This window comes from Temnothorax nylanderi, unplaced genomic scaffold (genome assembly GCF_030848795.1).
Source record: "Temnothorax nylanderi isolate EJ_2023f unplaced genomic scaffold, tnyl_v1.0 TNYL_tig0225_pilon, whole genome shotgun sequence".
Taxonomy (NCBI): Eukaryota; Metazoa; Arthropoda; class Insecta; order Hymenoptera; family Formicidae; genus Temnothorax; species Temnothorax nylanderi.
The window spans coordinates 28081-100169 of record NW_027249287.1 but is presented as its reverse complement, the minus strand read 5'-3'; the positions used below and the strand labels follow the sequence as shown (position 1 = coordinate 100169).

At 45.4% G+C, this 72089-nt stretch overlaps 1 protein-coding gene and 1 long non-coding RNA gene across 3 annotated transcripts; one reads left to right on the top strand and one right to left on the bottom strand.

Annotated features, from left to right (window-relative positions):
• Positions 1–14098: 14098 nt before the first annotated feature.
• On the bottom strand, positions 14099–69462 carry Hth (Meis homeobox homothorax). 2 transcript variants are annotated; one of them, XM_071717760.1, is made up of 7 exons: positions 69179–69460; positions 67248–68469; positions 56862–57121; positions 49301–49442; positions 40912–40962; positions 26535–26585; positions 14099–19919 (listed from the first exon to the last, which is right to left on the bottom strand). In XM_071717760.1, the coding sequence occupies exons 2-7, from the start codon at positions 67260–67262 to the stop codon at positions 19317–19319; spliced, it is 1122 nt and encodes a 373-aa protein (XP_071573861.1). In that variant the 5' UTR covers positions 67263–68469; positions 69179–69460; the 3' UTR covers positions 14099–19316. The 2 variants fall into 2 exon arrangements, with proteins under 2 accessions (XP_071573861.1, XP_071573860.1); XM_071717759.1 differs by having other exon boundaries at positions 67248–69462.
• Positions 69463–69714: 252 nt separating this feature from the next.
• On the top strand, positions 69715–70919 carry LOC139779414 (uncharacterized). Its single transcript, XR_011719893.1, has 2 exons — positions 69715–70492; positions 70583–70919. It is a non-coding gene; the product is annotated as an uncharacterized lncRNA (long non-coding RNA).
• Positions 70920–72089: the final 1170 nt, after the last annotated feature.

Here is a 72089-nt window from a genome sequence, read left to right as displayed (position 1 = left end):
TTATGTACGCTGAAGTAGAAAACAGATAACAGATTGCTATAATAATTTTAACCAGATAACAATGTTTTTTTATCCTCGTAATTTTTTCGCAATCGAAACTACTGATAAACGGCAGTCTTTAAATTAGAATTAGTTGCGCGAGTGTCGACGGACGCGAGAAGAGATTTTCACGAGAGTCGAGAGCCGGTTATTTTAATAACGTTATAATAAGACGTCGCGGGATTGATGCTAAACTATTTGCTGGCAGCCGACGCCAAAGCGCCGAAGAGAGGCTCGCGGTGGAAATACGGCGAGCTTAAAAGCAACGGAGATGTCTAGATCTTAGCCCGTCGCCTACGAGTCATTAACATACTACCGTGCTGCGACGAGCCTACTAACGCTTTCGACCCTTTGCGGCGTTAAAATTAAATCCGTTTCGTATCGAAGTTGCTAAACATCTCTTCGTGCGCGCGAATGTCGCGGAAACATATCAAAGAATTGGAATTCAGATTCCACGTTAATAAACCGCTAGGGAGTAAAATTCGGCGATCGCGCGTGAAGAGGCTTCAGTCAGGTCAGTGATCTTCCTGCGGGTTGTATTCACTCGGGCTTTAATCGCCTTCTCCTACCACATCGTCGATAGAAATGATCGTGCCCGATGACTTTACGGGCGTCGATGCTCGTTCCCTTGATTTACGGCCCCCCTAACCTTCGCCGTGTTACCTACATTGTTTCCCCCCGGTGAGGGTTTCTCTTTACACGCGCTGCTTGCGCTACCTCGACCGGGGGCTTACCGGGGAGCGACCTCGACCTCGGTAGAGAGCCACGTAACGGAGTCTCCTCCGTCTTCGAAGGTTCGACTCGCTGTAAACCATCGAGCCAGAGCAAACCAGAACCCATGCTCTCGCCGTGTAATCGATGTTCCGTTCGAGTTCTGTACGATAGGCTTAGATCTCGTAAGAAGAGAAACCCTCTTGAAGAGTGTTGGAATACCTATCTATCGACATCTGAAGCAAAACATAACGTTGCGATGCAGAGTCATGCGATTACTAGATTATTATCGATAACACTATTGTAATGGCATGTACTATTGGATGTATCGAGCAAACGGGACTTCCAACACAAATGAGACGAAGCGTGTATCCCTTTGTGTTTCCGTCGCTGCTATCGACGTATCGCGAAAGGTAATCCCGACAGTGCAGTTCGCGTACATAAAAAAAGTTCCAGCAAACATCTATCGTGACTCTAAGAAGCTACGTAAATAGAATATTCATCGTGAAATAAAATTAGAACGGACTACACACCGTGCACAATTCTATTCACGGGAAATTCCACTCTCGCTTTAATCCTTCTTTCATTCTAAACTTCTGAACACAGCTGCGCCCGCATGTAAGATCGAAGGGTGCATCAAGCCGAGAGTGAGCGTGCCTACGTGTCATTCCCGATTCGATATTTTCGTCGATTATAAATATCAAGACCAGATGTGGAATCAAACAGGATAATTTAATTTAAAAATAAAAAATAACTTGTCGCCTATGCATTATCAATTTATTATACTATTAAAATCAAAATTTGAAAAAAATCTATATCCAAAATGAGATGCGTGTTTTTAAATACCGACTGATCTAATACAGATATACTTAGTTTTCTCTAATCGATTTTATTTGGAACCAATCCTGAAACTACTTTGCCGCCAAATTGCCGGACACGGATGCGATCAACCGATCATCGTACACTCAACGGAATCCAGGTCCGGCAATATTTTCGAACGACGCGTTCGCGCGTCCATCACATAGTAACTACCGGTTGGCTGGTCCGACAGGGCCGGCGAGTTGTTTTGCAGCGCGCCGGAATAGATATCGGCGGTAGCTGGCGCGGAGACAGGGAAGTGCCACTATTTCTGACGAGCGCGAAAGAGCGTCCCTCCGCCCCTCGTCGTCGTCGTCGTCGTCGTCGTCGTTGTCGTCGTCGTCGTCGTCGTCGTCGACGTCGTCATCGTCGTCGTCGTGCTGTTGCGTCGTCGTAACACCCTCTTGTCCCCCTGTACGCCTCTACCATCCAAGGTGCGCCTAGGCGCGAGGGTGAACGGGGTACCCTGCCGCGTCGTTTAATAAAAGACAGACGCCGAGAGAAGCGGCCAGGAATAACCGTCAAGATGTCACACTTCCATATAGACATCGTGCCGAACGGTTCCACTCGATGATCCGCCCGATTCGTTCGTCCGCCGTCCGTTTCTTCGAGTCCACCTTGTGTCGCGGCGACGTCGACGATCTCCAAGCACAGGAACGAACGGCGCGCGATTAATGAGCCGGAATCAAAAGCGCGAATCTCGATTTGCGCCACACGAGATCAAACGCCAACGACTTATTGTTCCTGCGACACGGGATATAGAATCGAGAAAGTGGCTGCACCGAGACATGATTTAACGATCAATATACATTTCTTACGATAAAGTATCAATAAGTTATGGTCAGATTAATTAAGTATTCATTCTACACTGTTAAATTCATAGGGTTAAATTAAACTCAATTTTGAGTAATTTTTAACTATTCCATAGGTCGCCACTGCTCCTACTGGCTAGGTTTACACCCTAAATTTAGGCCGCGGCCTATACCTCAAATTCGACCTAAATTATTTAGGCCGCCTGCTGTAAACATTTGATAGGCGGCCGAAACTAGCTTCAGGTCAGACTTTAGGTTGAATTTGAGGTATAGGCCGGGGCCTAAATGTCCCGGTGTACCCGTGCCCATCAATATGTAGTTAATTTAACTAAAACAATGTTAATTTGACTAAATTAATGGAGTTAAAATAATCCTATTTTGTTTTAAACTAATAAATTTTGACGCACATGGTAGTTAAAAATAACAAAATAAATCTAACTCATGGTATTGGTTTAAATTTCATCCTCTAACCTTTAACAGTGTACTTTTATCGATAGTGAAAAATTTCAGGAAAACTTTTATCGTCTCCCGGATTCAGATTTTTCCCGATTTTCCAAACTCGCTCGCGATGAATGAGATCATAAACCGAAAATCAAGGAAGCTTTAGTTGGCGCCGAATCACGCGGATACGAATACGTATCCAAGAACACGACCGCACTTTTGTTGCACAAGCGTTGAAACTAATCGCGCGGCACCAACCTTTTGGATCGCGCGCGCGAACCGGCGAAACGGACGCTAAATGAGACGAATAGCTTTTCTGAAAATGGGACATGTGTTAAATGCGGAATTAATTTGCGCGGTTGTGGCGCGGACACACGCCACTGAGTTATACGCGACAAATCTGTATCGCCGGCGTCGATTAATCAATTGGGTATTCCGCGTTAGCTCTCGCATCATTTACGAAGAACAAGATTTAAGCGCGATAAAGGTGATACGAAACGAAAGATGGAAGAGACTTCCTCAGTTTGAGTTATCTTCCGACCGTGGACGCGCGGTGGGAAGGTCTTCCATCAAAATCCCGGTTAATAAGCGGCCTACCTAACACCCATGGCGACTCGACGGTGGCTCGGCAGAAACGGCCTCGTAGATCTACGAGTGCCGTTTGTCACGGTAACGCGACTGGGCCAAACGAGGCGTCGATATCACAACAACCCTACTGCCAAAGGCGTTGTCGCGTCTATTCTCGACTACTCTTAAGGGCAAGAGCGATGAGCGTGGAGACGCGAGGGCGAGAAAAAGTACGGAGGGAAGAAAAGGAAAGGAAAAGAATGAAGTGACCGGGTTCAGGGCTAGATCGTAGCTCGAATCGTATTGTGCGCAATTGCGTGGGAATAAGCGGGCATTCTCCGACGACGTTTCGGTCGCACCTGAAAGCACGTGGGTGAGGTCGGTACTCTCCGTCCCGGAAGATGTAAATAATCACCGCGCGCAGACGTTAGGCGCGTCACCGCTTATTCAGAAAACCTTAAATCTCCCCCCGAGATGAGTTTATTTATCGTTTCAGACTGGTCATATTTTGAAGTAAAATGAAAGGTCGTCGTACTGTCAAATATGATAATTTCTCCTGTGTAAAAGTAATTATGCCACACAGTGGCTCTTGTACTACTCCTCCAATTCGAGATGGGAGTCCGAGATCATTTTTCAATATGCTGGAAAATGTGTACTTCTGCAGGAGCGTAACTGCGTAAGCGCGGCTTCTTCTTCTTCAATCCAGGACGGTTCGTAGTCGAGGCTTCCGCAGAATATTCTCGCGCGGAGATCAACCGTGAAAGCGCGGAATGAAAGACGCTCGTTCTATCCGTTCTACGTCGTGAATATCCATCTTTCCCCGTGCAAAGTTCCGCGTGTGTGCACGTGCGTGCAAAACTCGCGGAGAGAGACCGCCAAGCGGTCTCTTAAATGGCTACTAAGTTTATCCTAAGTCCGGGTGTCACGCGAACGCTCACTTATGGCAAAACGCCTCGTCTCGCTTACAGAAACCAGCCGAAAGACTGCCTCCGCCGCTGTCCCGCGTTCGATAGTTGACACACCTGCCAACATTTCAGCCTCACCTGGTACCGCTTTACCATACTACCACAAAGACTTACACATATACATAAGATGCACCCGGTCGGGACAAAAATTCTTTTTTCTAGCAAAACTGGTTATTTTTCGCTTTTTACATACTGCTATCTGATATCGAGAGAACGTATACATATTTATAAAATTTTAAGTCTTACTAAAAGTGCATAATCTTGAATAAATATAACATGCTTATTTTTGGAACATTCAAATACAGTAAAAAACATTTACAATTTATATTTTATTTATTCATTTTCCCCTGATCATATCTTACTCGTAATCTCGCGGAATTCTCGGCCCCGATACGGATCGCCGCACTCCAAACTTCATAATCTCCACACGACCGCGGATGTGTCACGCGAGAGGAGTGAGCTATCGAAAGAGGAAAATCGTCGCCCGTGTCGGAGATGGAACGCCCATTGTTGTTGCAGATAAGCAAAGGCTTCAACACCCGTTCGTCTCTCGCTCTCCGTCTCTCTCTCTCTCTCTTTCAATCTCTATCGCGTCTCGCAGGGAATGACCACCCAGGCGAGATCTCGCGCCTATTCGTGAATGACAAATGCGTCTTCGCCCGGTATATCGAGCGCACGTCTCAGTACCGTTCGACAGGACATAAATGCTTCGTGGGAGCATGGATGCGAGGCGACGTGTTCGTCTTACGAAGGGTCGGCGACGCGAGCGGGATACGAAAATCTAACGGCACACTGAGAACGACTAGATGCGATATCGAAAAACTAGTTACATTGTTAAATATAAACTGATAATTTATAGACCATAACGCGTGGACGTTGTACACGTTCCTAGTTATGTGAATACGCTGCTATTTAGATAGAGCATAAATATAGCGCGGTGGATCGTAAAATTCGGCGGAAGCGAAGAAGAGGATGTGAAGTTTTACGTTCAAGGGAGAGAAGAGGGCACATGAGAGAAAGAGAGAGAGAGAGAGAGGGAATGCGAGACGAAGAAACGAGGGGAAGAGCGAAGAAGAGGAGAAAGGCATCGTTGTCACTGAAGGAAAGAAGAGAAAGGATACGCTGTGTCGTTTCGGGGCAGGCAACCGCGCGCTCGCCCACACACAAAGTCGACAAGAAAGAAAAAGATCGGGCCGCGATGCGGCTGTGGTTCACACCGCACCGAATGACTGATCCTCTCAGCGGCGCGTCTTTCAATACGCGCTCATGGACGGACGGACGAACGTTGATTATCATCGCTCGTGCATAGCGCCACGATGCTCTCTCTCCCTTTCTCTCTTTTACTCTTGTCCTCTACTTTTTCTGATATACGTACGGCATTGTCGTCCGGTAACACCGTGTGCAGTCACCTCGCCGAGTCTATCGAGTGTCTGGCGATCGATTATCCATACGTAGGTAAATTTGCCGGCGGCGATTAATGTCGAGAAGATATACAGCATATTGGAAATTATTTGCTTTCTCATAAATATTAAAATAAGAAAAAATGACTCTCTTATATCATTTACTGTTTAAGATGATTTCCCAGTTCTATTTCCCTACCTTCAAATAAGAAAGATGTAATTTCCAACAAACCTGAGCCATTTTCTTGTTATAAGAGATATTACTTCTGCACATTATTATAATAGATTGTACAGGTGCTTGCACTATTCGCACACCTTGTGACACATAGGTTGAGAGATTCTGACCTAGCATGATGCAAATGGAGCAACGGTGCTGTTAAAGATCCCGGTCGCTGACGCGCGTCGCTCTGAACTCCACTCCGCGTGTGAAAAGACAGTCAAAGACGCTGACGCGGTTACAAGACAGCGCTACGCAGAGGCCAAGAGTCAGTATTTAACATCGCGAGCTCTCGAAACGCGCGAATCGCGTCGGATAATCGGATCGCTAAGAATCCTGTCGATCAGCGAGCCACGAGGACGCCAGTCGAATCGATATCAACGCGTTCGTTGGCGCGTACTGTTAGTAAACTTCAGACAATTTCGAGGAACGCATTGAGATAAAATATCGTTCAACATCAAAGAAGCTTAGGTGCATGAAATGGAAATCCTTTTGGAAGCAATAAATTCGTGATTCATATATGTTACGTTAAATTTAGCGCAAGTGAGATCCATAAACAATCCCGGCGTACACTTAAATAGTCTTGACGAGAATGGCAACGTCTGGACAAAATTTAGAAATGTTACATGACGAGGATTTTACTCGGAATAGAAAAAAAAAGAGATTCTGTCAATCGAATAAAGAAAAACGGGATTAAAAAAAAAAGACGATATACACATTTACTCTGAAAGCGAACTCGAAGAATAACATGTTATTACGACGTGTAAAAATATCGTTTCAACCGCGAGAGAAGCCGATAAATGCAAACTCTCGGGACAATTTCGGATTCAGACCCGCGGCTATATATGCGCAGCGCCGAGTTTATGTCTCGCTGAAACTATTACGAGCCTAATAGAAACGAAAACGATCGCGGACAGACACTTCGCTCGCGGGCGAAGTTCGCGGCGCGAACGGCCGTCGACTATCGTCGTTTTTATTGCTCGCAAATCGAGTGCCGGTTCTCCGCCGCTTCTCGCGGAGGAAGTCGAAAGAGGTCGAAATCGGAGGGCCGTTCTCCGCGCTCGATTTACCAGAATGCATCCGGTTGTGCCGCGTCGTCGCCGTCGAGGCGTTCCTTACGCGCTCGCGTACGACCACGAAACTCTCTCCTCACGATGGCGAGGATTCGATATCCCGTTCTACCCCGCGCGCGCCGTTGCGCTCGCCCTTTCCTCTTTACGACGCCGGCACCCACGAAAGGGTACTTGGGGGTCTGCTGTATATTTGCATGGGGATACGCAAGCACGCGTATATGTTCGCGCACACGCGCTCCCGCAGCCGTCCCTCTAATCCTCTAATAGGATTTATACGCGCGAGCTCGATTACCTTCAGTCAAGGATATACCCCCCTCGCCATCGCCATCGTCAGACCCAACGACGCGTATTTACCGCGGTAATTTCGCGCCCGCACCCACACAACGTTGTCCCGCGACACACGCCGCGCCAGTAATAAACGCGCATAAATTTACGAACGACTGCGATGAAAAATTGAAATAAGACTCGGAAAAAATGCGAAGTTTGTTGACAATTATTAGTACAATAATATTCTAGAACATGCTTTTTTAATAACGTCTCCAGAAAATAAATTTCATCCCAATTTACACGCGTAATATTCTGCACGTAATAGCGCGAAGACGCGACGAATTTGGAGAAATATAAGAATTTCTTCACAGCGTTCGTGTTACATATTTCATGAAAATCCTAAAGAGAGGACAAACAATCCGAATGTTGGTGGAACTTATCGTGATAAAAAGCGAGATCGACTGCGTTCGCGAAAGGCAACGAAGGCAATGACAATCCGACCTCTCAGCAATAACGATAATGTTCGTGCGATCACGGTGGCGAGCGAGCGCACGCGAGAGATTCATCTTCGTACGCGACTCACGTAGAATCGGCTCTTCTTTCGCGAGATCGTATATCTATCGTTGCGTCGCACGCGGCAAAAATCTCTTCGGCAAATAGTTTTCTTCGCGCCTCGCTCTCTACCTTTCTTTTCCCGCGCCTCGTTCTTCGCATTCGTATCTACGAGCCAATCGCGTATCGGCGCGTCAGAAGATACGTTTCGGCCGTCTCGCCGAGACTCTGAGAGCTCGAGGAGGACCGAATTTGCATGCGGACCGGACGCGAAGAACGAGATCGTTTTCATTCCCGCCGACGTGACATCGGTGAAGACAACGACGGTGGTGCGGCGCATTCCGCGAAATGCGTCCGTCCGCAGCTTCGAGTCTTCCACTGTTGAGAACAGCGGAAGAGACGAAGAGAAGAGAAGAGGACAAGAGTGCAGCGCCGAGATGTCGATTTCTTCTCTTTTTCTCGGGACCCAAAGACGCTCACTCCCTCGCGAATAAACGCGATCGGCTCTCTTATTTGGCTGGACCAAAGCTGCTCGGGAAGGATCGAAAAATGAGAGAGAGAGAGAGAGAGAGAGAGAGAGAGAGAGAGAGAGAGAGAGAGAGAGAGAGAGAGAGAGAGAGAGAGAGAGAGAGAAGAGAAGGATGAGGAAGAGGATGAAAGAATAAAAGGAAAGACCGAGGAACTTGGAATTGGCCAAGCGAGAGAGAGAGAAAGAGAGACGTCCTTCGGCGCAAACGGAGGATAGACTCTCGAGAAGGAGAAAGGATTCTCCACGCCTTCCTTCTCCGTGCCTTTCATGCGAGCCGGCCCGTTAATCCTCCACCGATCCCACGGAGATGCACCAAGGAAATTTGCATACAAGATCTTCTGGCATCTCCTCCACGGTTACCTCGTCGGTTCTCCCGCACCTCCTCGCTCTCTCACTTCATCCACTCTCGGCCATCTTTCTCACTTTCCTAGAGTATATCTCGCGCTCCTCCTTCTTCTTCTTCTTCTCCTCCTATTCCTCCTCCCCCTCGTTCCTCGACGCCATCGTGACCCGCTTATGCGCCGATCTCGCGCGTTACTCGCCTCCTCTTCCTTCCTATTTAGATTCCCGCAGAAGCCTTGTCCCACCGATCGCTTTGAAAGTCGCAGAGAACTTTACTTGGCGGTTCGTCAAGCTTCGCGAGAGGCACGAACCGATCGCATTCTCCACGCGGAACAATAGATGAGGCGGTCGGTCCCCCTTCGAGCTGCCGATCTCGATGTCGGTAACTCTTGAATACGCGGCGACCTTGACGATCGAGCGGTCGCGGTAAAACGATCGAAACGAAGGCAACCTCGATACGAAACGCGAAATCAGTCCGAAGATTATCGTGCGCGGAAAAACTGCCCCCGACGGCATTAATTCGGCCTGCGGACTCGGCGGAATTAGCATCGTCACCCTGTAATCGCGGACGCGCGCGCGATAAATTTGCAAGTATATTACGCCTTCGCCCGATATGAATATTAAATGCGCCCTCGGAATAGAATTAAAGAGCATTTTTGCTTCCCGGAATTTGAATGCCAAATACACGGTAATGATATGTTGTGCGCGAAGCGTCCTCGCGCGATGCATTATTAATGCCGAATCTCTCTTTTCTCCTTCTCTCCCCCCACCCCTCTTACTTTTCCGGTCCTCAATTTTCCGGACGGTCAGCAGCCACGCATTGTCCATCTCGGTTGAATCGCGAGCACCCGTAGCACATCCCGTAATCCCGTAGGAAAACTCATTCGATCTGATAACCCCGAAGAATTTGACGTGGGGGCCTTCGTCCCCTTGCGCCCGTCCTCCTCTTCCCACCGGAGTTAATCCGAGCCATATACGCGAGCGATTACCGTTAATTATATTTTCCTGGTGGACCTTCTCTTTCTCTCTTTCTCTCTTTCTCTCTCTCTCTCTCGCATAAACGCACGCGTGTATTTGTGCGCGTCCACTCGGCGTCTCCCCTGGGTTTTCACACAGAAACACACGTGCCGCGCGCGCTTAGGAATCGCGGCGTGGCCGCGTGGGTGTGCACGCGCGTGTTTTCGTAGATGACGAAGAAGGGAATTGGGGGAGGGAGGGGGCCTGGCCTGTGTGGGAAGGGCGCACCCTCCCTTTGCTCGGCAGCGTTCCTCCCTTAGCGTTAATACGGGCTACATCGGGCGAAGGGCAGGATTAAATTGGCACCAATTACCAGCAAAACACCCTCCACGCACTTTCTCTCTCCCCCGTCTCTTCCCGTGTCCGCCCGCTCCTGTTTCCTCGCACCAGAAACCGTCCTACCCTCTTGACGCCCGCTCACCCTAGAGAAAAGACAAGTCCGCCCCTCGGAGCCGCAACGATATTATATTATGAAAATATACATTTACAGCTGACGTAGCTGTACTTCGCGAAGCAATTATATCGACATATTCGTACGACGGTTTAAATTCTTAGAAAGGAAAATCGATATAGATAAATATATTAATCCTCGATCGTGTTTGAAATTTTTCAATACCAATTTAGAAATTCTTTAAGCAAGACAACATACATCAAGCTATCCATTTAAGAATAAAATTGGCAGTGCTCTGTATTGCTTCGTAGTCTTTTTCGTACTCTTCCATATCCTTTTGTTTAAATATTCATATTATTTTAATATTACAATATATAATGTTCATATTTTTTTAAATTAATGCATTTAGCAAATGGATTATTATCTAATTATTCAGATATAAGCCACCCCATTTCTGTCAAATTAATCTTTAATTTTAATTCGTTACCAGATTCCCTCTCTCTCTGTATGGTACATAGGTATATATTCAAAATATACTGAAAAACGTAGATATCGCGCGAACCATATCCAGTAATTTTCCGCGAGCGACGAGATTATAACGAGTATACCTAACAGCGAACGCACACTGGCGTGTCACCGCGTCGGCCTATCCTCCCCCGCCTGCTGCGTTTATGTATGTACGCGTGTGCACACACATATTTTACATACGAGCGTGCACCGTCGAGACGTTGCACGTCGCGCGAGACTCGAGCGAAGGCGATGAGAACAACGATGACGACGACGACGACGACGACGACAAAGACGGTGGTGGCATTTGCGCGCACACAAATGGGCGGTTCTAAGGAGAGGAATACGGCGTGCTGCAATTGGTCGGCCTAGTCGTTACACTTATCACATTACTCGCGAGCGATGTGTCGAGAAGAATGCGTCATGCGTGCGTGCGTGCATGATTGTTCGCGCGAACGCGTACGCATCGCGCGCGTACCTTGAGAAACGTACCACATCTCTTTGTCGCGGGTCGTGGGTGTGGGAATCGCTTTTGTCGGTATGCGGATATGTTCGTACATATATAACGCATGTTCATAAGTACATATTCGCGTATATCGCCAGAGAAACGCCATTTGCAAGGCGACTTTACGAATGCGCCACGAAGGTTTCGCGATTTTTTTTCTCGTAACGTTTGCGAAAGTGTCCCGGAATTTGCGGATTAAATGTTCGCGGATACCGCAAGATAGAAACGAGGAACGGCGACGTTGCCGGCTGAACGTAAGCTTTATAGTAATAGCGTCGAGCTAATTAGACGCGATCGATGTGAATACGAAATCGTCGTCTTCGCCCTTGCACGCAATGTCGCTTCGACTCCGAACGAATTTATGCAATGCGGTTACTCGACGGATCTTCCCGCTGCCAACGACATCGTATCGTCTAATTAATCGCATCGATTCTTTGCGAATGTCCCCAATTGCGCCATGAGGATATTTAATCAAATATAAATATAGGAAGAATTGACCTCCATTTATAATATAGAATATTTCGGACTCTCCACACTTTCCCTGATGTGCTTTAATAATTATTTAATATATTTTTAAATAAAAATTAGGAACAGGTGCTGTTCTAAGACACAATTTTCAAGTTATTATTTTAAAAAATAATTTTATCTTAGTAATGCTTTTCATCATTCTTTCTCGTGAAATACCGCCCATTTAAAGGTCCTTAAAACGTGCTTAAAGTTCTTGAAATCAGAGTGCGACGTCACGCGATTCGCGAGCTGTCATCGAGATCATCGGCAAACCACCGTACGCGCCGGGGCGCTATATATCGCATTACGACGTGCATATACACATCCGTTCCGGGGCGAAAGAGTATAGAAGTCGTGGGCCCGGAAGGTGCCGGTGGAGGGAAGAGAGAGGATAATTTATTATGCTGTCAGTATGTCGCTCACAATGACCGCCTCCTCGATTTTAGTGACATGGCGATTATCGTCGCGGCCGATCTCGACCGATCATCGTTAGCATGAATAACGTGACAATGGTAATCCCTTTCGTGAAAGTGCTAACGGCCATACGTGCTTCGACGCCAGATGCCGTCTTGAGCATGTAGAAGAGATCGTCACCGTGAGAGGGACATCACCGAGGAGGAGGACGCGGCGGAGAAGGAGGAAGAGGTGGAGCAGGAGGAAGCGGAGGACATTCACCACGAGCACAGGCGCGGCGGTGGAGCCCCGGACACGTGGCGCGTATACGCTCGTCACCCGACGAATCGCTTCTAAAAATATTTACCGACGCGAGAGAAGGAAAAAAAATATAGGAGGAAGAATAGGGGACGCGCGTGAGGGAGAGAGAGCCCTCGCGCCCGGCGGGTTTTAATTTGGCCATCGGAACGTGACGATACCGCGTAGCGTCGCGACACCAAGAAGCGACGTCGGGCGTCGATCCTGGAGCGATTTCGCGCGAGCGAACGAGCGACTTTATTTCGGGCCTGACTGGCCTAAAGCGTTCTGTCGCTCTTGCGACAGTGTGATACACTAATACCGAGGTGTGTGTCTCCTCTCAATTATCTTCACGCGAGACACGTTCATTCTATTTATTGTAATCGCTCGTCTCATGTCTGACTATTTGCAAATGCAGTGCTCGTTATCGCTCGCTCGAGTTATCAGCTTTCAATAACGGTTCGACGTGGCTTAGCTCCCATTAGACGAAAAAGCGCTAAGAATAGGAATGCCATTGACGCAACCGCTAATAACGGCCGCCCTCGAGAAAAGACGAGGCGGATAAATATATTCCATAATGCTTATGCGGACGATGATAACTTCTGGTACGCCCGCACGAATGTGTGCTGCGGAGGAACGAACCAGCGGTAGTGAGTTAACGGCGAAATTTAAGTGACACAATCCCGCGATCGTATACCGACGACACCGTTTCACGGAGAATGTGTCGTCAACGTGGTTCCCCTAGGGGTGGCGGCCGACGAAATATTCTTGAAGCACTTTCCAAGGGTTGATCGCAGCCAACGGAGACTCGGAGGAGGCGACGAGCACGCCGTAAGAGATGTGCCCGGCCCGGCCACGGGGGTGGCCTCTCTCGGGGAGGGAAAGTGGCCCCGTTACAAGTTTTACTGCAGTTTTGCGGCTCGGAACTGCGAGCGCGTAACGGTCGGCAATTGAATTTAAATATTCAATTATGCGATGTGTAAATGAAATAGAAGCCTTATGCAAATGGCTACACGCTGCGAGGGTTGTTGCAAATTTAAAGGGTTAAATATTTATTAGCTGAGGGTTAACCGAGATTTATGGGACCGCGGCCGACTCTCTCTTTTCGTTCCCTCACCGACGTTCGGCAACACCTCCGGGAATTGCGCGATTAGAGTCCAAATATGCCGCACGGATAAGTACGATAATGAATAATATGCATCTTCACATATCGCGAGTTTGAACCTACCTATCGCGAATGCGACCTTTAAACCTACTATTCAAGTCGAAAATTCACTGACTCGTATTAGAGTTTTGTTCTCCGCAAACGGAAATCTTATTACATGCGGAAAAAGAAATGGAGATACCAAAGATTTGCCGTGATTTAAATATCACACCGTCACCAATATCCGATAAAATTTTTTGACAAGCGAAAAGATTCGTTTCCAGGTCAGTGCTAAATATAATATGTCGCATGTTAAATCTAGCTAATTGAATTTGTTCCAAAATCCATTGAGATAATCGCCGTTCTTTTAATAGTCCTCTGTTTTAAATAACGCTCATCTATTACACAGAGACTCAGGTTTTATCTGACAGAGGTGTCATCACAATGCATACGTAATTAATCTGCGACGAGGCGCGAGGGTGTGCGAGAGGATCAAGGAGCTTTTTGGTTCGACCGAGAGAATCGAGAGCGAAAAACGCCCCAAATAAAAAAAGACGCACCGAATCTTTTTTGTTTTAACTCAACAAGGCTAACATTTATTTATAATGAAAATACGTTGATTGAGACAATAGTTTAAACAAGTATCATATTATCAGTAATATATATATAATATATATTATCACTATATGTAATTCTAATCGTATACAATGTTCGGGTGAGTTCCGACTGTTTTTTTTTTTATTCTCTTAAGTCTAACAAGTGTAAATCGTAAACACACATACATGCACAATGTCTTTTGGAAGTGATCTCTTCCGCGCGTTAAATGCATGTGCTACGTTAAACACAGCGGTTGTCGGCTTCCTTGTTCACGTTCTATGTAGTATGGCGTTTAAACGTATCGCGTAAATTGAGAGCTTTAATATATTCCGCGTTCCCTATCGTTTTGCATTTTATGTCTCCCGCGCCGTCTCCATCTGTGTACCGTGCACGCATCCCCGTGAACATTGTAACAATTACAGAAACAATACGAAACAAAAACGTAACCATATCACGCGGCGACGTCGTCATTTAACAAATGTATACATCCGCGGCTTTTTGCGAGATCGAAAAAAGGGGGGCAAACCGCGTTTGCGTTATGCAATCCTGATAAAACTAATCTGCTCCCTTCTTCTCGCTCTTCGTAGCTCGCAATCTCGCACCGCGATGAAAATAATCGTCGGATGTCGTGCACGACGCGCACCAACCGACCATATCGACGAGTATTCTTCATCGGACAAGTTTTTCTCACAAAATCGCGAAAAATATGCGCAGAAACAAAACGCATGACATAAAGAATATTATAAAATTTGAAACGCGATAAAACATCACATTATTTCCGCGACCATACTACTCACCAATAAAAAAAAAACGAAAAGCGTAATCTGAACAGATCAATTAAAAAAAAAAGGAAGCAGAACGTATTTCTCGTTTTGATTATGTGGTAACGATGTCTATGCTTGAGCACTAAAAATATCGAGTATTTCATGTTCGAGTTACACACTAAACTGATCCTTTTTGATTAAGTATTTAATTAAGTACACAGTCTCGGTGCGAACACGCGCACACTGCAACCTATGGCACTAAGTATTCACGTTATTTTCTGCATTTTTTTTTATCTTTAATCTCTCAGCGCGAAATTTATCTTCTTCATACGTAACTCGCGCTACTATAACGAATTTTCTGTTCCATTCCGTCAACATTCCGAAGATCCTGCATGCGCAATAAAATTATCCGTCACGAATCGATCATTTAAGCGCGGCATTTAAAAGAAAAAGGTAAAAATGCATATGCATACGTTGCATTTTAAACGATTTTTCCAACAAATATCGATCATAAATCATAAAAGTTCTTGATTTATATATACAGCAATAAAAAATTATCGATTTAGTTATCGACTTATAGATTTAATAATCAATATCATTCAATCTCCGTATCAGATGTAAAAGTTGCCGCGCAGAAATAATTGATCCTTGTAAAATTACTTCCCTACGCGTTTGTCGTGATATAAAAACAGGGAAAAAAATGCTTCGTTGTATCTCTCATGTAACTCTTGTCGTTCTTTCTTGTTTCCTTTTTCCCCTGTATCCTTCTCATTTGTGTGTTTCTTTCTTTCTGAACAATACCTAATGAAAGCCAAGAGGCTCACAATCCTCTCGGCCCTAGGCTCGGCACTCGTAACTAGGGTTCCAATCGACCGGTGCCGAAGCCCATCCTTCCCATTTCCGTACACCCTTGCATTTGCCTGCGACAGCGATCTTAATGAGAAGATCGCCGTCGCGTTTAGCCGATACTCAAACTTTAAAGTCATTCCTTCAGTCTGGTGCCTCGCATATGGTTCTTTTACGTACCTGTCGTGTAAGAGTCAAAAATGTAATTTTGAATTTGTTCCCAAGTTGAAGTTTCAAGACATGTATTCGTGCATATGTTGTCTCACGACATATGTGCAAATGCATGTACTTCTCGCGTACGTTTCGCTATAACGACGTAGACACGAGTGCACGCAATGTCTTCATTCGGCGAAAATGACACATCGCGCACGCGTGCATGTGTATAGGATCTGTATACGTTGCACCCGGTTTGTCTCCGACAGCAGACGCACAACGGATCAGTCGTATACACATATATTACGTGTACGTGTACACGCAATATTGATGAACATTAAGAACAAAGAGAAGAAAATTCCTTAAAAAAACATTTCTCGACAGCGGGGCACCAGCAGGAGAAACTCGACTCCACGCTCTTTCGAGAGTCTCAATTATTATTCGCCTTTCTTGCATTTCATACACAAGATACAAGGGTTAAGTACGGGGGATGGGGGTGGACCTCGCGCGCCCTGCCGATCAGGACTTGTACCTCACACAACTCCCTAGTTACGAGTACCGAGACCTAGTGATAATAGCCGGACTGACTTGATTGCGCACGATTTTCAATTGCCTCTTCGTTCACCCGAATTCGTCGCATTCCTCGATTTCGTTATGCCTCATGTACCTTCCCTTATATTACTCTCGCTCAACTCGATCCCGATCGCACACCTGCGGCGCAAGTTCGCTTTAAAGAGATTTTGCAGTTCGTCTAATACATCATATTCGCTCAACGAACTCGTTCATAGTCTCTGTCTCATTATCTTAAACTCGCATTATTTCGTCGATTCTCGGTAACCTCAAAATAAAAAATTCGCAATAAATTAAACGTTATAGTCTATCTTCGCTAAACACGAGAACCACGCACACGCTACGACTCGTTCTCGCTGTCTTCTCGCGTTTCTCATTCGCTCTCCGTCTTGCACACGATCCCTAAAGTTATTCCGATCGTTCAGTTTAAAAATAGACACAAAATTCATCTTATTCTTTCTGTGACGCATATGAGTCTTAATCCTATTACGTATATCCAAATCACGATTAATATCAGCGAATTCCTAATCGACTATCATCGGTTTTTCCAAGCTTAACTCGTTCTTCGTTACTGTGACTTCGATCGAGAAAGATGGACGCCGCGATGTCAGAGCAAAAATACGCGCGTGTACGCCCACGAGAGAGGCTACCTAAAGAAAGTAGACGCCGCGTAGACGATATAATGTCTGTCGTAAACACGCCTACCGCGCGCGATAGTATCGATCATCATCCAACGCGCGCTGCATCGAGGCCGTTAGCTACTGACGCGCGCGTGCTCTCTCGTCCCTACGTCCCTATTCCGCATATAAATCGCGGTCAGTAACGGCGTTTGAAAAAAAAAAAAGAAGAAAAAATAAGAAAATGAGAAAGAGGAAAAAAACCGGGACGCTGACGTACGAATTATCCGCGCCTTGTTCCGCCCTTCCTATATACGCGATTCAGTTAATCGGCTGTCTCTTTCCCGTTGCTATACATCTGATGCGGTCTCATTGACGCGTGACGGCGAAGTAATACTCGCGCGTATTGTTCTTGCCCCCTCCCTCCCCCCCTCTCTTGCTCGATTGCCTTATTCGAACTGAAAACGCTTACGAACCGAAGTGAAACCGCTCTACCTCGATTTTCTCGCGCCTCTCTATCCACCCTATCTCTAGCTGCTCAGCGACCTACTTCGTCGACGACGTTTCCTCGCGTGAGACCGCGAACGCGCCCTCCTCCTCCTCCTCCTCTTCCTCCAATGCCCGTTCTTTTATACAAATATCTCGCACGTCTATCCCGTCCATCGTGCCATGCCGTGTCGCGAGAGACCTTCAAGGAGAGACAGGAAAGAGAAGGCTGTGAGAGAATGAGAGAAAAAAAGAGAAGAGAGCAAGATGAAGCGAACGCTTCGCTCGCGAAGTTTACGCGCGCGCGTACCGCGTATCTCGTTATTTCCGATAACTGCCGGCATAGCGGATAGATAGAGCCCGACCGTGTCCCCGGCCGCATGCACGAAGAACAAAACGCGGAATTGGTTGCATAAGGCTGCGAACGACCGCAAGCTCATTCGGCGCGTTCTCGCACCGATAATAGCCCATTACGACTGGTTTCCAAGACGATTTCGGGGCGAGAATATCTCTGAATATGTTTTGAAAGCGGATCGCTTCGAGTGAGAACCGATGTCAACGGACGACCGTTGCCTCCCTAGCACGAAACGGATTTAGAAACATTCTTCTACCACGCCACGAAACGAAGCTTTATGTAATCGAATCCGCGTCGGATTTATGAGAACGGTGGACGAAGACCTGCGTAAATTAACGAAGCGCGTGCTTAATCGTCGCAAGAAGTACGTGGAAGTAACGCGAAAAAAAACAGAACGGATGCATCCGATGGATCCAAGAAGATGATGGATCCAACACCCGACTTCACTAAGGCCGAAGCTCTCTATCCAATTTCCTCTCTTCTCACTTTCCAATTTTACGCGTAACATTAACAAATCTTACCAAGGAACTTTAACACACAATATTAAAAAAAAAAATACGATAAATAAATAAAGTCTACAGTTTCAAACAACTAATTGCAATTTAGAGACAACAAAATAATGAAAAAATAGAATAAACGAACTCAAGACAAACTGAGTGTCGAAGAAATTCATCCTCCGTTCGCAGAGCAATTCGAAATACTTATAAAAATTAAATATATTAAAAGAATTCCAACAAGTAGCGCCGGTCCAACAGTAAAAAAATCCTTTATTGCTTGCTTTAGGGTCTGCGATCTAGCGTACTCTACCTCGAACGCTCCCTTGCCTCTAGAAAGGTCGTACGAGGACGTTAACGAAGCTCCAGAAGCGGCTACCCACGCATACTCGCGTCTCGACATTGATCAGGTGCTAGGTCACGTCTCTCCCTATAGAGCACAGGCCCGGCATGGCACGGACTCGTGTGTTTCGACTCCCACGCGTGTATGATCTCGCCGCGAAGGCGAGTCCAAGAGCACATCTGACCTAACTCACTGTGAGTCGCGATTCAATTATCACGGCATACAGGTCACTTTCGATTTTACCAGAGAGAGAGATCGGTCATCCCTTGAAGAACGGGCCGAATCGATCGCGAGCGCGATCGATCCTGAAGGAACGGCGCTAAGCTATGTCCTACGCATGATCCTAGTCGCGTCTGTCCGATCGGACATTCGACGCTAGACGAACCATACGAAGAGGACGAAATAGCGAGACACGATGGCAAAAAGAAGAAGAGGTAGAATCATGGAGAAAAGCAACGGGAAGAATAATGTCACGAGAGGAATAAGAGAGGAGAAGAAGAAGAAGAAGAAGTAGAAGAAGAGATCTCGCGAAATCGGCACGGAAGTCGCGTAGTCTATTACGAGCACGGATAAACGGCCGAGCTAATGCTGTAGGCGGCGAGGGCGGCGTGCGCGTGCGCTGGGGGCGCGGATGCGGCTGCGTGCGGCGAGGTAGCCATCGCGGCTGCCATCATCATCTGTTGGTGCGAACGCTTTAGGGAGTTGGGAGTTGTGGCGGCGCTACTTGGGGTAATAGCAGTAGTAGTGGTGGTGTTCGACTGCGGCGCAGGGTGGTGGTTTTGGCTTTGGTTTTGGTTGCTCAGTTGCAGGGGGGTGGTAGTGGCGGTACTGCCGATACCGGCGTGATTACTATTATTATTGTTATTATTCTGGCTCTGGTGATGGTGATGGTGGTGATGGTGATGGTGATGGTGGGGGGTGAGCGCGTCGTGCGGATAGTAAGACGTTGACGATGGTGAGGTACTCACGACGTCCGGCGTGCTGGCCCCGTCCGTATGGCTGGTGCTGTCGGCGGTGCTTCTGGGTCCGCTGCCGTCCAGACCGTTACCCAGCTCGGGTGGCTTCGAGCTCTCTCGGTCGTCGATCACGAGGTCGATCGGCATCTTGCCCTTCAGGCAGCTGATGTACCGGTGGCAGAAGTTGTCGCACAGCTCGTGTACCTGGAACGCAAGGGAAAGAACATTCGTTAGTCATGAGGAAGGCTCGGGAACCAATTAGATCGGTTCTTCTCCATTGGAGAACCGAGATACCGTTTTCCAAAAGATACTTTACAACGGGAGGCGCGGCTGATTAACCGCGCCACCGGAAATGATTAATAGACATACTCCGTCGAATAGATCCAACTGATGCAGAATCTTATTGTAGGATGGGGCGCGGGGAAAAAGAGAGACAGAGAGAGAAATAAAAAATAAAAGAGACGCGATCAACAGCGGGCTCGAACGCGGCGTATCGATACACGAAGATGGAGGAGAAGGATGGTGCGCGCATCTCGAGACCGTAGAAGCGGTCTGGCTAGGCTGAAGAGAAACCGATGCAACGAACGTAGAAAGAGTGCAAGAGAAAGGGAGATAGAGAGGAGATCTGACCGGTGTCCAGTCGACCAGAATGTTATGTATGCAAATGAAGCCTGACAGGCCTATAGGATAGCCGGTCCTCCTCCGTCCCCCTTTCGACTCATTCTCCAACCCTCGCCCTACTCCCCCCGTCCCTCGACCCTATCCTCCTGCCTGATTCGCCTCCTTGATTCCGTTTAGAATAAACGTATTATATAAGCAAAAGCAAATAAAATTCGTTATCTTGTTATATGTAAATTGTCGGCGAGTCGAGATATTACGAAGCCGCGTACGGCCCTCGCAAACGTACACCCTCTCTTCCATCGTCTTTCGTTCCCGGGGCTACCTTGCACGCATTACCTTGCCCACCTCTATCAAGCTAGAGAGCGAGAGAGAGAGAGAGAGAGAGAGAGAGAGAGAGAGAGAGAGAGAGAGAGAGAGAGAGAGAGAGTTGAGCTCACTTATAATACTCTTATTAAGCATTTATATATAATAGAGAAGACGGCCATCTTTGCCGTAGGCGGCACCATCCAATGGTGGCGTGTATCAGGAACACGAACGTAGGACAATGCACGTGTTTATCATCCGTTAAACGCATGCGAGAAGACTCGCGATCGGGTTTCCCCCGACCGACCGACCGACCGACCGAGAAACTCGGCGACAAGCGATTCGTTCTCGATCGCTCGAAGCGAGAAAGGTAAATGAACAAATAGAAACTGACTTTGGTGCTCGCGATAATCGACATTGCGAATAAATCCACCAGTCTAATCGAACGTTTCGCACATTGGACAAGATTGCAAGATTATCGAGCCGTTTTCGCTCAGCGAAAGGTGATTCAATGACGATATCATTAGGGGGCGATCAATAAGATCGTTATGTGTATTATGCGAAGTCACTACAGGACGACGATGTATTTCGCATCGATCGGCGAACATTCGTCACGCTCGTTTACCTCTCTTCAAAACTGAGGGGGCCTCTCATCGGTCGCGCCGATAAAATGTGCGCGACAACCTCCGATCCGACCGCGCTTCTTCCATCGCGCGGCAACCGGAACTTTTTTCCTGCGTTATTTGCCTCGACGTTACCACCGCGACGCAGTAACACAATGCCTTCCTCGGGACGACTAAACTCTCTCTCTTTAATGTGGGGATCTAAGGGCGGGTAGGAGGAGACGAAGGACTCCGAAGGACAGCGGCTATAATGCTGGACTGGTTAGAATTTGATCCGTCGGGAGTCGAGTCGAACCGAGCGACAATGCTCAGCGGAAGAAAAAAATTAAGAAAAAAGTCTGCGTCCCCCTCTCACTGTCTAACCCTCTAACGCATCGAATCAATCCTTCGCTTTGATATCACCTCGATAAAAATCTTTTAGAATTTTAGAAATGTGTCTCTCAATTTTGTTACGTTTTGCATAAATAATCGACTTGAGAATAAATAATAAATAATTATTTTTATAGAAAATCAAAATAAAATCGAAATATTTATGAAATATTAATTTATCAGATTAATGTTAATTTGTATAAGTAAAACTGACATTAATTACGTCTCGAAATTATCGGGAAAAAGGAAATTCCGGCAGGAGATCGATGGCTGGATGCTTCAACTATGACACAGAACATGATACGATCGCCTTGAAGCACGCGAATTTTTGCAATCTATCCTACCATTGAATCGCGTCATCCTATACCGTGGACGATGATCTCGGAGGGGACTGATACAAGATACAGGGAGGTCGTCCCCGGCGACGGACGGGACGCTCGATCGCTCGCATCTCCCTTTTCCGAGATCGCTTTTGGCGGTCATCGAAACAGCAAAAGGACAACGTGGTTAGGTCTGATCTTTTCGGGGAGAGAATGTCGTTCAAGAATATCTCGTGGTGCGCGATACGACAAAGTGGCCCGTTATCTGGCGAACGAAGGCGAGCGAAACAAATTTCGGGCTGCGAACCCGCCCCACGCCCGTAATTGGACGCCGTACGAAAATAGTCCTCGGGATCTGAATATGCTACTTAAAGTTTCAGCACAAGTTAAATTACGATTCAATTTCGAATCGAGGGTTAGTATCGATCGAATTAAACTTTTAGTGAGGACGCTGCGATCAAAGATTTAAACAGCTGCGATAATACTATTTCCATCGATGTTCTCGAGCGAAAGCGGAAACGACATTTGAAATCGATGAGCGATTTCATCTTCCGGTTGCTTCTTAAGTTATCAATCGTGTGAATAAAACAGTCATCGTCATCGCGTCTACACGATTGTTTGAAGATAATTATATCAATAGAATTGTATTAAGTATTATTTTGAAAAAATAGAATATAATGTTAGCGAAATCTAAAAATATCATAAGAAATTCATTTAACAATGACTGCATAATTCGAGATTATTCCATTTCATAAATTTAACAATTTAACAATTTGATCTTTCACAAAGATGTCTCCTTGTATAGATTGCTTTGTTAAATACTATTTGATATCTTTGACGATATTTTTCTCACGGCAAGAATACACAAGATTTTGGATCAAATTCTAGATCGAAATTACTGCAACAATCCTGATTTTAATTTTGTTCAAATTTTGACAATATAAAAAATGTGGCGCATATATGTAACTAATATAATTACTTTAAAATAATAAACTGTATATACAGATTGCACGGAAGCACGCGCACAGGAATTTGATTAATTACAAACTTATTACTTATGATATTACATGATTGTTCCATGTGTTTACATGTCGTTTCAAAGACGGAGACAGAACAGCTACTCCGAAACCAGTTCTCCATTCAAAGAGACCTATTAAACGTTTCTGCCCTTTTTCTCAAGCGCCTTGTCGTGGAAGGAAAGAGAGTGCTCCGCGCGCGCTGTGACATTATACGAACCCGGGGACTTCGGTACCGTCTTTCATTCGGCACCAAAATTGCTCGAAAATTTACGTAAACGGAGGAAAGAACGGGTAAACGTCTCCCTATCTTACATCCGCCTTGTTCCTTCCTCTACCTCGTCTCTTCACGGACTCTCGGAAAGGCAAACGCCGAAGAATGGAACGGATCTAAGGTACATACGAGCGAGAGAGTAGAAAAGAAGGAACACGGGGGAACCCCATTTACGGCACAATGGGCTCCTTTGAAGCCGAAGGTAATGAAGGTTTCGGGGTGTCTGTCTCGGTCTCCCTCTCTCTCGCGGCCCGATTCGCAACCTGACCACCCTTACGGCACGCACAGGATATCTGTATACCGGGTGTGCATGACGAACGGTCGGGGACCCATCGCTTCCTTTCCTCCTCACCGCGGTATCGATGACGATGAGAAACCCGTCCCGAATTTTTTTCCAACGCCATCAAATTAATCCATATCACTTCTAATAAAAATCTCCACGAATTCTATATGTATCGAATAAACTCGCGACGCCTCGTTATCTTTCGAATAAATTTATGAGATGTCTATTTACGCATAAAAATCTCATTACGAGCCGGTTAAAACTTAATTGCCAGCGAGTGCCTCGGTCAAGATACCGTAAGGGACATCCAAAAATTCCTAAGGCATGTACATATGCATGCTGGAACACAAGGATATTCCAGCAGGAGAGAGAGAGAAAGAGAGAGAGACGTGCGCTGTGACATAGGTTTAGAACCAGTTCCGTACGCGGCACGTCCACGGGCAGGAGGAGGTCGCCCGCGTGTTGTACCAGTACGAATCCCGTTGGTATGCACTGTGTACGCCATAATATCCCATAAGAAATTTACCGCTCTCTAACCGGTGTACGGGAGGCGGCTGTCCGGAGTTCTGCGATGGAAGAAGAGACGAGCGCGAGTAGGACGATAGAAAGGGAGAAAAAGAGACGGTCGCGCCATCAGAAAATGCCGCGAAGACAGAGAGAGAGTGAGAGAGAGAGAGAGAAAGAGAGAAAGGAAAAGGGCCTGACCGGACCTTCCTTCCGCGCACCGGGCCCGGCAAAACGTAATTATGCTAATACGCGATTGGTTCGAAAATGTTAAATGCACGAGGCAGAACACCGCGGGCTACCATGAGCCTGCCTCCATTGGTTCCCTTTCTCTCTTACGCTGCGCTCTTTCTCTCTCTCTCGCTCTCTCTCTTTCTCTCCTCTCTTTCTCTCTCTCTCTCTCTCTTTCCTTCTCTCCTTTTCACTTTATCTCACTCTCCGTTCTTCGTCTTCCTCTTTCTCTCCTCCACTTCGAGCACAGATATTTATGGAATCTTCTTCATCGCGCCCGCTGCATTCCGCTCCGCTCGTTCGCGTCTCGTCTCGTCTTGTCTAGAAGAGGCCCCGGGGACCAGAAACGTTTCAATCTCCGTTACCATCGATGGCGTGCCAAGCCGCGTTTCGTCTCCGGACTGCGGGGGTAGGGGGTTTCGACGCACGTGAGAAAGCCCGTTTTACGCGTACTGGTAACCGAGTATCGAGTATTTTCGCGGCATCGTTTCCAGCGCGAAGAATACACCCACCAGCCATCTCTGTTATCTCTCGCAGCGCGCGTCCGCTAATTTCTTCGATCGTGTGCTTCCATTAACGAGGGCAAATTTAGAGGCACGGCTAACGAGTAATAAGTGTTATCACGATCAATGAAACGTCGCTGTAATTTCGAGCGAGCCCCAATTAGTAAATTCATTTGCCTCGATACAGATAAGGTAACGCGAAAGTAGAAACGCGTTTCGCGATGATTTATCCGCTGACTTAATTTGTATAAAATTGTTACAAAATTTATTTCTCATCCCCCATTCCATTTTATCGATACGAATTTCATTTGCATCGTGACGCCGAGGTAGGACTTGAGCCAATTTTTCGTCGTGGATGAATATAGATCTTTATGAGACTAATACCATGCTGATTTTGGCGCATCGAAGATACTTGAATCCGCCGCGGGTGGTGCGGCATTATAATAATGTGATCGCCTTAAAGGAGAAAAATTGCTGTAAAATTGCGCGCGATCGAACCGGGACGAATGAGAGGGCCGACCGACAGACGAGGCATCCGCGAAGAGGTCTCGAGAGCGAGCGGCGACCAATGGCTGCCGCCACGTCAGCTGCCATTTCGATGGAAATGCGATGGATGTCCGCTATTTTGTATGATAAAATATCGCCGCAAAAAAACGTCTGGGTAAACCAGACCGGCCACCAGTATCCCGCGGGTGTAGCCGTTCGAGAAGAGAGGCGGAGGGATCTATCGAAAAATCCATGCACGTTGCACCGAGAGCGAGAGAGCCCTATTAGCCTACCTCTTTCTCTCTCGTCGACATTGCAAGGAAAAAGGAAACGCGCGCTGTGTTTCCGAGAATCTCGTAAAACACAGCGGCAACCAGGTAAGAGACGAAAGACGCCGCGACGAAACGAGCTCATGGCTCTTTCGTTTGCGTCGCCGCCGCCCGATGAAAAGCCCACGGTCTCGGAATTTCCCTCGACAGATGTCTCACTTTCACCGTTTGCACGGCTATGTAATTCCACGCCGCGCCGTGCTGGCTGACCGGCTGGTAAAGGTATCGGCGCGCATTGTCATTTCGTTTCGCCAATCGGGAAGAAGGGGAGGTGTTGCGACGAACGAAAAAAAGGTAGGGAAAAAAGAACGAGAAATGAAACTACCATTCCAAAGCAAACAACTGCGAACGAGGTAAAGCGTCCGTCGCCGTCCGGCCGTTGGACAGCAAAATGACTCCACTTACGTGGTAGAGTCCGTTCGCGTCGTAGTCTCAACGAATGCGCGCCGTAGATGTCGAGCTTTCACCGCAATTACGGAAAATTGCCCCCGCAGTCATAACAGTCGTTTTTCAGGTGTTAAAGGCAACTTATCGGCAGGCGGGCGCGGTTATCTCTCACAATAAGACCAATCGCGAGAATTTCCACTCGACCGTACGCTATAGTTTTAAGTAGAAAACTGCTTTTTGCATCAGCAACACGTGATTTTCGCGCAATACTTTTTAAGGAAAGTATAACGCGAGTTTACGTAAGCCGGTAATATTTTCAGAATCGCGCTACATGTATTCGATTCTGATCGAAGATAAAATAAGTAAATTTTAGAAAATAGGTAATATTTTTTTTAACGTTTTAAAAAGATATTAGTCGTGCGAAATGATTTCGAACCAAAACCTATTCGTTGTGACAAGAAAAAGTAGATACGACGTTAGGTAATGAAGGAATAGATGACTACAGTAACGCATCAGTTGGATTGGTAATAACGTTATGAGCCTCATAATGCAGACGTGAAGGATACTCACCTTTTCGAGCTCGAGGAGGTGAAACCGGAGGACTTGAATCGCCTGAACCATCTGAAACGAGAGAAAAAAAAGAATTGAATAAAATACATTCGCCGGACGCGAAGGCAGAAAAAAGGCATTGGATGGTTAAGAGGCTGGGTTCGGAGATGCTGCAGGGAGAGAAGAGATGACGAAGGGAAGGCTGCAGGGATCGGGGAGGACGACAGGGCAGAAGGAACATGAAGCAGACATGATTTAACCACACGCTGCTGCATCGTCAACGGCAGCTCGGCAACAGATCGACGGTCACAGTTCTTCGGCCGGGGATTCGACCTTTTATTTTTTATTTACGCGCGCCCGTGTGCTTTCCATTTATCTCTTCCGGTAAATATCCGCCGTCGCGCGATGCTGCAGCGATAGTTGCGCCAGCGCGACAGTTATTAACGGAAATTCATTATTATTGCATCTGCGTTTCGCTAATTGCATATCTGAACCCGGTCGCGCGGAATTCGCGCAGCGTACAGCGATGATACTCGATATCGCGGGTAAACGACCACGGGGAGAGATACAAGGGGCCGACACGGTACATTCGTTCGCTGCTGATCGGCGACTCCCTTCTATTTCTTTAAGTTGTTGAAAGAAAAAAGAAATAAAAAATTATTTTTAAAAAACCTACCACGACGTTTTCAATCGCGCGATGCGTGCAACGCGTGTCCGTCGCAACGCTTAGAAAAGTACCAGAATATAAAGTTCGATAAGCGAGCGTGCCTCTGCGACATCGAAAGGTAATAATTGTTTTCTTTCCCTTTTTTCTCCCCTTTCCTTTTTTAGATGTGTCCGCGGTATCGAAGGCGCGTCCTCGGAAGGACCGTCGGTATAATTTTCCGATACGCCGTTAACGTTTAAGGCCACCCCGAGATCCCCCGAATGCAATCTCTACGCGAAGACGAGAGACCGTACGTTGCGACGACGTCGTTCTCTCTCTCTCGGGGACAGCAGAAGCGGCGATTCAATTAGGCAAAGCGGCAATCTTAATTGTTAATTAACATTATATTTATGCAATTATGGTCCATTATGATTCCGCGCGGCCGATAACGAAAGCGGTCGCGATGAGTGCTCCCTGAGATAGTGGGCTCATCCGACAGGCCTACCTACCACCTCCTGCCCTCCTCTCATCATCCTTTCGGCATGGAAGGATACGCTCTAAGCGAGGCAGGTATAACGCCGGGTCTGGTAACTACCACGAGCGACAAGCGGACCTAGATATCACCTCGGCGAAGTGCATTTCAGCGCTTGTATGGAATAAATAGAGAAAAAAAAACGTTTCGAGTGTAATAAAACGGAAGATTATGGGATTTATATATATTTACTAAAAAATTTATTTTTATATACTATTCTCCTATCAATACTTAGCTGATATCGAAGAAGTAGCGATAATAAAAAGAAAGATCCATAAATCGAAACAAAGTATGGACGTTACTATGCATCCGTACTTGCGAAAATATTGCAAGTAATCTTATTCGAGATTCGCTCGGTATCGAAAGTATCGATGACAGCGAAGATATCGAAATTACCAGTGGAATAAGGAACAATCGTCCGCGTTGTACATTTGACGACGAACCGTCAGCATCAAAAGAATATGTATCGGGTCTTCGACACTTCAGAGCTCCTCCTCGTCGACGAACGGACAGCAAGAAGGAAGAAAGGGCGAGAGTAGATAAAAAGAGAAACAAGAACGCGATGAGGCTGAGAGAAAAAGAGAGAGAGAGAGAGAGAGAGAGAGGAGAGAGCGGAAGAAAAAACGAAGATGGTATCGGTCCAGTAACGAACACACAACACAGAACACCCGGGTGCTCCTTCGCGAGATGGTGCGAGGAGACGATTCGCCACGATGTGTTTCTCGTCTCTCCTCCTCGCCTCCGACGTTATACACAATGTGTTCTCTATATCCGACGGTTTTGTTGCTTCCCCGACCAATAACGACGTAGTTACCACGATATAGCGCGAGCTCTCGTGCATACTCGTCGTTAACCGATCGCGCGAGAACAGCAACCGCGAATATCCCTCGTTCTGACACACGAATTTCCAAAATTTATCGGAAATAATTAATTTTTTTAACTAAGAAATGTACGAATTTCAAGTGTGCGAATTAAACGTAAAATTATACGTCATATACTTGATCGTAACGAGTTATTTATGACCCTATTACGTTTCTTCGTAACAGTTACGCAAGAAAATTTATAATTTCGTCGAGACGTAAATAATGTATTCGCTGTCTTTCCGGTAGATCTTCCACAACAGTGTACGCTTGTCTGTAACTCTAACTCTATCGCGAATGATGCTCTTCGTGATGTCTACTCCAGGCCACGTCACTCCCCGTCACTCATTCTCTCTCTTATATTCTCCTCGTCGGCTCTCTTGCTTCGCTTGCAATCTTTCGGCTCGGGAGGTTTTGCCACGATCGCTCATCACGTGTTATTAATTAGGCTTGCGAGCGGCCAAGTATCTCCCGGGCACGGGGAGGCAGAAGGCCCCGGCCGGAGTCGGAGGAGGAAGAAGCGCGGAGGCAGAAGAAAAACTGAGAAACACACGAAGAAACGGGGAGATGGTGTTATTTATAAGCCGACAGGGACGACGCAGTCGGAAGCAACGCCCGACGGCGAAGGGTGCCCCCCACTTTGAGTATCTCCCCTTGCGCTCTCTCCTTCTCGTCACCGCGCGTACTGTTTCCTTCTACCTTTCTTTTCCCCCCCGTTTGCTTCCACTCGAGCGTCACTACACCGTGACGCGTGATGCATGCTGCACCGACGGATGCGTGATGTACGCGCGAAATACGCGATGCGCGCACGTACGAAAGTGTAAATGAGAGCACTGTGTTGGGGTTTCGCACCTCACGGATGCTGCACTCCGAACATCTGGTGAGAGCTCATGGATATTTTGTGAACGTCCAAGATCGTCCCATTCATAGAATAAAATTCGAATAGTTTTATTGATAAAAAATCAATGAATTTAATTTCAAAATTACGATTCGGACCATTTTATGGACTAATGTGAACAATATCAGTTTTATTTAACAAAAACTATTGTCAAAAGCATTAATTTAAAAAATTTATATTTGTTTATTTACATTATAACATAGGTAGGGAGGATGATAGAACGTCAATAAAGGAATAATAGAATTATATCAAGAAGCGCGTGTCTTCGTTCAGTTCTTGCGAATAATGAAGGATGCTTGTGCACTTGTCGCCAGAGTTCCCAATTAATATACGCCATTCTTTAGATTGACAAAATTAACTGGATGCTGTCAGTGACGTAAATGCATGCACCACTGCCCCACTTTTACGCCAATCGATTCCATTATACGTACATCCATATATTAAATAACGTGTTGCCAACGTTCTTCTTATAATTGGAGCGTATACACATAACTGTCATTATTAATATAAATGTAAATTTTAAGATTAAAGTGAGTATCAAGGTTAAAAGAATAATAAATAAAAAAAATCCGCTTGGCAGGTCAATCCGTTCCGTGATGCGGTTCGTTAAAGTAGCACGATTAGCATCTTATAATTGATTGCAAACGATTTTTGAGGAAATTAAATTCGATCTCGGCCGCTCGGCATAAATCTTCCCGCGTAATATACCGGTCGTTTTCAACACTTCCAACAAAGTACGGTGAAGTCGTGATACGACCTTGATGAGATCGTTATAACGCGCAGTCAGGTCGGTACCCGCATAGGTGGACCTTGTGCCGGGCAGATGGGCTCGTATACAGCTCATATTAATTAGTCCGCATACGCGCGCGACGGCGGAAAAAGGAACGAGATGGCGACCGACGAGCGAAAGTGAGACTCCCAAAGAGAGATTATTAGATAGAGAGGGAAAGAGAGTGTGAGTGAGTGAGTGAGTGAGTGAGTGAGTGAGAGAGAGAGAGAGAGAGAGAGAGAGAGAGAGAGAGAGAGAGAGAGAGAGAGAGAGAGAGAGAGAGAGAGAGAGAGAGAGAGAGAGAGAGAGAGAGAGAGAGAGAGAGAGAGAGAGAGAGAGAGAGAGAGAAAGACAAACGAAAGTGAATGGTCGACTGTGCGCGCCGAGGAAGGGCCGGGCATTCACTCGCGCGGAAAAGAATTCATAAAATCGTAATGCATATGTATAAACGCCGCCACGTTGATGGGACGCATCGTTATCAATTCGAAAAACCTAATTAATTAACGAGCGCTTCGCTCCTACAAATTCGCACGGGAATTATTCCCCGTCGCGTGTGCCCTTGTTGTCCGTGATCCAAGTGAGGAAACGTGGAACCAAACATATAGGAAAAAAGAATTTTGATCGAAGGGAGCGATCAAACACGGAAAGATGGGAAACCGAAGGATGCAATAAATCTCGAAGCGATTCTGTGCCTGAAGAGATAAACTCGTGGACAAGCTGAAAGAAACCGAAATGACTGCCGTAATTTCTCCGATTCTGTAAAAACAAGCAATCCCATATTGCTCTGATAACCCTGAAGGCGCATAAAACTGTTAATAAAATCGCGCCGATTCTCGTGAGATTGTCGTGTCCCGAGGTAATACACGTGAGTCTCACGTCAAGTGCATAAACGATACACTGCGAAACGGCATGAGACTACGATTAACAGCTGAAATAATCGCCCGAATTGATTTTAATCGAATCCACGAGCACGATCCCACAGATGCAGTGAAGCGAAATAAAATCACGGGGCGAGCAAGGTAACGCGCCGTGTCTGACATAAATCGTAAATTATTAGCTCTCAGGTGACACAAGGATGGACGGAATATTGATCAAAGCGCGACACGCGCTAAGTCCGCCGTAATAACCAGCGAAAACAGATCGGCGAAATGTAAATTGCGTGGATATGAGAATTGCCACGTTCTGGAGCTTGTATACGCGAGCAGCTCTCTAATGAATGGCTGTTAATTGTATCAATTATTAACGAGGGACACCGCACGGACGCCGCGACGACTCTTATCGATGTCCAATGATTTATGAGGTAAGCATCCTCTTCCCCAGATTACTCGGTCCACTCTCTCTCTCTCTTTCTCTCTCACTTCTTCGACTCGTCGAACGAGAATATTTCGCACCGATTATAACCGTGCTCTCAAAGATTACATCTCGATCGCTTCATTATCGCTGCGGCGTTAAATTTATAGAAAAAAATTCGCGTCGACAAGCATTATCACCGACGACGTCGCCCGTCAATCCACGACAATTAATTTCCAGTCTGCCGATGTAATACAATCATGCTCGACGTTCGTAGCAATCCAAGTGACTTATTCATGCACGATTTGTCCAAACGGCGCCTATCGCGTGCATCTTTTTCCTCGAGATAACGTAGCTCATTCATAAAATGAGAGTGTTAATACTGAATGGTAAATTCGTCCGCGAGAGAGGAAATTAGACACGGTAAACGTCGTGTCACTCGAAAATCGTAAAAAATCCATATTTTGGGAGAAGAGAAAAGTCCATAGGAGATATCTTCTGCCCGCTCGGTGTGTACATGAGCAGGAAGGTGTACCGGCGATACACGGTAGTCGAGAGCGCTGTGCAAGCAAGGGACGGTTTATCTACGACCTGGTCGCGCGTTCGAAACGAAGACACTCGAAGCGACAATATTTAAACATTGTTAAATCGTGATACTTGTCAACAGCAAACACCCCGCGCCTACTTGTATTCCCGATTGTTGGCCACGCGTTGTTTCCTCAATTATCGATACCGCCAACATTGTTTTACACCAGTCCGTAACAGGACAAACGCATCTCAATTTTGCATCAAAAAGATTTACGGGCTTGCAGGTTACCAAAGCCTTCGAAACGGACGGAAAAAATAAGAATAAAAAATATATGTAAAGTTTTATCATATAAATTAATATTTTTGCAAACTGACGCTGAACTGATGCTGAATATGTCGTAACATGTTTTTTGCTTATAATACAATCGAGAAAGTGAGATCCTTCACAGAACTAATTTAATTCACTTCAGAAGAGCTTAATCCTAATTACATATGCTGGTATTATAAAACGTTCATTGATCTTATAGGCAAGATAAAATAATGAAACGTGACAAAGACCGTCACTTTGGTGCGCGATATGAATTTACAATTGCGACGAATAAGTCGAACAAAGAATTAGGCTCGTTCTTACATTCAAAAGTATTAATAGTAATAACACCGATAGCCGATCAGGACGACTCCACAGGACGTTTATGTAGAGCGCAAGAACTTCGGGCATCCCGCACGTGCACGTAACGCGATATTAAGATGATAGTGCGTCCTGGCACGGGCCATCAAAACGGCGGACTACCGTCTTAATAGCCGGAGATTTATAGTCCCGGCGACGGCGCAAAGTCACGGGGGCTCCAAAGAGAGCGAAAGAGAGAGAAAGGAAGAGGGAGGCCTAGTCCCGCCGTAATATAACCCAACCTAAAGTCCCGTATAGAAAGAAGGCCCGTGGTGTATGTATATATAAGGGCGCGTGTGGCCAAAGAAGAAACCACGAAACGAGCCGAGGAATCACTACGGGCGCCCGGATAAACGGAGGAAACGAAGAAAAACGAAGAAAAGGTGCGTCGCGTGATTCCTCGGCCGCTGACTCCGGCCGTTCGTCGGACGGTTATGAGACGAGAAAATCGAACGAAGCCGAAAACATCTCTCGCGGCAAATAATATCCTTGAATACCGCGCAAAACAACACAATCTGATCGTTTATTTCGATTATTCTTTTACGTTTATTTCCACCAATGTAGATTAACTTCAATCTTGGTTTAACTTACTTTTTATCTTTTTTTAGTTCTAAGAATTAGACGAAGGTAAATAGTAAGTTAAACTGAGATTAAAATTAATCTGCATTGATGGAAATGGAAATTACAGTTATATAAATGGTATCTTAAAAAAAAACTAAAATGATTAATCCTTCTTTTTTTTCGTATCTTAATCGCAATAGTCATAAAGTGATCAACATTGAAAACTTATGCCTTGTCGATGTGTCGTAAGAAAGACACGCATCACACACGAAAGTTTCGCATGTACGAAGAAACGTCCGACTTTAACTGCACCTGCATTTTTGCGAATATTTTCGGCAACATTAACGTCTTAACGAGCGACACAACGAGCCCGGGAGGAGCCCCTTCCCCCGGTTCTTTTTTTTTTTCGTCGTTTCCATGCAGAGGCGACATAAACCGGCGAGTAAAACATGCTCCACGGAAGACACACTTGGCGCATCAGTGGACGTTCTCGCGGACAACTAAAGTGCTTCGCTCATTCGGAAATTATTTTATCGTCCTTAATCGTCGGCCGAACGGCCCGCTACAGATCGCTTGTCCTTAATCCCGCGTGTCTCTCATTTCCTTGTCAAATAATCACCGAACGAAATAACGTATATATCGCCCATGCCGTTTCGCCGTATACTTGAGAAATTCATTCGACGATATTCGTCGGACACAATGTGTCGTTTTTGCCTGGATGTTATGCACCGTCGACGCCGCCGCTAATTACCGCCCGCCATGGGAATTATAAAATCAATTTCTACCACGGGATACGCCGTATAAATAAAACATTTCCGGCCTTTACAACCGGCAGTCTTAACGAGCTCGCGAGCTTCTCTTGCGAGCGAGCGGATAGGCGAGTGCGCGAGTATAACGGCGGACTGCTTAAAGTGTTTCGGTATAATTCGGGCACGTGCTCGATACGGATCCGCGTATGTTTGTCCGCTCTTATCGGATACCCATTGCACAGATACGAACGTCGAGGTTTAATCAGTTCGAATATTGATACGCTATGACCCATACCGATAGGCAGCGAGCGAGTCACGCGCGTCTACGCACTCACGGTTTTCCAGAGCCTTTGTAACAAACTTTACTCTGAGATTCCGCGCCACGCCATGCCATGCCACTCCGCACGCTCGCTCGCGGACGCCTAATTAATTCGTAGTCGCGCTTCAACGTGCCGAATTTATTAGATGACACGCGATCTTATCGCGCGATCCGATGATGACGTGTGCGCTGCGGCTTGCTTAAATATTTGATGTACTCAAGTGACCGATAATCGATGCTCGACGCCCGTCGTGCAATCGAATGATCGAGTACGCGCTTTACTTCGTATCTCCGAATTTTAATCCTTCCGATTGTAAGGCGAAAAATACCTGTCAACAGGGCTAATATTGAATATCTCATCAAATCAAATAAACTTGTCGAAAGAAAAGTATTGTAGAACAATAGTATATACTCTATTTATTTTGCAAACGCATGAATCCAATTACTAAAATCATATTTCATCGAGATTTCGTAATGCTCTACTACTCTTATTAATATAAGTTTAAATACATTTTGCCATATGCGATGAAACGTAAAATAAACTGTGAAGTCCAGCTTAAGGTTGGCAGATTAATTTCGCTTTGGTTTGAGGAGAATTGTATCACGAAAAATCGCAGTCAAATTGCAAGGCCGCGAAGTTGGCCGCATCGTTTGTCGAAAGGTTGACCGTGCATAAAGGACCACCGGAGTGGCTACGCATTTCGGCAGTCCTTCTGTTACATTATACTTTACACATTCGCCACAGTTCTCTCTTTCGACCCTGTCCGAGCCAGTGGTTTCCCTTTCGAGTTGGAGAAGTCTCTGCGGGGCACTCGAACCCCCGCTCTCTACCACCTTACCCGCCATACTCAGACCCTTTATTCCTAATTCACGAACAGCCGCGGCAAAAAAAAAAGAGCGTCACGGCGGTCAAGGATATAATATCGCCACCAGCGTAAGACGGTCCTGGCGTGGGCGGAAGAAGCCCGGCGAGTACGCGCGAGTACGTTCCTGAACGGCGCGGAGACCAGATAAATATCTCTTTTTGTCCATCAGTCGGGAGGCACGCCTGTTTCTCGACTTCTCGAGCTACACGGAGCGAAGATAAGAGCAACATATTTCTGCCGGGGCGAAATAAAAAAAAACCGAATACGTTCCAGCGGTATGTTTATCAGCCGCCATGGTTGTGCATGGGCCGAAGAAGAGGAGAGAGGGAACGAAAAGGCATCTGAGGAAAATATACTGGTGTCCAGCAGAAGACAGAGGAAGAAAAAGAGAGAAAGAGACAGAGAGAGAGAGATACTTGAGGAATGCGTGATATTCGCAAAATACTCGCGCGCGTTCCGAAATGCAGAGACGCGAGTATACGCCCGCGGCCGCGCGCGTTGGCAAGTCCCACAATACACGTGTATAATACACGCGGTCGTAAAACGTTAACCACGCGATTACAATCGCTTCTTTCAACGCCGCGCTGAGAGTCGTTAGGGCTAACGCTGAAAGCGTTCAAACGCACGCGGGATCCGGGTATTAAATAATGAACAGCACCGTTGGTAATTCAATCAATGGATACGGGCCGAACGTTCTTCTCCCTCGCCGTACAGAAATTGCGCGAAAGTCGCGTTGATTACGGACGGGCGATCCTCTGGTATCGACGGCCGCGGCGGTAGCGAGACGATGGAGATTGCAACTAAATTGCAATAATCAGGAATAATGTTGCCCGCAGCGACCAGGCCTTGAGAATATGCGCGCTAATCGCGTGCTAAAGGCACGACATCACGCATACGGCGGCGGCGAGGAGGATGCTGAAGGTATCACTTGTCGATTCTCACTTCGTGATATTTGCGTCGCGATATTCTTGACTCTCCGTTATTACGATTTATATCACAAGTCAAGGTACGTCCCGTGTAATTTTATTTAATCCTCCAACCGTCACGCAACGAAACAACGTGACTGCAATCCTACGTGAAACCATATAATTCTATATTAAACAAGAACGCGAGTTTCATAAAGAATCGTTTGTATGTCATTGATACACTTCTCTGATCTGATCAGAAAGTTTATTGATTAATGAGTCTCGTGAATTTTTTATCAGAAAACATTTTGGACTTTGAAATATACGATGCAATTCATGTAACATACGCGCAACGGTTCAACAAAATTCTACACGATCAAAAATGAAAAAAAAAAAGGTTTGGATGCAAATAAATGTAAAATAAATTTGACGCAATATGTAAAAACGTCGTGTAATTTATCGTGCTCGCCGAACAACGGCGCTTCAATGAGTGATTTAGATTGCGGGCAATTTTTAATAAAAAAGAGGAAAAAAACATTTTGACATTCGTAGCGCAATATATTGGCGCAGCGCGGCTTGAAATTAATCTCACGATAAGAAAACATTTCGCCTCGATATCGGAATCATATCTATTACCCGGAGCAGATTCGACACTGGCCGCGGACTTCCCGAGAGATTGCGAAACGGAATCTTTACTAACAACGCCAACGTCCGGGTTGCGCAAGAAATGACGAATCGTGGGGCACACACGCGTGTGCGCGCGCGCTACACAATTAATATCTGAAAAATTAATAATCGAGCGAATGTCGCTTCTTGCCGCGCCCCGGCGCGGCGTGGCACCGCGCCGCGCCGCGCCGCGCCGCGCCACGAGTAAATCACGAAGGCGAAGGTCCAACGTCCGGCTAGAGAGTAGAATGCCCCCGCAATAATAATTATTCTCCAAACGCAAGACTGGCAATTAGCATCTCATTGGCTCATTTCTCGCTTATGCTAATGGGAATATTATTTAAGCGCGTGTACGAGAAGGGTTGACCCTTCCCCTTCTCTTCCCTCCCGCCGTCACTCGCCCTCTGCGTCCCTCCTCGCTGGCACAGTCGGCGGCTTCCTCTTGCCCCCCCCCCCCCCCCCCCATACGGTTTAGTAGTACGTCGCTTCGCGTTGCTCGCTTTACCGCTTTCCGCTGCGCGAAACACGACGTCTCGCCGCGTGTCTTTCTTTCCCCCGTTCCGTTTACGAACGCGCACTAAGGAGCCGGGTCGCCGTTCTGTCCGCCCACGTGGTGTCTCCTCGCGCGGTTTCCCCGTTTAGCACCATCAGGAAATTCTCTACGATTTACCGGAACGCGCGCGCGGAGACTGTCTGAGAGCGTGTCGCTCCCTCGAACATCTGAGACCGCTCGAAGACCCTCGTGGATTCATTTTTGAAGTGATTTTTTTAACGAGCATTCGTTACGTTTGGTCTGCACACGTTTTAGCACGACAAATTGAAGTTTACAAAGAATCAGAGAAATTCGTGAAAGTGTATCGTTGTTTCTTTTATGACATTTGTCTAACCATTGTTTATGGTCATTTTCACGGATGCTCGTTTTATTTGTACTAACTAATGACGGACGATCCAAGTGAGATTCTGTTTTGCTACGGACTTTCCCTAGCCGCATTGATTTTGCATAGCAGAGTAGTGATCACAATGACGCCGAATTTGCTGAGCTTGGAGCATCCTCACGCTCACTCAGCCGTGCGTAATACTATAGAGAAGAGAACCGGCAGAACTGTCTCTTCACTGAGCTACTGACCGCTAACAACCGGCGAAGAAAACGGTAGAGTCTCTCGCCACGGCTCGGAAAGCAATCTCACTCGGTGACTTTTCCGTTCTGCGAAATTATCGGCAAAAAGCCCCGCTCGATTGGCGTAGGGCGCAGGAGGGAGGATCTTTGTCTGGGAGATAGAGAACGTAGAAGAAAGACGGCCGGAGGATGAGGAGGAAGAAAAGAAGTCGCGGAGTCGGAGATAGTCGAGGAGGAAGAGAACGGAGAAGGGTCGAAAGGACGGAATACGGCGGAAGAGAGAAAGAGGGTGAAGTGGACGAGGCGCAAAAAGCGCGAACGTTACGTGCCTCTTCTTTACGATAGAGGCTCATTGCTCGTAGATTGCGATTTGCCACGGACGTAATGAAGCCACGCCACCTTCCGCCGGCCTTCCTACGGCAACTGGTAAATAACTTCGGTGACTGCACCGGCGCGGCGCGCGGACGAATGCAACGGCGAGTTGCACCAGCCCCGAGGAGACGTTCCTCTAGCGCTGCTACCTTCGCGACAGGTTGGCCGCGCCAACAGTGGTAGACGATTCGAAAATTTTTATCCGCCAAGCCCATTTAACTCCCTCGATTTACTACCCGTAACACCTGCCACGGGCGGCTTTTTGCAAATGCATGCCGGGGATAGCCGAGAGCAGTGCGCGCACAATCGGCACGAAAGACAACGACCGCAAACGCCGATGGCACTTCCGACCTCGTGGCGCAAAAGTCAAGACATAAATCATCGACGAGACTTATTTTTACGTGATTTATACTTAGACCAAAAGCTATAGCAGTAAATCTAAAAAAAAGTTCAGACCCTTAAAACCCTGATATAACAATTATATTAATGTAATTTTGACGTAACCGTTTTGTATGTTAGATTTTATTACTATTAATTTTTTTTCTCACCTTGCATTAGTGTCGCAAATAAGCAAACAAAACAATTTTGTCATTATCTAGATTCCTACATCTACGCTAATATTTTTAAATAAGGTTAATCGACAGTTGTGACAACGGCAGCCGCAGGCGCAAGGTGCCGCCTGGCCCGAATATTTGTGACTCGACATGGTCGTGACAAGCCAGGTAACGGACGTGACGTTTCGAAAAATTGTGGGCAACAGTGCGAGAACACGGTCAACGAAATGCATTTCTCGTCACCGTTCTATCTTTCTTTCGTCCGTGTAAAAAAATCAAAGCAAGCGCAACAACAATTTGGCATTAGCTCAACATGTTGATTTTTTAGAAATATAGTGCTCATATATGTTTAAATAAAAACTGTCTATGAAGGAAAAAAGCCGAATATATTTTCGCAAAAATAATGACGATAAAAAATACGATCTCCACACATAATCCCAATAAAAATATATTTTTTAAATATATTCTTGTTAAACTGATCGTGAAACACAAACGGGACATGAGAAAAATTTAATTCTGGACACGTACTGATTTAAATATAAATGATAGATATAGGTTATTGAAATTGCAATTCATTAAACATTTCTCTTCGTAGAATTCTGTAACATTTTCCAATAAATATCTCATCAAATTCTTGTTAACTTTTTTGTAATTCAATTTTGAATATGGTTTAAACTGTCATATTTTAAATTTATTTTAAATACGTGAAATTTTATTTAATATATATATATATATGTTAATTATATTTAAAAAATTGTTGTTTAAAATAACACCAAAAAATATCTAAAAACTCCCGCACGTGAATGGATTCCAGGAAAAATGACGACTGCAAATTTCATTGAGATCACCTTTCAGTGATTTCACGTTCTTCGTGAAAAAATATTGCGGAACACAATGAGGACAAGAGAGATGGCAACGACTTCTCAAGGAATTTGTAATGGCGGATCGGTCCTAAGTCGCCCTAACCATCGCCGCAAAGCCGCATGTTCGCGTTCCTGCCCGACGAGAAAATACACACTCGGAGTTATTTAAAAAACCCATTTCACTCGGTTATCTCGATCAGAGATGGGTCATCATGAAGGGTCGCCTAAAATATTTCTTCCTCCGCGTCCCACCGAAGTTTCGAACGAAATAGCCACTCGCTTTCTCGTCAAGAAAAACAATAGTGTATATATAACATTGCGTGCATATTATTTATTCGATCTTTAATTACCGCGTCATGAATTGAGCCTAAAAATAAACGTCATCGACCTTCTGCTACAGCAATACAGACCGAGCCACGTTGTGCCACGATGTAGCCATTTATTTAGCGAATAATGAAACTGTAGATTTATTTATTTTTTAATTCAATCTGTTAACGAAGGAAAAGATCTAGGGTAATTGCAGATAGTTTCAATTACATTTAGGAAATAGCAGAAGAATGCAGTATGTGGTTTGTTCCGGGCCACGCTGTTTTATCGTCCAGATATCACATAATAAATGTATCCGCCCTCGTGAAACTCCGAATCCGTGTTCCGACCGGAATAACTACGAATGGAAGCGCGCAACGATAACGCGCTCCGTTAATTATTCCACTCGCTGGGAGAGAGAGAAAAAAAAGTGTGGAACCCTGGCGGTGACTCGCGCGTCGTAACCTTACTTCCTGGCTCGTTATTTCGTCGTTGAAGTCGGCCGACCGTATTTGGGTATCTCGATGGGCGATCGCTCGATGAAATTGAGCGATTAGACGTGCGCCGCGGCGGAGTCGTCAGGGAAGACGAAACGCGACTAGCGAGATTTCTCGCTATTTACACGCCGCTAAATCGGATAACGCACGGTCTTGCGGCCCGCTCGCTCTCTCGAAACATCCTCTTCTTTAATTGCTCCAATAATTAATCGTCGATGTCTCAGCGAGACGAACGAGCCGTGTTTCGCGATTCTCGCGTTTAAATTCGCACGAATTTTACAACGATCTCTGCGAAGGAAGGGAAAATGAGATTAGATGCGTCTGACGCGCCGGGCGACGGACATTATATGCCGCAGATGAATGATATACCGAGAGATGCAACAGGGGCGTCTCGCTTACACGTATACAGACGAATAAATAAGGAAACACTCACCAGCGAGTCCACCTCCGGATCTGCAATGTAGTACGGCTTCTCTTGTCTGATCTGTAACACACAGACACACGTGTAAGAGCGTTAATAATTGGATCCACCGTAATTGCGGTATTAAAGCTACACGGACGATCGTATCACCTACCGGTGTACATACATATATGTATAGAGATGCACACACATGAGCACAACCAAACCCCCCGCGCCACACCTGCCCCTTCGCTCCCCTCGCTTCATCTTCCCACCTATTTTCTTTAAGCGATTTCCTTCGCGTGCTTCCTCTTAATTGGACCCCCACTGTTGAATTCGTACGTACAGAAACGGAAACGCGTCGGGGAACGCGATGGAATCCCGGCGGCAAATCGAGAAGGCAGACGGACGATAGAGGAAGCAGAAGCGGTGAGATTCTCAGGTGTTTTCATGGCGCCGCGTGAAGAGCAGCCGATCAGAATGGAAACAAAACCGCTTTCGTGTTTGGCGTTCGGATTTCATGATGAAAAGAAGACAGAAAGAATCGCACGACTAATCTCGTGATGCGATTCAGATTGAACGATCAGATTAGATCTTTCGGGATCTTACGAAACCAATTACGTTCGTCGCGGAAGAAGCGCTAACTGTATGTAAATAAATTGCCAAAATAAATTAATAAGAAAAAGAATACACATTTTTTTATCTTTTTTTTTCGTCCACTTGTTCCACTTTTACTTTGTGAAAGATTAGCGCGAGGTTCTCGAAGTTATTATAACATCATTATTTGTTACATGCGGGTGAATACGTTAACAGTCCCGAAGAGACAGGATGAGACTCTTCAGACAGATTGAATGACTTCTCTCTTACAGCGTCGAAAGTATCCAAAGAGTCGAGAAATGTGAGATTTAGTCAGGAACGTCGCTCCTCTATGAGAGAAAAAGATCGGATAATGAAATATTGTCCGCACGCACGAATTCCCAGGCAAGAGCCCGCGTATTCATGAGCCTGGAATTCTGAATGGAAGTCCTCGGAGCTCTCCCGCTCCGGTGTATAGATAATGAAGGCGTCTCATGCGACAAAAATACTGTCAACTGTTCGTAGGGGAGGTAAGAAGGAGGGCTAGAGTTCTTACGCGGTCCTGTCATCGCGCTTTTTCGACGGTCTGCTCGAGCGGCGGGATAGCGCCATGCCAGGTAGGCAAGATTACAAATTGTAAACAGTCCATTCTGTTTTCGGCGTGGCCCTTCCCCCTGCTTTTAATTCTTTGCACATAGTTTTTCCTGAAACGACGTAGTCGCTCATATGCCGATACGTGGGACTGGACGCATCCATAAAAAAAATTGGCAACAGTTCGTGAAACAAAAAGATTCACAATGTCTGAAAGAAAGTAAATGGAATTCGAGAAGATCAATTAGTCAGCGTTTAATTCTACGAGGGTCGCACAATATATTCCATGTAATTTACGAAGAAATTGGTTTGTATAACGATATAAGAAATAACTCATTACGATATTGAAACAGTGATAACGCAATGTATGCTCCTGTAGAAGGGAAAAGTGCGGTATCATCGCATGATGATGGCGGAGAAAATCGACCGTTCGCGGCGAGGATGTTCGATGAGAAAACAAACATCGATAGATGCGTATAGAAACGTCAGCATTCGCTTGGCTGTCAGGCGCATAACTCAGCGCGCACGGCGCGGAGGCGGTAAAAATATTGTGCGATAATATTTAGAGAATGCTCTCGTTCCGGCACGCGGGGTGTCTGTTCGGGGCGACCTCGTGTGCACGTACGAATACCACATGGAGGAAAATACATATACGCACGCGTATTGCGTACGTGGTGTGCGCCGATCCTGCCGAGAGATATACGAAGCAGCTGCTTTGGAGGCTGCTGCTGTTGCTGCTGCTCTCTTGCCTCCGCTATTGCTGCCGCCCCCTCGAACCCTTCGTAAAACCCTTCCCTTCTGAGCAGTTGGAGAATTCTAAGCAGACTGGAATACGTGACATGGGCGAAAAATTTTCTAATTCCTTTCCATTTATTTCTCAACATATTTAATACTCTAGCTAGATGATGTTGTGCAACACTAATAAGCCTCAAAGAATGTCTTTTCATTTAATGTTTACAGTTGCGAATACGTTTTGTGCAAATCAAAATAAATAGAAACAATAAAAAAACAATTAATTTCAGTGTTCTCTTCAGCAATTCTTATTGTTTCAATTTTCTCTTGTATATCTGCGACAACATTATAATTTATAGTAATTACAAAAATAGCAACTTACTGCCAAATATTATGTGCACGAGTTTCTTAAGGTCAAAATAAAAAAGGACTTCAACTTTCTCTAACTCACAAATTAAGATTTATGGGCCCTCTAACAAAAGGATAAAACTAAAGAACAAAATTTCTTCCGGTACCATAAATTGACTTTCCTAAATAGAGTGATTGATGTCTTTTATGTTACAAGGTTGATTTCTCTCGGTTACAAAGTAATTTTTGCACAGAGTCGAGTAAAAGTATCTCCAAAAGTTCTCTATATGTACGTTATGACAAATATAATGGTTTTTTGTTGTATACGCCGATATGACGGTAATCCTATTCAGAGAGAGAAAGGATGTTTTGAACAATGGCACAAATGGTCCACGATCCTAGGACTTTTAGGCGTTCGCAAAAAACAATGCACGAGTGAAAAGACTATATAACAATTGTTCTTCAAGGTTTGCAGATAGAAATTTTCGTTTACTCACTCTATAAACCTACTCACGCAACGAATATTTTCTTTAAAAGTAGAAATACACGTGACAGACTATTGACTAAATTTGGGACTATATCGTTTCCGACTTTTCTACTTCCGATATAGTCAACTAATGTAATTGTAAGCTACACAAAGCACTGATACAATTCAATAATTTAAATTAGTGAGAGCCAGTAATAACTTTCTCTGACTCTCAAATTGGAATTCGACATGGACCCTTTAACAGCCTAATAGTCTAACAAAAGGATAAAACAAAAGAACAAAATTTCTTCCGGAACCATAGACATTTGACTTTCCTAAATAGAGTGATTGATGTCTTTCATGTCACAAAGTTGTGATTTCTCTCGGTTATTTAAAGTAATTTTTGTACAGAGTCAAGACCCTATGTGATACGAATGAGTACACGGCACGTGTTTTTTGCAAACGAATATATGACACGAGCGGCCGCCGCGCCGAGTCGCGAGGAGAACCGGCAGAGCGCGTGATATCGCGTGATCGCTATCGCGTAGTAGCACACGTCAAAACGGGGAGATATTTACGCTAGAATGCGATAATTGCGAAATTGTAACACGGCAAGACCGCCGGCGATAGTCGTGCGGCTCGTAACAACAGAATTAAACGTGTATACACGCCTGGTGTTGAAACAATTAAAACGGGGAAATCTGTAACGTGTTGGAAATGCAGTTCGAAATAGTTCCAGAAAGCTAAATTTACAGTGGATTGAAGTCCTGGCGCTTTGTTTATTGCTTCAAAAATATTTGCATCAACGCCAAAGGTTTTACTTCATCATGACATTAATCTCAAGTAATTTTTCTTGGTTACAAATTTCTTAATAAAATATTATATCTAATTTTAAGTTTTAAATTTCATACCATTAAACATACCGTTTTTATTCTATTTTAACATTCAATTAAATTTTCAATTAAAATTTAATGATCATTATAAATATAGTCTAATTCGCCGATGACATTGCGATAACGTCTCTCTCAGGTAATGGAAAACCGGTTCAAATACCTATCCAAGCTTCACGTGAGTTTCGTTTAGTTAATTGACCTCGAATCTTTTAAAACCGCAGCATCTCGATGGCACAGGATTTCTCGTTGACTTCTTAGACCATATTATATCATATTATCAATGATTTCATATAAACATTTTTCAACGTAAAAACAATTTTATAAATATAGTGTTTACAACATTCTTGTACCATAAGGTCTTAAAGTCATGTAATCAAACAGAAGAAAGTCAATAAATGCCGAAAGAGAAAAGAACTGACAGCTTTGAATAAAATGCATTCATCTAGCAATCATCAGTGGGAGGGGGGAGATGGCATTTTATGAGGGCTTAATGCTGCCAGAGAAAGGTGCATCCTAATTGTACCAATAAATCGCTACAGAATCTTTCTTCTCGGTTCTCTCGCTCGCCTCTTTCTTTCCGTGTGTTTGTGAGCACGACACGGAATCGAGATATCGTGATGAGTGTACGGACGCCCACGTCTCTGTATTCAGTGCTTCGGCAGTTTCGACTCATTGTTCAAAACGCAATTATACAAAGGGAGAATATCTCGCTTACGACTAATAATAGCAACATATCGTACCTGTACCTAGTGGTGAGCATATATGTTAAAAAATAATCGAAAAATTATTTTAAATATGAATAAATAACTTCCTTAAGCTTGTATAGATACATATGCCTAATTGTCTCTCGTAAAATTTCAGTTAAACAGTAGCAAAATAATAGATCTCTAACGCGATTAATCACTAATTTCCTGTTACAACAAAATTCCTTTAAAGTCGAGTCTTCGTAAGTAGATAAGTACGGATTAAGAGCTTTTATTCAGTCGAGCGAACATCGGCGACGCTCATTTGACCGGCCAGATTCACGTTAAAGGTGGTGCACAGCCACGAGGCGACGAAGCGCAAGTAAATTTTTTTTGTCGACGTGGTCGCCGGCGATGATCGCGAAAAAAAAAAGAGCGAGATGCCTCTTTTGGTGGGTGAAAAAAGGCGCAACAAAGGCACAGCGTAACGTAGCACAGCGGGGGTACAACCGATGGCACGTTGCAGCCAGGCAACGATGTTCCGAAGGCAACGAGTGCGCGCGTGAACCGAGATAGGATAGAGAAAGAGGATCGAAAAGTCCCTGGCGAGGTCAGAGAGAGAAAGAGAGAGAGAGAGGAGAGAGAGCGACGTAGAAGGGCAGAAGGGGGCACGGAAGACTTGGAACATCGCGGCCCCATAGGGCACACGATGCGTGGACCGCAGGGGGGGATAATAGTGGACCCATTGAATAGATCAATTTACAATGGCAGAAAATGAGCAGTTCCCCACTCCCATCTTGCATCGCATGCCCCTCTCGACGCCTCTCCGGCCCCCCTACTGCCATCGCCCCGGCTCGACTCTCCACGCTTCGGTGCTTCTCACGACTCGACGACCGCCGTGGTCGGGCCCCAACTGAAGATCGCGCATGCGCCGTGCCCCGCGGCAGCCATGACGCATGCGTGCACGCACGCACGCATGGTACGCACGCACGCATGGTACGCACGCACGCACGATACGCACGCAACGAAACGCGAAATAATCCCGCGCGCAGCATGCGGCCCTTTTGTCGTATGGCCCTATCGCCGCGGCGGTACCGATATACGGAGCGCGAGGGGACATCGAGGGGTACGAGGGCACGGCTCACAGGGCACGCCTCGGAAACCGCCGCAAGAGGATTGTCACCTGCTTATCTGCCAACGTGCATCGTCGCGTGTGCGTGAGAGACCTACGCGCCTAGTGACGGCCTTCAAAGGCAACGCTCGCCTGAATATCGATGCTTTGCGAAGTGTTGATGTTTGCCGAGATGTACCTACGATACATCCGAGACGCGTTCTCGCGTAAAAACAGCTACAGGTATCCTAGGAATATTCTTAGAGAAGATTAGAACGCGCAAGAAAGAGGAATGGAATACGTTGGTTTCAACGACAGTTAGATAGTTTCAAATTAACGCAAAGCGAATTTTAAGTTGTCAAAAAGATTGTCGATAAAATTTAGTAAACTGATAAATTGAAGACAGTCTTCGAATTTTCAAACGTCGATAAGTGCCAAAAATTAATGTATTACTCACATTAAAAGAATGTAAGAATATCTGATTGAGATAATAATCGAGTGTATCAGTTGAGCATCCCTAATCAATATAAATTAATTAACCATCTCAAACACATGTTCTACTTGACGTGATATCATATACACTCTAAACACAAGTACAATAAAATGCAGCAATTTTTCTCTCTAAGCTCACTTCGTTATCCATTTCCTTGGCCACCGATTATGTTATTATTAATTTATCGTTATTAAAGAGCCAAATATGGAGGAAAGGACTACATGACTGTCAATTTCTATCTATCTCGGATATTCTACGGATTTAATCACGGAACGTTAACTTCGACGCCAAGGGAGAAAGAGGAAAATATTAGAGTAAGAAGCGGCATCATATTAAGGCAATACACGCGCGCGGCACCATCGCGGAATAAACGTTCCGTATAGTCATAAGCTTTATTTTCCGTTGGCGCACGTTTTGAAATGCACCTTATGGTGCGCCTTATTAAGATGCAAATATCATGTCAGTTTCGCAACGCCACCGGGGTACATTCGACGCCGTACACACCGACGTAATAACGTCGACGCTGGCTCGTAGATAAATAACACAGAGATTCGCGATTTTCGCGAATTTCATTACGCTCCACTTTCTCTATCGGCGGAAAAAAATGCTGGAGAAAAAAAACAATTTGCATTTAATTATCTCGAAAATCTTGATACGCCGGAAATTTGGAGTGTTCTTATCGTCTGGTGTGCTTTTCGGCATCAACGAGACAAAATAATGTATACACACGGGTCGCCACCTTATCCTACCTCGCACCGAGGCTTAATTCTTATCGTTATCTCGGCATAGCGTTGCTCAAAGCCACTGCTACCGTATTACCGACACCCTATATTTAGATGTAAGTCTCGACGAATTTCTTTTTCTTTCAGCGCGATAATGACGCCGCGCGAGCGCGATCGCGTGAGTGTAAGTTATTCGCGAAAATTCTTGCGATCGCATATCTATTGTGCAATGACACGTATTACGTATTATCTATTATCTCGGTTAAGAATTTAATTAATGATACATGATGCACGATACTAAACCCTATATTACATCGGTCGCATAACGGCTACGTGAAAATAACTGGAGGTTACAGCTATCTAACGACGCAAGGCGCAATGGGTCCGATACCCTTCAATCTAAATGTGCTGAATTCGTTTGCATCGCTTCACCATAAGCAAACGAGCACGATAACATTTTTATTGCCCGTTCTGTCGCCCCGGCTTAATATGTTGTCGTGAATGCTACATTTCTAGAAAATTACGTAAAAAAGACGGGCAGAAGTGAATGAATTTTTTTCATTAGGCTTCATCCGATGAAATATCATTTTCGACCGATTTCTGACTAATCGCGTTTCTCGTATCAAGAAAATTTATTATTCACAGAATAAACCGAGATATTATATATATATATGTGTCCACGCTACATAATTCAATATATCAACGCTTAGTTACATAAATTATTGATTATTAATTCAATACTTTTGAAGTAGAACACTTCGAAGTAGACCAACAGTAGAAAGCAAAGGTGACACCTTCAGATATAGAATTATCGTATATATTCTTCTACTTTCCTCTACTAACCGAATGACATTTGCCGTTATAGCTATGGTATATCACGTTCCATAATGTTATCGATGCAAATGTCTGTGGCGAGCAATTTATTGTATCTGTAGAAAAAACATGCGGAAACGCGCGCTCGACCGGTACACTTTCCGAGTAGACCTTCGAGAGCAGACCTACGTGCGCGATCCGGCACGCAGACAGCGAAATGGTATGTTTTAAAAGGTCCAAATCGTTTCACGGCATGCGGCCCCATAGGCTCTCGAGTTACCTACGCGTGTCCTTGGGGGGACCAGCCTCAGGTGAGCCGCTAGAGGGAAAGAAAAAAATAGGAAGCAAGGGAAGAGAAAAAACGCGCTCACGCGCGCGCGAGCGAGCGAATCTTCTGCCTCGTAGCTAGAGAACGGGGCCCGTATATACCCGGGCCTCGGGTCTCTCAACGGTAATCCTAAAAATAAGTCCCACGATAGGCAGGGTTCTTCTTCTTCTTCGAGGCTTGAGACACGCTAGTGAGAGTCTCGTGCGTGGATCTACAGTTTCGGGACGGAGACGAAACGCGCGTCTCTCCTCGTGACTCATGTGAAGGCTCGAAAATCCCTCTGGGACATTCTCTCACGGAAGAATCGTGCGACAGTTCGCCGAACAAAATCGTAAAATTTTCGTGAGGATTTCGTCCAAGGATCTCGACCTTTTAAAACATACCGAAAAAACACTGAAAGCGACTCGTAACTGTCCTATTGTAAAACTGTTTAGAAAATCCCTTTATTTTTGAGCCACTCAAGCAAGTCCGTCTGCATTTAAAAAATATCCCGATCATTTATTAATTGGCAGATATAAATTTGATTATCGAGATAAGCTGTTCTATAAATTAATAAATAGAACAGGTATACGTCGAATAAGGCTCGCGATGCAACATGCATCGCATCTCTATACATATATACATGTATATTTTTTTCTCTACACATTTAATATTCTGTAAACTTACTTGTTTTGAGAAAACGGCGATATCCTCGTTGAAGCTTTCTGACGAACAGACATCACCACCAGCTACACCGGGGTCGCGCGGCGTACACGTTGCCAACTCGCACTTTTCGAATATGAGTGCGAGGAGCGGGAACAGGGGGTGTCTGAAAGAAGAAGCGAGAGAGTGCGCTTGAAGATAACGGGAATAACGCAAGACGGGTGAGCGCCTGAGCGCGCGAACGGCAGCAGATACGCATTATGCTAACGGAGCGTACCGCATCGCCCGTTTCGCAAAGCAGCGCCGATCTCGGTAGGCATGCTAATTAACACCGCAATCTTTCGAGCTTCTGGCCGACGGCTTCTGGCCCGATTCATTTCTGCGAAGAGGCGATAAATTATTATCCGATGCCCGCGATATTACATAACGAGTGCGTCGGCGCTTGCGAAAGGAGGCGCGAAAATCTCGAACGCGAAACAAACTTGGCGTTCAGGAATGTAATTAATTACTCGAGATCGATGTAATTAGCAGATCTCGCATACGTATCGTAAAGAAATACGCGGCAATAATAATATTCCTCGTCGTGACGACAACAGTCCTGCGCCCGAAGAGTGTCTTCTCCTCCTCCGCGAGTGTTCTGAATGTTCCGTGTGCCGCGGATGTCCGTAAATAGCGTTTCTCGAATCGCCGAGGCGTGGCCCGTGCGAAAAAGCCGATCTGAATCGACACAAAGTCTCGTCCGCGCGCGGCGGTAGACCCGGCCGCACGTTTTTCTTTTATCCGCGTAGCGTTTTTCTCTTATCCGCGCGTGACCGACAGGGTGGGCCGCCTGTTAGCGCTACGAGGACGCAATTAACTCGGACAACCGTGGTGGCAGAAGAAGCGAAATCCGGCGTGAAGCGCTTAACCGAAAAGCAGGGGATTGCTTCACTGCCGTCCGCGTGGAAAAAAATGATTCCGACCGCCTTCGTACGACCATTAGATTTCGCTCCCTGCATTTTCTTACGCGGAAAAACAATGTTACGCGCGAAGACCTAGAACACTGGCTAACTACCGCAGTTCTAGATGTTCTATTCTTATTCTATAGTTGCAAATTCTTATGCATATTTATTATTATTGTAGTTGTACTTTTCAGTAATACGATTTCCTGTCATATCGATCATTATCTCTGCGAACGCGCACCCGAGCGCCCATTTTATGTGTAATAAATTTATACCCTATCTTTCTGTGAGACACTATCAGCAAATAAAAATTGTTCAACTTCTACCGTCTTTTCCTTAGCTCAATTCATAATTTATTCATAATCCGTGAACACGCATGGGCTGTATATCCACGGACAAATTGAAAAATGGTCGATAATAACGAATGGATCTTCTTTGCCAATAACAATCAGAGCGAAATAACACGTGTGTTCGTGGAAAACTGCAAATTCAATGGATAGAGCGTGCTAAATAATGAACACAGTCGCGAATCGTTTTTTTCGTTAAGTTAGTCTCGACTTACGTTTATATCGATCGCGATAGATCCAGACCCGCGTCTAAAAACACTAGTCAGAGTTTAGCTACTAATATAAAACGATACAAGTTATGTAAATAAAATTGACTTAATTCGTTATTTTTTAAACGAGGAAAGCTAATCAGCATAAAATGGCTGCGTTGATAAATAACTGCATTAATAATTAGGATCTAATTAAAAAATGCAAGATGCAAAAAAGCCTATATGGAAAATCCTTAAAATGATTCGATGAGGGAGAGAGCGAGAACGAGCAAGCGAGAGAGAGAGAGAGAGAGAGAGAGAGAGAGAGAGAGAGAGAGAGAGAGAGAGAGAGAGAGACAGAGAAAAAGAGAGTAAGGAGAAGAGAGGAGGGAGAAAAAATGGAAGAGGTTGTCGTACCGCTCGATACGGCGTAATATTCCTTTGTGCGTATAAGCGCGTGTTACACGTAAAATACGCTTACCAATGCGACATTAGGAGGATGAGATAAGATTAGGTCGGTGCCTGTGCAACATTGTTGCAAACAGGGGCTTAACATCGAGGTTTAAAGCTGACACAATTCTGTGACGTGGAATTATTTATTTGTTGATGTAACGCATGACGTTCACAGAGAAATTTTTCTACTTAACGTCTACATTGAGTCGCTTATATGAAATTTAACTTTAGAGCGATGTACAAAAGAAGGACATATTTACCATTGCCGGGTATGCAAATGCAGTTGACGTCATTTTGAAGTTAAACGAAGCTCACATCGACTTCTAATTTGCGTTCGTATCGTTAACATTTTACTTTAGAATTTGTCAAACGATCAAGTCGTATGTAAATTAGAGACACAGGTGGACAAGAGATGATAAGAGTGTACATACGCAGCTTAAATACGCAAAGTAAATTTCCACAAAACAGTGCATTTAATTTGTATGCACGTTCATTTGAGACGAATGTTAGCGAATGCAGGAAGACTGGGAACTGACAGTGCTATTCAACAAATTACACAGAATTAAAATATCACGGCAACTAATAGAAAATCCCTCGTACACGTTAATTTTCTTTATCCCTTTTAAAGCACTCAGTCTCAAACAATAATTAATAATAAATGTAAAAAATTCCGAGATATAAAATCTTTACGGTAAAGAAGTTTTGCAAATAAATAAATCATTAAACGTCTATATATAATAAATAGGCTATACATACTGGATGTATGACGGACGTCGGTTAAAAGTGACCATTGACACGGATTTTTAGCTCGCGGCTCGTCCCGTCCCGTGGGGGTTATACAATTTCAAAGACGGCGATGAAACCTTAGAGGGGTCTCGGCCCCTCAAGAGGTTCGAGACGGAGAGAAAAAGAGAGAGAGAGAGAAGGAGCGGCGCGAACGTGGTAGCCGCCAAAGTGGAGGCGTTGTGTGCGCATGGTAGCGGGTCGCGTCTCGCGGCGTGGCGGACATAAAACGATTCGGAACGAATTTCGACAAATTGACGTGGCCGCCGCGAGCAACGTACTCTCCTGTGCGCGCCAACCTGACCGAACCGAACCACCACAATGAACGGACCAGAGCCAAGGTACCCGACCAGGCGGAAAAAAAAGCCCCCGTCGACTTTACCCCTTTCGCCCGCCACCACCACCACAGTGTGGTCTTACCTATATGTAGTCGTTTTTTTCCCCGCTTTCTCCTTGTCCATATCTCTATCGCCTCTACTTGCCGCGGCTCCTCCTCGGACTCCTATCCCCCGGCACCACGGACCGTCCACCACCGGATAATCGATTTTAACGCAACGTCGCGCGGTAATTGTTAATTTAGATTTTTCGCGCGCTCCCAGCGGTATTGAAAGCTCCTCCGTCTCCCTTTTTACGCTTCTAATGAGATCCGAAGATGGCTAACGCGATTCGTGAGATCGTTTTCGTGTGGATTAGGAAACGTTTAAAAAATCGCACGGAACAAAGTGATCATTCTTTCTTTTTTGGCAGAGTCGAGCCTCACGAGAATAAGATTCGCGATTCTCGGCGATCTCAACAATCTCGCTCGGCGTTTTCTCAGGCCTCGCGGAGCCAATCGGATGCCACAGTTTCTCTCCTTTTTACGCGCGGCCCAGGAAAACCACCGAGCCGCGCGTTGCGGGCCCCGCGATTGAACGCCCGGCGGTACTTTAAGTGCGCGTTTCTTGAAAACGCGGTCGCGCGCGTCGCGACAACAAAGTGCAACGTCGATGACAAACGACGGCCAGAAACGAGGTGTCAGAATGATGACGGGACCGCAAAAGGTAATGATATGATTGGGCCGTTGTACGCAGTATGGGGGTTGTTTGCGGTTTTGCGGTTTCCGCCCCTCAAATCGTCGCCTCTTCCCTCTTTTCCCTTCCCCTGCCCTCCCTCCCTCCCCTCGGCTGTCTCTCTCTTTTTCTCTTTCCCTACGCCTCCCCCGCGCTCTCTTTCTACCGACTCTTATTATTGCGCACGAGCATCGTCAATTTCACGCCGTATACCGCGGTTTACGATTTGCTAAACGACCAGCGACACGTTTTCACGCGCATGGCTTAATTTTGTTGGCGGCGTAGTAATTTTGAGAATGTCTTTCGATTTCGTCGCAAATGCGAGAAGATCGTGATCGCAATACCGATGCGCATAATAATCGAATATAAAACGCGAGTCATGGAAACATCAAGTCGAGAGAGAGAAAGAAAGATCAAAGCCCAAGAAAGAACCGAAGATAAAAATAATGTAATTATTAAAATTTGCCGTGACTTACAAATGCAACCGTTTACAAAGCACTTCAATTAGCTAATGGTTAATTAGACTCGTTGTTTATTATAGGACGCAATTACGTATATCAATCGACCATGTCAGATAATTACTTCGCGCAAGAAAAACAATTTTCACAAAAATCTTAAATTATTACAGTAAAATCTTCTGTCAAAAGTGAAAAAATTTATGTACAATAGTTACAATAGATAAAATTAATAAACATTTTGAAATCCCCTATTCTTTCAGCTTACGATATATTATTCTCAAATACAGAGTTATAAATAATAGCATAAGATGTTACAGCTTCTATAAAACCTTTACACTTTATAAATCAATCTAAGAAAACTATGAAAAAAACGTGTTGTTTTTGCGAATCATAGCACAAAGATAACATTTTTTCGCAGAGGAATCCAAGAAAAGGTATATCAATTAAATCGCCAATCATAGAAACGATACCTATGGGGTTTCTTATTATTTCACTAAGCGATCGATAATTGAACGATAGCACTTCTCCGTCTGTCGGGCGATAAATTGTCGCTCGGATTTGCGTAAGACTCGCGAGACGTCTAATCCGTAAACGACCCCTTGCATAAGCCAAGATTCCAGTGATCGGTTAGTTTCGTCTTCACGTTACATCCGGTTCTTACGTAAAACTTTACGAGGAGAATCTCAACGTCACGATGGAAAAATAATCAGGGACAAGATTCTTTTTCCACATTATTTTAAACGTTTACGACGTCATACCTTATTAAATATATTATTACTATACTGTACTATACCTTAATTAAGAAAATATTGAAAAACAAGTATGTTATTATCATTACTGAAAATTCAGCAAAATATATATTACATTATTAAAAGTTTTATTTGTACACATATGTGTCACCAAAGATTTGTAAAATACTTCTTTATCTTTTATTACTTTATTTTATTACAACGTGTACATTAGTAAGATCTCAGTAAAATCCATCTCTATATACATTTATATTTATGCAACTTGTTTTAAAAATTCATCCTATGCAATAAAATGCATTAATATGTCCCTGACTTTTTCTCTTTTTGCCGCGCCTCATTACATTCGAGCATGAGCAGCATCAATCTCCTCGCACGTGGAAAGTCCCACACGCGGCTTTAATAGACGAATTAATCGACTCGGATGAAACATGGGACAAAAATGGCTACGGATTCTGCAAGCAAACGACTCAATCCGACCTCACCAAAAGCGTATTGTATAAATCAGGATTAATCCGTATAGACGCGAGTATTCTTAACATCCGAGGTTTTTTTAGCACAGTGAGAAAAAACAAACGTAGCATAGTGTGAGGTCACAGATATTCCCGGAATTCATCCAAATAAAAAAAGAAAGATATATTTCAAGATTCAAATTTTGTATTGGAAATTATTTAAAACGAGTAAAAATAAACTCTTTCTCTATCTCTCTCTATCTCTCTCTCTCCCTATTTTTTCGTCAATTTTTCAAATAAAAAGAATTAAAACGAACTTAATCCGGATTTATCTTCGCCTTTCAATTAATCTCCAAAATAACCGAAATTTAAGATACCGCTACACGATTGGAACAGGATCCTCCCGGCGACGGGAGAGTGTGCGTACACGCGTATAACCGCGCCGAAAGCGCTCGTTCCAGCGAGGCAGGCACGGCACAGCAGCGACGGCGGCGTTCCGAGAAAGTTGTGGAATCTCCTGCTCGGGTCGGACCGGGGCACACGACGAATGGACAAATTACAGGGTGCACAGAATAATGAGGCTCCCGTTCTAGGACGTACATCAGAAATCGGGGCATCTCGCGGCTATAAATCACGCGGAACACGGCCGCCGAGCCGCTCCGTAAAACGGCCAATTGACGTGTTTCAGCTTGTACGAACGATGCGCGTGGCACGAGCTGCTGCACGGCCACAGCTATAATGATGTAGGGAGAAACAAATGCAGGAATGTTTGCGACAAAATATAAAAATAAGATGTAAGAACAAAGAGTAGTGCCACGTATCGCGATATGTGACAATAGTTTATCGCGTATATTATCAAATCTATACTTTTATGTATACTTTATACGTGCAATCTTGCTGTAGCTTCTTATTAAATTTACATATATATACACCGAGCTTAAGCGAGAAATTTGCGTAAAAACAGTATAATACGTATTGTCACCGTGAAAAAACGGAAAGTATCGTTAAGCCGGGGACAACTCGTTGAAACGTGGTTATCTCTCGGAGTTAACCATATGGTAATGATATTCTGTTCGACTTTGCAATGTATCGCAAAAACGATATCGCGCGTGATACGGAAAACTGAACACGCTACTTCGAAATGTAACGTCAGTATTATTCGAGATTGAGAATCCTAATGATAGTAGTAAACTATTTCTCTTTCGATATTTCGATAATTTAGCAGCCAGACTTTCTGCTTGGATACTTGGATATCAACTGACGTTTTCTTACTAACAATATAACTTCGGTATGGATTACGTATTATCATGAAATATTCAATAGCATGATTGTCATATTTTTCTTGACAAACTATAAATTATTGATGTCATTAATTTTTGAACACTTTAAATGGTTTTTCAGCTTATGTTTTATGTCTCGTTATGATACAATGTTTAATTCAATCCAAAACTTTGTTTTTCTTAAACATATCATTACTATAAAATTTCTATTTAAAAAAATATTAAAATATATTTAATAATCTAAACGAAAATATTTCTTTCTAAAACAATAGCTATAATATTAAAGCATTTTATGCTAACGTTATATAATATAAATACTTGTTCTCACTAGAGCAACTCTATCACTAGCGGGAAAGAGAGAAAGAGAAAAAGATTGCCTTCCTTTCGAAAGCGCGGGAAGAAATCACGGCGATCTAGCAACGACTTGTCCGTTACGGGCAGTTGTTGAGGCAGGTCGAGTCAGACCGACTCAGAAAATCAAATGGCCAAGACGAATTTATGTGCATTTCAAGTTCGTCCCGCGTTTGCTCTCGCACCTGTCTCTCGCCGAAACATCCCGCTTTGGAAAATGGAACATTCACCGATACGTACTTTTATGCAAATTTGACAAGTAACCTATAGAGACAGATTACATAATCGTCGCCGATTACCGCAATTATTAGGTAAGTCTGCAATTGTACCTCAAACCTAAAGTTAGCTGTAGGATCGTCGCAATGACAGCTAAAAGTGTGCATAATAATATCGCGATAAGCCTGCCTTTCGAAATGTGCGTTCATTATCGTCGCGCAATAATACTCGTTTTTACCGATCGTCGCCGCATTGCACGACGCGCATCCGATAACAAAAAAGCAATATATATACGAGGAAAATACAGAAAATCTCACTCACCCGTATATGGCGTCCTTGTCACGTTTGTGGACATCGGGCACCGCGGAGGCCGCGGCCGCAGCTGCCGCCGCGAGAACGTGCTGCGGCGGCTGAGGAGGAGGCGGTGGGTATTGGGGGTGTGCTGGGCCCATAGCTCCCAGGTGTGGGCTGTGATGGAGGCCGGGAACACCGCGGGCACTACCGTGTGGATCGTATAGCCCCGCGCCTCCACCGCCGCCACCGCCCTCGAGGTAACCCCCGTGCAGCCCGCCATCATCGTACTGCAATCACAAAATTGTAAGAGTTACAAAGCTGAAATAGATACAAGATACTTATTCTCGTGTATTTACCGATGCCTTTTTTTTGTATTCAAAGACATTAATAATCTCATACACACACATTCTTGATTAGATATTAAGTATTGGGGAAATGAGATCGTTACAGATTAATCTACGGACTTAAAAATGCTGCTTGCAATTATTCGCTAGTGCTTCCTAATAGCGTAATCCTCGAGTTTCTTTCCTATTTAAATATAGGCACTGTCTATTCTGGCGTTGGCTCGTAAATTTAGAATCGCGCGTTTATAACGATTGACGCAAGGACTCGGAGCGCACACGTGGATGGAGAACGTTCAAAAGGTGACACGGGAGACTGCGAGAATGTCACGTCTTTTTTTAAGCATTTTTTTTTTTAAACTTGTAACAATCGTAATTCGCGACTTCAAGTTCGCGAGATGGCATCAGCTGACGCTTCTAAGAACAGTAAACTGTATTCTATAAGCTATAGATAACAATGTGGCACATCGTTGTGATCCGTGCCGGACCACAGTGCAATTAAATTTGAAAAATAAAAATTCTCATATATACGTCATCAATCTACTGCCAACAGTTGAAGCTCAACCTATCATTAGTCGAAAATGATAAAAATATACAGTGTGAAATAATTGAGTTGGTAAACCTGTTTGAAAACTTATAATTTCAATAATTCTTAGATATAATACGGGAGTAATTAATTTTAATTGCTGTCTTTAATTAAAAACTTTTTCAATTTGACAACCAGATATTTCCAAACGTAATCTGCCCTGCTCGCGATAATGGAAGGTTATCTTATTGTCGAAAGGAAGTGTGCTTTTAACCAACTATTATTCTATTTTCAAAAGACACAAACATCCTATTGGAACTTTTCCGCGGGATCACGATTGTCAACTTTTTCTTCGTTACACTATCACTGTCGGAGAAAAAGATAAGATTTAATCGCCGCGGGAGAAACAATTAATTACGTACCACCGTACGACCGGTAATAAATAACCGCGTATTTCAATTATACGCCTAGCCACGCCAACCTTCCTAGAATAGCGCAAAAAAAGGGCAAGGCCTTGTGATTTCTAGCAATAAAATTCTCGCGCCGATGCAAAGCTGATGGATGACAAACAAAAGTGCGCTAATTGTCGGACGAATTCGAACGTGTGTATCGACAGGACACATACACACACATACGCGGAGAAAGAGAGACAGCGCTTAATGAAAAACTGAAGACTCGCTTCGATCGATCGCGATCGATTGGTCGGCCGATCGAGAACGGAAGCAATGATTTTCCCGAGTCCTCCAAGCCCGCGCCGCGGCTTGTCACGCCAGTCTGCGCGGGAACGAAAGCAAGCCGATTATTATCGCTAATTGCTTAATTCTAGCGTTGGACTCGGGAATGCCGCGTAATTTCGTCGTCGCGAAAACAAGAAGCGGCGGGAATTCGCGATTACCAACCGCGGCAAGTGGGAATGTGTATAACTCGATGCAATCCTGAAGAGTGCAATTGCGCCCGTTACGAAGCGATACTGCAAAAATATCGGAAACGATCTGCAATCCGCGTTCTGCTTAATTTAATTCAACCTTTGGCGCAATTCGCTCCTGAGAGCAACGTATATGCGGAAATCCGCTTAAGCAGAGAGGAAAAATATACCTACGCGTAGTCCGAAAAAAGTGCTATTACAACTGTCATCTATCTCTCTCCCTCTTTCTCACCTAATTTGATTAATCTTGCGCCGAATATCAAGATTGTGGCGAAATCGCGAAAATAACGCGGTGCGAATCGAATCGCCTGCTATATTGCGCTTGAATTAATCCGTTACGCACGTTAAAGTCACTCAAACGATCCGCTTGCGGAGCAGAATGCGAATATGGCGGTGCGCGTTGGTTAAAATTCGTCCTTCTCAGCTGCGCGCGACTTGTCCTCGTTTTCGTATCGCGAAAGTGCGGTGATAAGACGTCGCGAAGAACCGAACAAAGTACTGAATTAATATGACCCGATATCTTCATCGACGTTCCTCGTATTTACCATGCAACTCTGAGTGCTCGATATGTCCCTCATTCTTTCCGCGAACGACTCCTCAACTTAATACAGCTGAAACCTTGATTCCCGATATATTAAGTTAAACACATTTCGGCGCGTTGCAAATACTATTGACAAGAAAAAAACTAAACGCGCTATATTTATCTTTCCCAACACAATCTAAGATGTAATAAATAAACCGCAGACGTTATTTTCTCGAGATAAATTATACATCTTGTAGAAATAATTTTTGCAATATTAATACATAATAAACTATTTTTCAAGCAACCATGAATATTTCCACTTTGCTTTGCGGTCTCTCTATACATACAGACACGCAAGTTGCACCTATCCGCGAAAAACGACGTAAAAGGGATTCTTGTCTGGTAGCGCGCGAACATGCCACATCTAGAATGCGAATTTCTCTCAGCTGGAGGAACTGAAAAAGGCCATGGACAATAATTCACCGTCATGGCAGTATGAAGATATCACTCGACGGGCGAGCGGAATATCTTAAAGGGTAGCGAGGAAGCGAGGTAAGGTTGTGTCTCGAGACGCGATCGTGGAAGACTCGCGACTATGAACGCGTCCCTACCGACGATGAAGCTCGTCGTCATGCTCGTCGTCGTCGTTGTCGTCGTCCTCGTCAACGTCGCCGAGAAGATCCGCGACAAAGCCGGTTCGAGAGAACGCGCTCGTGCGCATCGTATACAATCACTATTTGCAGACGGCGTTAATTTGTGACCGAAACGGAGAAGTAACAGGGCGACGCGTCGCGACGATGTCGAGCTGTCACCGAGACGTACGAGCGGCGGGCCGGCATGACGTGGAAAGAATATTTCCGGAAAACGGCGTGAGGAAGCGACGAGCAGAGTTTTTAGTGAACCGTTAGTCTCTCTCTTTCTGTAGCGAATTATCTCATTCTCCCTTTGTTAATTCCTTCGAGCGCACTATCAATATTGTACCGCCGCGAAATAAAGTACCTAACGAATGTCACACATGCATGGGAATTCATATGACCGCGCTTAAGTGCAGAATTATGTTGCGCGCAACGTTCGTCTCTCGGGCAAAAATTGAATAACGCATCCTAGGGTTAATACACGAATTTGTCCTGTCATGGGGATTAATGCAAGACGCGAGAATTCCGACGTATGGAAATGACGTTTTTGCGTAAACGGCGCGGCGCGGAGGCCGCTTCGGTTTCGCGCAGCTGTAACCGGCTCGCGCGGCAGGCCGGGGAGAACCGAGGGAAATTTAGCAAAGCCTGACAAACGACCGCCATTTATAAGTAGATAGGTCAAGGCGAGCGCTTAAGCATCTCAATATAAATTGCGAAAAAAACGCAGAGGCAGACGGCGGCGACGGGGGAGGAAAGAAGGACAAAACGCGGCGGCGTATTCGCCTGCGCTCCGCAATACTCGTGTGTGTGTTGCGCGCGATTATCTCTGGGTGAAAAATATAAATCGACGGAATACATCGCGAGCGCCCGGCGGATCAGAATTCAGAAAATTGCCGAGTGATGAAGGTGCCGCCGTCGGCGAATTTTGCGAGCCGACGAGGTAAACACCAATAACCCGACAACGCGGGCCCTTCGCGTCTCTCTTTCTCTTTTTCATTTCTCTTCCCATCCGCTCTTTCCCTAACACTCCGCTTCGGTCTCCGCGCACTACGCCGCCGGAGTTGAAATCAATTTCAAAATCGTATAATATATCACACGAAGAGAAATATCAGAAACATCCCAACCGGCTATTAATCTCTCGCGAGAGCAATGCAATGCGAAAAGTTTCGCTACGTGAAAAAATTTCGAGGAAAAAATTAAATTCGCCTTTGATATAGCCAGGACTGTCACCTTCGAGACACAACTTCGCCAAATAATTTTTCACATAATCCTATTTTTATTAAGAGTGTAATCTCCACATCTAATTTATGTACTCTTTAATCCGTGACGAAGTGACAGAAAATGGAGACCTTGGGTAGCATCAAGATTTTGCAGAGAAAGAAGGCGAGAATCTCGATGATGTTTTACGGTGGAGCAAGCAAACCCACCTCGAAATCGGCAAGCATGTTTGCGAGCTCTTCACGTCAGCCATAATGTTTTATTTCGAAACAAACTTTTGCGTCGAAATTTTCATTTGACATTTAGTGTCGGCATGAAAATAAAACTCGTTCACCAAGGGGGAGGACCGCCTGGCGTCAAATATAATCGAGATAGATTGATTATTATTTAACGCGCCAAATGACGATTTACAATTTATAATAAAAGTTCGGCCGATGTGCACCGATTGCCAATACTAAACTATTTAAGAACGCTTTTGCTGTTAGTATCGCGAAAGAGGAGAAAGAGAGAAAAATAAAAAAATAAAAATGCTCTTGTGCATATCTACTTTTTTGTAATCATTATTAATGTTTAAAAGAATATTGTAATATCGTACCTTATCGTACATTTATAAAAGATGTTTTTCGCATTTCAATTTCGTTCTATTTCCGATTTGACTTCGTTTAACATTTAACATTTTCTTTTCACTACTGCAAACGATTACGCGATACATAAAGTATAATTATCACACATGGCGGTAATTAATTTCCTTAGAAATTCAATTATCTCAAGCATCTCGTATAAAATCAGATAGAATTCTCGTAAGCTCGCGCCTTGCTGTCTTTCCTATCGCTTCTTTCTCTCTTCCCTCTTTTCTCATTATGTTTAGAATAGAAAATCTAACGATATAAATCACGGTAGTGCTTCCAGTTAACCCTTATGTGATCACGCTACGAGCGCGGTTCTAAGACAAAACGTTTTCCTCGTAATTACAATTATATTGTCTGTTTTGTAATGTAACGAGCTGCTCTTCTTTCGGTTGTTTTTTAACTATATTAAGACACTTATTTATAACAAGCAAACTTACTTTTTTTCTATTGCAAGTTGGTAAATTTAAACGTTTTCTTTTCTGCGTCGTCTGATAATTTGTGAGATGTGAGAATATTGTATTTCGAAGGTATCCAGACGTGCCACAACGCGAGAGACACAATTTCCGAGTCGTTCACCGGTAAAGCCATTTCGTGCATCTGAGAGGCGTTTGACAGGAAGTTTATGGTTGCATTTGAACGGTCGCACTCTGACTACGGGCATATTTTCGGAAAACAGAATTAGGCTCGTATCGGAGCGGCGCCCACCATGCGGCTCTAAATCGCGGGCAGTGCGGGCACCGAGCCGAGTTGGGCCCCATTTATCTCGCGCATGAATATGCCTAACGACTGTCCAGACGAAAAGAGGAAAAAAACGGCCGGCGACGCGACGCGGCGCGCACGGCCAATGGGGAACGGCGAGAAATCGATACGACTTTAATCCGTAGGCTAAAGGCCGATATCCGCAATCGGGAGAGCGAAAGTGATTGATGGATGCCTATAAATACATAATCACGGGCTCATTCGGCGGCGCGGCGGTACAGCGCCGACGGACGACGAAAAATCGGGTCCTCGTCGTCCAAGAGAGCCCCGTCCGCCATTCCCCCGCGCGGCGCGGAGGTCGGAATTTTTAATCCGAAATGCGCTATCGCGTTACGTGAATTTCCACACCGCTCATGCGAAACGCGATTGCACACCTTTCTCGCTCGTTCAATTCCTAAATGCTGCTTGACTCTCGATCGCTCGCTAACTTTCCGCCGGGACGAAATTCAGAAGGATTAGAAACACAAATGAGGAAATAAGAACATGTCAAAGTAAATGGCAAATTTAGAAAAATAAGTAGAAATGAAAACAGGACTGTGATACCGATGTTTGTTCGACAACATGCGACAACTAGCGACAAAAACTTGGAGTTTGTAAATGGCACTGTCACATTTCTCATTAAAATAAATATCGATAGATCTTTGGAACAAGCCATATGTAGAAGAGCACAAAATAAGTAAACTTAAAAATCGGAAAAAATCGCCAGTAATCCCGAATAAATTTGATACTTATCGTGGCCGTTTGAATTCCCGGATACCTGTCATCGTTTGCAGGCAGGTAAAGATTTTTTCAGGTACTCTCGTTGTTCCTTCGGCAATCGCGCATTTAGCAAAAATACTTATCGTATATCATCGATATTTTGCAATCTCCGACGGAGCGTTAAGTCGCTGAAAAAAAATTCACCTGTCAGGGACCCGAGCTTTGCCGTAGACGACCGCTTTCTCCGATCTACCATCGCGAAGAATTCTCCGCGCTGCACGCAAAAGAGGTTTGCGATTGCCATTGAAGCAGACACGCACGCACGTTTCGGCAATTTTGCAAGCGCAAACCGGGACCGAGCGACGGGATGCCGAAGCGGAATTGAGCGGTAAGAAGCGCATCGCTGGGATCGACTCTGCACGACCCGGCTGCGATTGAGACACGCCGGTACCAGACGCAAACGTATTATTTGCCCGAAATTGTCAATACTCATTATATCCGGCTTACTCGGAAACTGTTCTCAGGACGAAACGCACTTAACACCTTGAGGACGCATTACAGAACATTTATTCTTGGCGACGGAAACGTGAAAGAAAATCAACATAAGATACATTTCTTTCCCATATTTCTCACGGGAAGAACGATTTTGCTGAAGTGTTTAAAAATTTAGCTATAAGATACAAATCTGAAAATAATTTTGTTAGACCATCAAAATAATTATGCAGAACACTCAAACTGATTGCTGTAATGTCAAAATTGTTTACAGCATAATCAGCGACCTACTATAATTATTTTGATGTTGCAACAAAATTATTTTCAGATCTGTATCTAGCTAAATTTTTAGACACTCCAGCAAAACCGTTCTTTCCGTGTAGCTCCAAAAATTGAGGAAGCTAAAATTGTATACCAATTTTAATTTTCGTTTGTATTAACGGAACTGACTGAGCGGTATGGAAGCAGAAGTAGGTATGCGAAAAGATTTCGTCGGTATCCCATCAAAAGTTGGGCAACAAAAGAGACTGTGGTCAAAAAAGGTCACATGTGAATCGCATCACAATGCCACATGTGTGAAACGTGTAAACATGGGAGTAGTTATCGGCGCGCGAGAAGCACTGCTTTCGCATGGATTCAGTTATCGGAATCAATACGGCCTGTTTAGCACCGCGCATTGAATGATCGAGAAGTGTCAATGCGATCGAACTTAATCTGCCAAGTTTTTCATTTCGCGGATTGAAAAGAGTTCACTAAGTATTTCGTATTTGCATAAAACGAGAAAAATGTTGGAATAGGCCGAGTATCTCGCATCGGCAAAACAACTCGGGCACAACTTAAAAAAAAATACCATTTTTTAAGAATAGATTTCAAACATTAATCCATAATGTGTCAATTCTATCGTAAAAACATTTAAAAAAGACATGAATATTAATTGCTCTTCGTGGAAGCTGGATATCATGATTTGCAGCAATCTACTTTGAAAATGTGATTTGTTACTTACTCGATATGATATGAAAGGTAAAAGATTCTTCTATCAATATGTCATGATATGTAAAGGCAAGAATTAAAACTTCTTTCGCGCGTTATTTTAGTATTACAATTATTAAATTTACATGATTATTTAAAGCATTTAAGAGTACCAAGAGCCGAAAAACACATTAGAGAGAGAGAGAGAGAAAGGAACATGTTACCTACGTCCGACGGGCAGAAACGTATCTCGTAACCACGAAGAACAGCAAGCACGGATCAACGCGAAAATATGTAAATAAAATATTTAACATTAACTGATCTCAAAAAATTACTTATCGAGGGTCCAAGCGAGGGTCCAAGTATCCAAAGAATGCAATAGCTGCATTTATATTTTACTCCATTAGACGCACATTAAATACACAAATTGCGCTTGGACTTAAATGCGTGCATATGATTTTTTGACAGATTTCACGTAAACGATTGTAAAAGGCTGTAACGAGGCTATTGTCCCGCAGCTCGTCGCATTTGACCGTCGCGTGAACAAGAAACCGCAGACGACGCGAAGCCTGATTAATTCTTCGAAAAGAGATACACTAAATTTTGCGGTCTCTGTGACGCGGCGAATTTTTAATTCAAAATTCAGATGAATATTATGTCAACGGTAGAGTATTAGATATGATCGTACTAAATTGAAAATAATTAGATAAAAAGCTGAAATAGACGTTAATGTGCTTAGCTTTTTTATTCGAATAAAAGAATATTTTGGAAATCTCATAATGCGAAAGGGAATAACACTTGCATTATTAATACGGTATACTATAGTGCTACTATAGTGCCTCAGATTTGTTGTAACATGATTCATTAAGTTCGTGTCACTCCTGGCGTTCAAATTGTAAAAAGGGGATTTCAATGACACTTAATTAAATTATCATAGACAACTATCTATTACCGGGACAATATCGCAATTATTTATCACGTTAATGGAGAATAATGAAGAAATAATACGCCTAACTTTTGACACGTTAGAAATGTTTACGAGAGACGGTGAATGGAAACGCGTTTCGGAGCGGCGATGCCTTTCATCATTGAGAACAACAACGAAATGTCAACTCGCCGCTTGTTTTAATTAAGCGTTCGTAACGTCATATGCATTTGTCGTCGCGCCCCTAAGTGAATGAAAATCATCAAACTCCGCGCTGCTTCTGAAATCCAATCGAAACGCTCTCCGTTCGAAATCTGCGCGTATAAATCCGTGCGTGAAACGCGATTTAAAGACAATTTAAAGACAATTATTATATATTCGGAAACAATACGCGATCCCGGGGTGAATACTCGGCCCACGGAGATAGCGCGAGCGTGCCTGAAATCAGTGAGGATTCTTCGCGGCGAGTCTTCCGAAACGATCACGGCGTAAATATTCAACAGACGATCCCTATTCGGGGATCCTCCCGAATCCCGCACGACTCTGCTGGCTCGGTGGAGGCTCGGTGGAGGCTCAGCGAGGCATCGTCGCGACTCTCACAATCGAGGCCAGAGGAAATTTACTCCCCGGTGTTGCGCTATGATTATCGCTCGTAATTACGCCGCGCGGTCAAAGTCGTCCGATTACGACGCGTGTAATCGACACGTAAACACGAAACGAGCCCGCCAGACTCGCGGCAAATTCACGGACCCCGCTCTCTCCCTCTCGCTCTCTCTCTCTTCATTCTCTCGCGACCCTCGCGAATCGGCGGGGTGCCGATGACACGGGCGCGAATTTCGCGCCTGAGTAAGAAGCTCGCTCACGGCGAGCCCGAAAGCCGGAGCCCCCTTTGCGCAAACTGTGCCGTTTCTCTTTCTTCGTCGCCGTCGCAACGCGTTGTAAGCAACGTTACAAAGCGCCGAGGCGGACGACATGTAAATTCCCCTTTCGACACGGCGTCGATATTCAATTCAAATTCACCGGCCGCGGACTCGCGCGCGTCCAAACGAAACTTTCCTCGCCTCCGTCGAGACGCGACGCAGCGAGAGAGAGAGATAGAGAGAGGAACACCGTTTTTAGTTTTTACAGACTCACGCGCCACGCTGACTCTTAAAGGCCGGTATTCATAGTCGAATCTTATATTTAAGTCCGACTTAAGTACGATCTTAAGATGCCATTAACCAATCACAGAGCCGTATTAGCATCTTAAGACATTACTTAAGACGATCTTAAAATAAGAACCAACTATATGAATACCGGCCATTAGGACCGGAAACGAAATCGTTGAGGAAAATCATGGCAGCATGATTCACAAAAACTCACGAAAAATCCTGTTGGCCAATCGCAAGCGCGCGTTCATAAACGGACGGACAATCAATCACTTTCGCACTTTCGAGAATATTTCTCCTTAAAAACGCGGGATTTAGAAAAGGTAAAACTTCCCCAACGGCATTTCGAGTCTCGTGAAACTTTCATCGGGACATTTTTAGAGCACTCCGCAAAAATACGCGAAGGAACGTCGCGACATCCTCGTGGTTTCCCGTCACTGGCAAAGTTGTTACGTCATCCTTCCGAGAAAGGTCACAAGATTCTCTTTCGAGCACCGTATTTCGGAATCGAAGCCGGGCGGAGGGGGCGGGGGATTATCTTCGCCTCTCCTATCGATCGCATCGCCTAGCACTGAATCGGAGAAAAAGGTGCGCGCAAAAGTGCAAGTGCAAGTTGAAACATACCCTTGGCTGCGCCATGAACGCCCTGGCCGCGCCGGGGAACTCTGCGTGCTGAGCCACCGTAGCGGCTGTATTTTCCCACAATGTAAGCAAGCGAGCCTCGACACTTCACTACACTTTTTCTCGGCACTGTTGTAGCGCGCGCGCGCTAAAGCTTAATGCTCGGACGCGCTGCGTGACGCTCGGCGAGCGGCTTTCACGGCACGGAGAAGGAAAGATGATCGGTCGTCTCGCCCGACGGGAAAAGAGGACGACGAGAGGGATTCGTGGCACCGGATTCCGGGCTCCGTCGGCGGCCGACGGCACGCTGCGAGGTTCAACCGCCTTCTTCCTCCGCTTCCTTTTGAAGCCAGCCGTCGGGATGCGCCGTCACTCGCGCGGACCGACGCCACTCGGCTTCGACAATCGCCGGCCCGTCGGCCTGCTCCGCTTCCGCTCCTCCGCTTGCCGATCCTTCTCTCTCTCGCTCTCGCTCTCTCTGTCACTCTCTCCGTTTTCTCTCCGTAGGTCTCTCTTCGCGGGATCCTTTCCCTTTTGTTGTCTCGTCCTCTGTATTCTCCGGGACTCACACATACACGCACCACACGCGAGGACGGCGTCGTTCGGAGACGAAACCGGCGGCCCGACGCTCAATTCAAACTGTCGCGGACGTGCGTTGTCAGCAGTGCTCGGCGGCGACGGGTAACGTTTGCGGTAGTAGGACTCGTACGACGGCGACGACGGCGACGGCTGGGCCCGGCTGCGCGTGCTTCCTCATCATCGTCGCGGCGACACTCCACCTCGGACGTCCTGGATAACACAGGTACTCTGGGCGCACCGGCTCGGGGTGTTAGGAGCGAGACTCCTCTCGTCAATCCCGCATGTCACAGGCGAACGGGAGCTTACGCTCGGCCACGTGGTTTGACCTCCGCAACGCGGTATCAACAACTGGCGAGGTTATCTCGGCGAGAGAGAGAGGGGGAGAGGAAATACCTAGAGCGTCGCGTTGTTCGCGAGGCCTGGCAGCCGAGAGTGCCGCATCGAGACACGATCCGTGAGGTACCTCTTCTCGGGAGATCCGCTGCGCAAAGTCGCTCTCTGTCCACTCTCCTTCACATCCGGTGCACACGCGGGGGCACACAACGCGACGCGACGCGACGCGACGCTTTCGAGAAAGACGTCCCGGGTTCTATTTCACTGTTTCGACACACAACCGATGATCACCGATCGACGACGACGATGTTCACTGACAGAACCACGTTTACATTCTCTCCGAGTTCACTGAGGTATCAAGGGGAGGGGGGGGAGGAGAGAGAGAGAGAGAGAGAGAGAGAGCAACGGCCACAATGACGCCCGACGACGAAGATGACGACGACGACGGGCGCCACGACGCGAGCACTATTCACCGTTGCGCCGCTCGCACACCTTCGCGCGGGTGTTCCGGCGTTTCACGGCGAAAAGACGCGCGGCGCGTGACGCACACGGTGCGCGACGGCACGGCGGCGGCGTTGCCACGACCCGCGCGCGGCGCGGCGTTGTTTTCTCCGCGCGAGAGAGATACGTTACCTCCGGGCGCTCCGCGGTTGCCGCCTTTACACACGTCGCCGCACGGGATTCTAACACCGGGCGGCCCCGCGCGCGCGCGCGCGCGCGCTTACGTTTCGTCTCGGAACGACGATCTGTCGCGCGCGCGACGTCGACGAGGGCGAAGGAGAACGCGAGATGTGTACGCGACGCGACGCGGCGGTATATCGCGATGTGAAACCCGCAGGGATCCGGTGTACGGGCACGCGCGCGAACCGAGAGAGGAGACCGCGCGACGAGCGAGTAGACTGTCCGAGCGCGAGAGACGACACGGCGGGCGACCCTCCTCCCTGACCGTGACTACTACTGCGTGTGGCACTCGTAACTCCGGCGGACAGAAGGCGGTATAGGGTTCGTAGTGTGTTACCCACGTTTAGCAGCGGGCCGCGCGGTCGAAAGGCAAGCCACGGGGATATGCGTGTTTCAGGGTTTCCCCCCCACGAAAAAGCCGGACGCCGGAGGTTTGTAGATCGGCCACACGGGTAAAAGAGAAGAGCGGAGCGCGTAGCGCAGCGTGGAGAGCAGCGCCTAGCGCGATTTTAGATCCTGCGCCGTCCGCAGTCGTTCGCCAACTGTCAATCAGCGCCGCGCGTAGCGCGGGAGTGGGAGACGCCGCCGACACGCCCACCGGCGAGCGGCCAATGCGCCGGCAGTGCCCGCCTATCGGGAACCCGGGCGAGAGCGCGCGCGGCCGCAGCGCCGCGCCGGCGGGACCGCGAACTACGGGATCCTCCGCCATCGCTACACCACTACCAACGAGACCGCCGACGGGCGATGACGACGCCGGCGACGGCGGCGACGCCGACGACCACGACGACGACGACCGACGACGGCGGCGGCGGCGGCGATGACGACGACGACGCCATGGCTAGGACGAGAGCGGGAGAGAGAGTCATTCGCGAAATACAGCGAGATACGTGGATCGGGAGACTCCATCGCTCCAATTCCACGCTGGCGCGCGGTCGACCGAGGCGTTTCCCTCGCGTTTCCCGGCTTCTCCTGGCCTCCGAGGCTGTTACAAGAAAACCGGAGAAAAATGCACGACTCCGCGTTTGGTTTCGAGTCTCGCTACCAGAAACACGACTCTAAAGAGATTTTCCAGGTTTCAATAATATCTATTTGACATTGATACAGTTCGATCAATATTCTAATTTAAACGTATCGGCAAACGGTTCGTGCCTTTTTGTTATTATGAAAAGGTATGTAATAAAGAGGGAGGAAGAAAGGGAATACGTGAAACGTGAGTAATTTTACAGTTTCATTGACTTGCAGCGAACTTGACGTGAGTATTAATACGACTGACTGTAGCACTTCGCGCGGAGGTAGGTGCCGTCGGTGATCGACACGGGACAAACAGCGTAAAATTTGACATTGCACTTTTAGAACTGCTCGTACCGGTGGCTCGGCAGATCGAACCGAACGGTCACGCGCGCTTGCGCGCGCGCGAACGCAGGATAATACTGACAGTCAGCATGGCGAGTGGTCTTGGCAGAGAAAGAGAGAGCGAAAGAGAGAGAGAGAGAGAGAGAGAGAGAGAATCCGCTGCAGGCCGTTCCTCTATGAAATACAAACGCAGCCACCTGAACAAATTCCTATTGATCCTAGTTTACGGAATTAGAACTGATCCTAACTCAACAATTGTTTCCTCCCTAAATTATAATCCTTCGTGGGCGTACCTGTGTACGGTAAATATTTTATTTACCGGGATTAAGCACCGACTAATGTCGCTAATGGCCTGTAATCTTTATAATCTTATCTAGAATAAATCTTTTCAGTCACCATTTCCCGTCGGACGGCAGGTTGTATGCGGCGGCGGAAAAAAAAATTCTTCGGCTGGCCGAAGGCAGCCACATATCGACACAAAGATAACATATTTGTATATGATATGTTTCTTTTGTTACGTTGTAAATATTGTGTTAAAGTCACTTGTACAATGCGATTAAGTCGAAAATAGAAATCGTTATACGATATTTATTTTCATATCGAACAAAAGACTTTATATTCAAAGTTTCAAAAATTTGATGTTTCATATTTTATTGCTTGTGTGCGTGTGGCGTAGCAAATTCTGCACATATGTATATACTAGCTCATAAATCATACTATAAGTGCTTATATCCTCCAACTTTTATTATTAATACCTATTTCTTTAAAATTATTCTGGCGAAAGTTGAACGTGATGTATAACAATAGCTATCAAAATGCACTAATCGTACAACAATGATATATTTATCAAAATAGAGATATAAAATGAACGTTTTAATAAAACTGCTAATGCATTCGTCTAACGCAAGTCACATACCCACCGGACCGTAAATGAAATTATCGACGGCGCGGCGACCACGCGCGTGTTCCACCTTTTATTTTTTAATAATTTAGCCGGTATTTTCGCGGCGGGCACCCGGCGGCGCTAGCGATCGAGCTTTGAATGAACCGAACAGCTGACTCCGCGTAGGAATTGGGTCGCGAACGTGCGGTTTCGAACTTTGAATGGTATTCGGCGTTCGGTGAGTAATAGCGACAGGAGGCGGTTGCAGGAGGACGTGGAGGAGGGCGGGCGACCTGTCACCGACATCACTCAGTGTCTCCCTCCTGGCGTTCACTTCGCTCGATTTTATGACTCTCTCATCCCGCACTTTCCCCCCTTTGCCACCGCCACCGCCGCCGCCGCCGCCGCCGCCGCTCCCGTGCTCGTCCTCGCGCGCGTTTACACGCCGCGTTTCGCATAATATCGCAAATTGACACATCCGCATTCGGCAGCCATCGATCGACGTGGCGGGCGGCGCCGTGTTGGACGCCATCGACGTAGTGGATAATGAATCCTGAATTCCCAAATTTATATCGGACGCGTCTTTCTTGTATGTATATAGAGATACCTACGCGGAGATAAGACGAGAGTTGTCTCTCTTCGTGGATTTAACTTGTTTATTCTATCGCGTAAACTCAATATTGGGCGGTCTTTAAGTACGAGTATGATAATTAATTGTAACACTCGTAAATGCAGTAAATACAGATAAGTGAAGGGGATAATAAGATTGTGCTAATTGTAAGATGAACTAAAATTACACTGGATATTTGCAAGTAAAATTTATCATACAAAGATCATGAGAAATTTTTTTTTCACAGAACATTTTAAAGATTAACTCTTTGCCTTAAAAGTTTAATTTTCTTTGCTTATTCATATGGCAAACTCTGACAAGCAACTGAAGGAAATGAAATGTTTGATCACAGGTGGCGAACCAAATAAAAATACATTACATTAATTAAAATTCTGTAATTTTAGAA

Coding starts and splice junctions, on each gene's coding strand:
- Hth (XM_071717759.1), bottom strand. Junction 49,443..56,861: donor GACAAGGACGCCATATACGG/GTGAGTGAGATT, acceptor TTCTTCTTTCAG/ACACCCCCTGTTCCCGCTCC. Junction 40,963..49,300: donor TCGCCGTTTTCTCAAAACAA/GTAAGTTTACAG, acceptor TGTGTGTTACAG/ATCAGACAAGAGAAGCCGTA.